Source organism: Podarcis vaucheri (assembly GCF_965113315.1).
Source record: "Podarcis vaucheri genome assembly, chromosome: 18".
NCBI classification, from domain to species: domain Eukaryota; kingdom Metazoa; phylum Chordata; class Lepidosauria; order Squamata; family Lacertidae; genus Podarcis; species Podarcis vaucheri.
In genome coordinates, this window is record NC_138756.1 from 10,525,433 (window position 1) to 10,587,216 (window position 61,784).

Consider the following 61,784-nt stretch of genomic DNA (forward strand, 5'->3'; position numbering starts at 1 on the left):
CAACATCTTCAGGGCTCTTGTCTATGACCTAGATCTCCTGATAGCTCTCAAAGCCCTTTGTCTTTCCAGGCATATTGGAAGCCAAGCGATAACTCTGTGCCAAATGGAGCTTCCAGGCGTCAGGGGCAGTCTACCTTGAAAACGCAGGCAGGTACACTGAGAGGCGGCAGAAGGGAGCGGGTCGTTTCGAGAGCTTCCCACGAGGCCATCTGGCAGACAGGCCAGGCAGCCGGACTAGACTTTTGTGATCCAGGCAGGCTTTCCGTTCATCCTTAGGAGATTTGCCGTCCCCCAAAATCCCCTAAAGTCCTAGCATCAAGAGATTGAAAACCCAGACCAAGAGAGAGAGAGAGAGAGAGGAGCAACCAGGCAGAATTTTGCAGACTATAAAAGGAGAAAAGCAGAGCGTCACATTCCAAGAGGGTTTGCGTAGGTTTTTCCTCTTCCAAAAAAATGACGCAGTTTCGCCGTCGCCGGGCGCGCCGAGTGGCGGCTTTCTCTTGGCTCGGGGATAAACAAAGACCCTCAAGGCGGTACATTGGATTAAGTCTGGGGCTCCCAGGCGATCTGTAAATTTAATTTCCTCCTCTCCATTTCTAATTCTCCCCCTCTGCTTTCCCCTTTCCCCCATCAGTAATAATAATAATAATAATAATAATAATAATAATAATAATAATAATAATATTTATACCCACTCTGGACGGCTTCCAACAGATTAAAATACAATAATTAATCAAATATTTAAAACTTCCCTAAACAGGGCTGCCTTCAGGTCTCTTCTAAAAGTCAGGTAGTTGTTTATTTCCTTGACATCTGAAGGAGGGAGGGCGCCACCACCGAGAAGGCCCTCTGCCTGGTTCCCTGTAACCTCACTTCTCGCAGCAGTTCAAAAGCACCTCAAAGTGCAAGTAGATAAATAGGTACCGCTCCGGCGGGAAGGTAAACGGCATTTCCGTGCGCTGCTCTGGTTCGCCAGAAGCGGCTTAGTCCTGCTGGCCACATGACCCGGAAGCTGTACGCCGGCTCCCTCGGCCAATAAAGCGAGATGAGCGCCACAACCCCAGAGTCGGCCACGACTGGACCTAATAGTCAGGGGTCCCTTTACCTTTTAGTATGTGTGCAGGAGATCAAACATGGGAACAGCTTTTCCCCGGGGCAAGGGGTTGTTCCTCCAGTCCCAACCAATCCTGCAACTCCTTAAGGGGACCATGACATGCCTGGGAGGTCGCCCCAGCCCTCCTGGCCTCGTCCCTAACCACTGATAGTCCCTGTCCCTTTTCCAGACGCATCATTCCTCAGAAACGGGCGAGGGAGGCCGGCCCATCAGGACACAATTAGGAGACGTGTTGTTTTTGGTGCCCTGTCGACTTGTCTCCCTCGCCCTCGCCCGACTCTTTGCTCTCGTTCCCAGTTGTCCTAGGCTGGGCTGGAAAACGACGCCACAAAGTCAAAACAGATGGGAGATGCTTTCGGCCGATGGGAGGAAAGCGTTTTCCGCCAGAGCCGCCGTCCCGTGGGGGGCGGGCAGGTAGGGATTTAGGTTTGACGAGGCCGTCAGCTACTGAAGGTAATGGGGCCCTTTATATGTCCAGCTGTCCTTTGTCAACAACAAATGGTCACTGTTTTTTTGTGTTGAATATATGCTATATGGCGATTTATGGACCCAATAGGTATCTCAAGCCATTTGCCCATGTTGCCGTGCAGTCAGTCCATGCACAATGTAGGCACCCTATATATAGAAAGGAAGCAAACCAGGGATATTTTGGGGAGCAGGCGAGCCCATTACTTACATCCCAGGAGCCTACACAACGCAAAACACTGTTGCTGGATGCAGATCTTGTTATATTTGTTTTTTATCTTAGATTTTGGAAATGTGCATCCAGTTTTTTCCCCTTTAAAATTTTTTGGGGCTCCCAAGAGAGTGGGGTGCTAATCTATAGCTTGTTTAAAGGTAAAGGGACCCCTGACCATTAGGTCCAGTCGTGGCTCCTGAAGCTGAGGCTCCAAGACTTTGGCCACCTCAGGAGAAGAGAAGACTCCCTGGAAAAGACCCTGATGTTGGGAGAGATGGAGGGCACAAGGAGAAGGGGACGACAGAGGACGAGATGGTGGGACAGTGTTCTCGAAGCTATGAACATGAGTTTGACCAAACTGCGGGAGGCAGTGGAAGACAGGAGTGCCTGGCGTGCTCTGGTCCAGGGGGTCACAAAAAGTCGGACACAACTAAATGACTCAACAACAACATGAAATATCTCCAAGGAAGGGGAGCACACCGACTCATGAAGGTGTCAAAAAGGCTCTGTTCAGCAGAAAATTATTCCACAAAACCACACAAAAATAACCATTCTCTCTCTCACACTCACTCACCGTGGAGTCTAATGGGGACGACAGTTCCTGCTTTTATAAAATGGAGAGTTTATTTTTAATTTTTTAAAAAAGCTATTGTTATTCCAACTCCATCACTTCCTTCCTGAGGGGAGGACAGAAAATTCTCCCCAACATGGCCTTTGCCAAAGACACACACACATGCACAACTTGCTCCAGTTCAAAACGTCTGTAGTACGTAACGGATCCAGGCGATGTATTTGGAGATGCGAGTGTAGACGTCCGGGAACCGGCGGTCCCCACAGCGGCGTCCGTTGAAAGAGACGATCCCGTGGACTCTGGAACCGCAAAGCAGGGGTCCGCCTGAGTCGCCCTGGCATGCGAAGGAGACAAAGGTCAGTGCCACCGGTACCCACTCTGAAGGTAAATGTAAAGGACCCCTGGACGGTTAAGTCCAGTCAAAGGCGACTTTGGGGTTGCAGCGCTCATCTCGCTTTCAGGTTGAGGGAGCCGGCGTTTGTCCACAGCTTTCCGGGTCATGTGGCCAGCATGACTAAACCGCTTCTGGCGCAATGAGACACCAGAGCGCACAGAAAACACTGTGCCTTGGTTTTCGAACACTTCAGAAGTCAAACGGACTTCCGGAACGGATTGAGTTTGGCCCTTTTGTTTTTGCTGTTATTTTGCATTTTTGTTTCTGAGGCTTTTTCGGTTAATTTACTTTTGTGACTGTTTTTTTGGAACCCAGTTCAGCGACTGACTGATTGCTTGTGTGACTGCATAAATGGATAAAAGCCCCCCATCCAAACAGCGACCATCATCAGTGCAGGTAAATAATTTGAATTTTTGTCATCATTGATTATTGCTTTCATTTCATAGATCAATGGTCTCATTAGAGCGTAAAATCCATGTTAAATTGCTGTTTTAGGGGTTGTTTTTAAAAGTCTGGAACGGATGAATCCGTTTTGGCTTACTTTCTATGGGAAAGCAGCGTGCCTTGGTTTTGGAACGCTTTGGTTTTGGAACGGACTTCCAGAACGGATTAAGTTTGAGAACCAAGGGACCACTGTATATGGTTTCACTTTTCATATTTTTATTTTGAGCTGTCGTTAGCAGACACTCTCTCTCCGTTTTATATAGAGATTATAAAAAGAAATCTTTTGCAGAAACGAAATAAATAAAAACCTGGCATTCGGAATTCAAGAAGCTGCCAGGTTTTCTGGTTCAGAAAATTCTGATTTGGGCACACCCCCCCGCAAAAAAAATAGCACTCACCGAGCAGAATCCGCGGAGACTGGGGTCGGTGTTTGCGGCGCAGATCATGCAGCGGCGGATTTGGCCAGCCCACGATGCGTTGCATGCTTTCCGGTCGACAATGGTTGTGTTGGCCTCCATCAGTATGGTGGGGATCGTCCCATAATTGGAGGTGTCCCCCCAGCCCGTCACGTGACACATGACTCCGGGGCGGGGGTCAGTGTTGGCTCGCGGGATCCTGACACGTTGAACGGCGTGATTGAAGACAGCAGAGCCGTTCAGCTGCAAGGTGAATCAGGGGACATGTTTAGTGCTGGCGTTAAGCCTCTAGCGGCAGAACGGGGTATTTAAGCAAGGACAACCGTGACTCAAAATCGTTTCGAGGTCCTCTATTCGCGGGTGGCGCTGTGGTCTAAACCACTGAGCCTTGGGCTCGCCGATCGGAACGTCGGACTTTCGAATCCCTGAGACAGAGTGAGCTCCTGTTGCTCGGTCCCAGCTCTAGCCAACCTAGCAGTTCAAAAGCACACCAGTGCAAGTAGATAAATAGGTACCGCTCCAGCGGGAAGGTAAACGGTGTTTCTGTGCGCTGCTCTGGTTCGCCAGAAGCGGCTTAGTCATGCTGGCCACATGATCCAGAAGCTGTACGCCGGTTCCCTCAGCCAATAAAGCGAGATGAGCGCCGCAACCCCAGAGTCGGCCACGACTGGACCTAATGGTCAGGGGTCCCTTTACCTTACAACAATAAATTTAGAAACAATGTACAACAAGAAACTATCCCAGGGAGTTGACTCAGTCACCCATGGAACCCCCAACCCTTTATAGAGCAGAACGTATTTAGCCAGGACTTCCCTCGCCCTACTCACTTTGAGCAGGCGGATGTCGTTTGTCACGGTCCCAGAGTTGTATAGCGGGTGAGCGATGGATTCTTGCACCCCGAAAATCTGCTGCGAGGCCTCGGGGGCCGCGAGGGAGTGGGCGCCGAGCACGATGCGGACGGACGGCGATCGCCTGGAGTTTCAGTTTGTAAAGCGCGGTTACAAAGCAGAAGATATGGACTGATTTGATCAGACCAAAACCAAAAAATATAACTCAGAAACAATGGAAATGTGTAAATGATTATTTATGTAGACAAAGATTCAGTGTAAGGTATTGGTTGTGTTTAGAATAGATGTGGGACGCGGGTGGCGCTGTGGGTTAAAACACAGAGCCTAGGACTTGCTGATCGGAAGGTTGGCGGTTCGAATCCCCATGACGGGGTGAGCTCCCATTGCTCGGTCCCTGCTCCTGCCAACCTAGCAGTTCGAAAGCACAAAGTGCAAGTAGATAAATAGGTCCCCCACCGGTGGGAAGGTAAACGGCGTTTCCGCGCGCTGCTCTGGTTTGCCAGAAGCGGCTTAGTCCTGCTGGCCACATGACCTGGAAGCTGTACGCCGGCTCCCTCGGCCAGTAAAGCGAGATGAGCGCCGCAGCCCCAGAGTTGGCCACGACTGGACCTAATGGTCAGGGGTCCCCTTTACTTTAGCCTTTGGACTATAATGTAACTTAAATAGAAATCTTTAGAAAGATTCCCCCCCCCCAGCATTTTATTTTAATATATATATATAAAATATCTGATTTGTTTCAATTTTTAAAAAACAGGAGCATTGATTTTTTATCCCCCCTGGTTCCAACTTACCTGGGCATCAGGCAGTGAGCCGCCGTCATGACCCACTTTCGGCGCACCAAGAACCCTCCGCAGACGTGTGCCCCATTCACCTGGATGGAGGCCATGAAGGGCTGGGAATGGGGCACAACTTCCCTGCCCCCGATAACCCAGCCCCCCGAAGCGCTTGGGGCGAAGAACCAGAGATCTGTGCGAGAAAAGGCCGTCGGGTGAATTGGGTCCGGACGGCAGCAGGTTGCGACAGAACTATTTAAAAGCGATTGTTCTCCAAAGCTGCGTCAGGAGACATTTACAGTCGGAGCTCGGAAGTCAAACAGAATCTGTTCCGGAAGTCCGTTCGACTTCCGAAACGATCGGAAACCAAAGCGCGGCTTCCGATTGGTTGCAGGAAGATCTCGCAACCAATCAGAAGCCACGGAACCAGACGTTTGGGTCCCAAAGAACGTTCACAGACCGGAACACTCACTTCTGGGCTTGCGGCGTTCGGGAGCCGAAACGTACCAAGGCATTTGGGATCAAAGGTACAATTGTATGCAGTTTCAGCGGAGTATGGACTAGTTTAGGCCCCAAAGGATATAATTTTAATTGCAAAGTAATGGATAGGTATCTTTTCAAAATGACAGCAAGACTGTTCTTCTATGGTTCTCCACGGCGTGTAATGAGCAGGGATTTTCAACTCCGACAGATATGAAAAGAGAAAGACTTCCTTGTCTTGGAGGATGGATAGCGGCTAAATGGATTGAGGTCAAATCCCGACAAGACAGAAGTGCTGTTTCTGGGGGACAGGGGGCGGGAAGATGTGGAGGACTCCCTGGTCATGAATGGGGATCACTGTGCCCCCGAAAGACCAGGTGCGCAGCCTGGGAGTCATTTTCGACTCACAGCTGTCCATGGAGGCGCAGGTCAATTCTGTGTCCAGGGTAGCTCCATCTGGTACGCAGGATGAGACCCTCCCTGTCCACAGAATGTCTGGCCAGAGTGGTGCATGCTCTGGTTATCTCTCGCTTGGACTACTGCCATGCGCTCTACGTGGGGCTACCTTTGAAGGTGACCCAGAAACTGCAATCCAGAATGCGGCAGCTAGACTGGGGACCGAGAGCGGCTGTCAGGACCACATAACACCAGTCCTGAAAGACCTGCATTGGCTCCCAGGATGTTTCCGAGCACAATTCAGTGTTGGAACTGACCTTGAAAGCCCTAAACGGCCTCGGTCCAGTATATCTGAAGGAGCGTCTCCACCCCCATTGTTCTGCCCGGACACTGAGGTCCAGCTCCGAGGGCCTTCTGGCGGTTCGCTCATTGCGAGAAGCAAAGCTACAGGGAACCAGGCAGAGGGCCTTCTCGGTAGTGGCGCCCGCCCTGTGGAATGCCCTCCCGTCAGATGTCAAGGAAATAAACAACTACCTGACATTTAGAGGACATCTGAAGGCAGCCCTGTTTAGGGACGCTTTTAATGTTTGATGCTTTATTGTGTTTTTAATATCCTGTTGGAAGCCACCCAGAGTGGCCGGGGAGGCCCAGCCAGATGGGCGGGGTGTAATAGATGATGATGATGATGATTACTGCATTGCTGGGGATTGGACTAGATGACTCTTCATGTTCCCTTCGAATTCTTACGTAGATTCTATGAAGGCTCCCTATCAATGTTTAGACATCAATACAGAGCCAGTTATCTCTGTGAATTTGTTCGGTCTCCTTCCCCTACTCCTCACACGCAGCAAAAGAAAAACCAAAGTGTTGCTTCAGATTAAACTGAAACAGCCGTATGACGAAAGGTGTCAGATACATGCGAACTGATGTGGTTTCACATGAGGAAGAAAGGTGGGAGATGAGAGACAGATAAGCCTCAGGGGAAATATACTGTGTGATATCTAGAGTTGGAAGAGACCATTGGGACCACCTTAAAACTTGTTTGCGTTTATCTACCGATAAAAGCATTCATGTCCCTGGCCTATTACAGTGTCTCCCAAATTTTTTACACATTGCTTCGGAAGACAGGCGAACGAACGCCAGTGTCCTGGAAGAAGCAAAGATGGCCAGTGTCAAAGCGATGATTCTTTGACATCAACTTTGTTGGACTGGCCATGTTGTGCGGATGCCTGATGATCGTCTTCCAAAGCAACTGCTCTATTCCGAACTTAAAAATGGAAAGCGTAATGCTGGCGGTCAACAAAAGAGGTTCAAAGACTCTCACAAGGGAAATCTTTAAAAATGTAGTATAAACACCGACAACTGGGAAACACTGGCCTGCGAGCGCTCCAGTTGGAGAACCTTTACCAAAGGTGTTGTGGGCTTTGAAGACACTCGAACTCAGGACGCAAGGGAGAAATGTGCTAAGAGGGAGGCACGCTTGGCAAACCCTCACCGGGATCAACTCCCACCTGGAAACCTATGTCCCAACTGTGGAAGGACGTGTGGATCCAGAATTGGCCTCCACAGTCACTCACGGACTCACTGTTAAGACCGTGTTCATGGAAGACAATCTTACTCGGCTACGGGGGATCGTCAAAGATGACAGTGACAGTGTCCTCAGGGTGGCAGAAACCCGAACGCACCCAAAACTTCCCATCTTACCTGCTTGGAGAAGGACAAGGAGGAACCTTGGCGTTCTCGCGAGGAGGAACGCCCGAGAGGCTTTTGCCATCTTCAAGGAACGGGATCTGTATTCGAGGGATCTCTGGGCGAAAGGATTCGACCGGGAGAAGAGATCTTTGGAGGGGGTAAAAGGAGCCTTTAGGGAAGCAGCTCAGAGCTTAAAACCACCGCCTAACCCAACAGTGGAGGTCGGTGGTTTGCTTTCCTCCTCGTCAGCGCAAGGGAAGGATCCGGGAAGGCGTTACTCAAGCCAGCGTGGTTTCCTCATCCTGGGGGGGGGGGGATTAGGAAACATTTTCCACCGGGCCCCCTGAAGAGGAAGAGTGAGTCCAGGCTCAGACGTGGGGGACGAAAAAGGATGGGAGTCATTACTCTGGTATATCTAAATAAAAAAATTCCTTCCAGTAGCACCTTACCTATAACAAACTTCGTTGGTCTCTAAGGTGCTACTAAAAGGGACGCGGGTGGCGCTGTGGGTTAAACCACAGAGCCTAGGACTTACCGATCAGAAGGTTGGCGGTTCGAATCCCCGCAACGGGGTGAGCTCCCGTTGCTCGGTCCCAGCTCCTGCCAACCTAGCAGTTTGAAAGCACGTCAAAGCGCAAGTAGATAAATAGGTACCGCTCCGGTGGGAAGGTACAGCTTCCGGGTCATGTGGCCAGCATGACTAAGCCGCTTCTGGCGAACCAGAGCAGCGCACGGAAACGCCGTTTACCTTCCCGCTGGAGCGGTACCTATTTATCTACTTGCGCTTTGAGGTGCTTTCGAAGTGCTAGGTTGGCAGGAGCTGGGACCGAACAACGGGAGCTCACCCCGTCATTGCGGGGATTCGAACCGCCGACCTTCCGATCGGCAAGCCCTGGGCTCTGTGGTTTAACCCACAGCGCCACCCGCGTCCCAATAATAATAATACCTTTATTGTCATTGTACAACCTGTGTACAATGAAATTAAACAAGGCTCCCTCCCCCCAAAACACTCAATCTCCTATCGAAGAACACACCACCTTGCAAGTCAATTTCGCTATGTTACGTTAATATTTTCTATTATTTATATGCCGCCCAAAGCCGTCTCTTCCATGCAGTTGCCCAACCCCCTTTGGAAGCCAGCCAAGCTGGCCTTCCCTGCTTACTGTGGCAGAGAGTTCCACAGTTTAATGCTGTGCTCCGTGAACGGCTCCATAAGCTCCCTGGCTGGCTTTACAATAGCTCTGTACTGTTTATTTACACGCGAGATCATTTCAACAGATGGCGCTGCTTAATCTTTTAATTATCTCTCAAGTTTCCTTTTTTGGGGGGGGGAGTGTGGAAAGCTCTAGGGAAGCAATTTATAAACGAAACAAGCGGTTATATAAGAACGCTCAGCTCGATTGCAGCCAAACGGAGGAAAGAAAGAAAAGTGAGGAGGCAAAAACACACACATAACCCAAGAAAGGAGTGCTTTTATCATTCTATTTTATTAGATATTTCCAAAAATAAAGGAGGGGAGGGGAAATGGAATGCCAGAAGGCGGCGACGGACGACATTGCATACAAGAATTCCACCTTGTCTCCGTACAGTTCTGCGCCTGGATACAGAAACCTGGTTTGTCGTCGCCTCTTTCGAAAAGAACAGAGGGGCAGGGAGGAAGGAGGAGGAGGAGGAAGCACAATGCGATTGTCCACTTACTATATCAGGCAAGAGAACTTTTTCTTTTTTTAAAAAAAAAGAAACCCCCAAAAATGAAAACACCGAAATTCTCCTTAAATAAAGCCTTTTAATAATAAATTACAACAGTTAAAAACGAACGGCGGGGAGGGACCCACACCCGACGGGAGCTGAAATAATAATAATAATAATAAAAATAATAATAAAATACGCTTCGATGCCCCAAGCCTTTGGGCTGAACGGGAGAAGAGGTACGTCCCTGAAGGGATCGACGGCTGGGTCGCGAGAGACCCTCCCCGCTCTTGAACACACCAAGGAAGAGGTGGGGAGATAGGGGGTGGTGGAATAAATGCCCCCACCCCAAGGAAATAACTTGATATAACAGTGGGAAAGGCTCTCCTGTTTTGTAGGATGAGGTTGCATCCCCCCCCCTTTAAAAAACGCAACAGGATTTTTGCTTCCCATCCCCCAATATAAGAAGTTTTGGATCTTCTACATGGGAGCCAAGAAGCTCATGGTCTATAGAAAGGATGGAGGATGAAATCATCGCACACTTCAAAAAAACAACAACCCCACAGCTTATTTACAAAGGGCGGAGGGGTAGGAGATAAATCTTTCTTTTAAAAATCAAGAGAGGGAGGAATTATGTCTGCCGGGATGCATTTGTAGATATACGCATATATATATATATATCTCGAGAGAGATAGGGAACCGCCTCTGGTTTTACAGCAAAACTTCCATCGTTAACACAGCGATTTACACTTCTGGAAGAGGGGCGGGCGGGGAGAAATCCCAAACAGAAGAGGTGATATGTGACTGTCGACCGAGAGCAAGCCCTGCAGGATTTCTGGCCACCCCTGCCGAAAACCCCGCGCACCCCCTTCTGTACAACGCACGTCAAAACGGGGGTGAGCGCTCCGAAAACACGTTGCAAAACGAAATAAGAACCGGGAGAGATATAAATATATATATATTTATAATGTACATACAGACACGCACACCCCACGGGTCTAACTTCTAAGAAAATAGGTCCGATGTCGCTCCCTGCTGAAATGGGGAGATGGGTTGGGAAGGACAGGTTGGGCTCAGCTGTTTTGGGTGCTGGGTGGGAAATTTAAAAGGGTGGTGGCGGCAAACACAGCACAAGCAGCGTTGAGAAATGGCAGCCGGGACAGACTTGGCCAACCGGGCGCCCCCAGGCGGCTCGGACTGCAGCTCCTATCGCCCGCGACGTGGGGCACGGCTCCAAGTTGGCGAGAGCTTCTGCGGAGAGGTCTTTGAGGGCGGATTGTCAAGATGGAGGAAAGGGCGAGCAGGAAAGGTGGGCGAAGGAATCAAGGAGTAACGTCCCAGGTTCGCAGAGCTTTGCAACCGGCTCTCGGGCGCCCTGAATACGTTCCTGTCGTTGAATTGCAAAACCAAATGACTCTAGAAGGTGGCAGGTTTCTTTGACAAGGAGAGAGAGGGAGAGATCTCTCCCCTTAAGTCAAAGAAAGGATCCCTCTGAATCTGGGTCACTCGTGGAGGCAGATGGCTAGGACGCCGAGCAAGGGCAAGGAGAGCTTTTATGTGTTTCAAAGGCAGGTTTGAGGCTCTGCCGCATGGAGAGGCACGGCCGGGCTTTCTCTTAAAGGCTGTGCTGAGAGAGAAAAGCCCTTTCCCTTCTCAGGGGCTATTTAAGGAAACCGCTTCCCCAAAAGGACATTTGTCTGTGCAAACAAAACAGACGGCGAGCGTACGCGCAGGAAAGCTAACGCAGCCTCGGGTACAGAAATGTCTCGCCTTCGCCGTCTTTTCCGGGACATGCGTGGGGCAGCCTTCGAAAAACCTCCAAGAAGCTTTGAACTGCAACTCCCGCCAGCTGCTGATGGCAGCCGCAGCCCAAAATGTCATGAGGGCTGGATTCGTAACGCCGTCTGCCGTCCCGGCACGCGACAGGCCTCCTCTCGAAGGAACCGCGATCCGTGCTGCCCGGGTCTCGGTTTTGAAGAGCAGCGTACGAGACACTCAAACCGGTCACGTCCCAAAGACCAGGTGGGCGGAGATTGTTAGGAAGGGGAATTTTTCAAGAGAAAAAAAGCTGCTTCGCCTGCAAAGCCTTGCCAGACAGCTCTTCCCTCTGCCTGTTGCGTCCTGCGGTGATAACCAACTCCGGTTAACACTCGGAGGCACGGAAAAGCCTTCTCCTGTGGGCTGCAAGGTCCTCCAAAGTCGATGCGGTGGAAGTGAGCTGCCTTTGGCCACCGGAACAGGGGACTGGTTTCTTGCACTTCTTTCAGGAACGCAGATCAACATGGCAAGAGGAAGGGATAGGGCCGTCTCTCAACCTCTCCGTCAGACACGACGCCGTCTCGCCGAGATCCCTGGGCCGGGCCAGCTGTGCGCAGACGCTCAGCAGAAGCCTTCGCTTAGAAGACTCGTGCGCTGAAGAGCCCCTGCGGATTTGGGGAGGAGAAGGCCCGGCCCCAAACTGACACACAAACACACGCACAAAATGCTCAATGTTGAAATGAATGGCTCACAGGAGCCAAAATGACTGCTTCTGCGCCACGTCTACGGAGACAGCCTTGCCAACCCTGGCACAGCAGTATTTCTGACCACGGCGAGTTCCTTGCGGGCTCCACTTTCTGAGCGAAAAGCCGTTCCCCACCCCACCTCCCGGGGAATCGGGAGGGGGGGCGGCCACCCAGGTGACCAACCGCGCAGGTTCACAACGCCACCCCCCTCTCCTTCGCGCCCCCAAAAGTGCAGTAAACTGTTCCTTAATAATCATTCTTTAAAACAAACAAAAAAGCACGACAGTGCTACAATTCTGTGCAAGGACGGAAAAAATAAATACATGATTTTAAAATAAAACAGAGAGAGAGGAAGTTCACAGTATCACATACAGACAGGTAGCTACAATATAGTGCACTTTGAGGGGGGGATATATATGTATAAATTGGTCACTACCCAGAATTAAGGGGCCCTTTCCCAGCTGGATACACGCCCCCCCCCCAAGGAGGAGGAGCTGTTTACAGGTCGTTGCTAGGATGGATATAAATACGCATCTTGAGAGGGGAGACGACGAGACGCGGTTGACGGAGGTTTTTCTTCCTGTCTTCTCCAGGGCCGGGTCGGGATCCAGGAGGTGCGACGACGCCCCCCCAGTCCCAGCAGAGCAGCAGCAGGACTGGGCGAGAGGGGACCCTGCGACTGGTGGCAAGAAGGACGATCCGTTTCTTGGGGTTGGGGGCTTTGCATAGAAGTTACTGCAGGAGGGGGACAAAAAAAAAGGAAAGAGAAAGGAGTTACGAGAAGAGCAAAACAAAACAGTTTCTGGCTGGTATTACAGTGGTGCCTCGGGTTACATACACTTCAGGTTGCATACGCTTCAGGTTACGGACTCCGCTAACCCAGAAATAGTGCCTCGGGTTAAGAACTTTGCTTCAGGATGAGAACAGAAATCGTGCTCCGGCAGCAGCAGGAGGCCCCATTAGCTAAAGTGGTGCTTCAGGTTAAGAACAGCTTCAGGTTAAGAACGGACCTCTGGAACGAATTAAGTACTTAACCCGAGGTACCACTGTACTATCTTGCAATCTGTGCTCGGGGCAGGTGCGAAAAGGGGGTTCGGAAAAAGGCATCGACGCACGACGCCAGCCCCATGCGGCCGGCCGAGACTCATGCGCCGCCTTCGTACAAATTGAGACACGTATTGTGGCGTAGTAAATCCCACAGTGATTGTGGGGACAGACGGCTGCTGGCGTATGACCCTTGTTGATTTAAAGCAGGGTTTTCCCAAGCTGGGGCTCTCCCACTGTTGTCAGACTACAACTCCCATCATCCCCAACCGCTGGAGGATGGGAGTTGTAGTCCGACAACAGCGGAAGAGCCCTAGCTTAGGAAAACCCTGCTTTAAAAGCTGTGTTGGCCGTCGCTGCGTGAAGGTCAAGGTTCTTTTTCAGAGTCCCACTGCGTTTTTCAACAACCTGCCCGCCCAAGATCGTGGAAGCTCTCACACCTGAGACAGAATGCAAGGTAAAATACCGCATTTGTAAGGTAACTCGCTGGCAGCTAGAACGGCTTAGGAATTATACCCGACTACAAAATTCTCCTTTTCGTTCACTGATATAAACCATGAAGGGGTAAACAGGTAATGGAGAAAGATTTCTGTAGTTCAAGATTCTTGGGTTAATTTAAAGGTAAAGGGACCCCTGACCGTTAGGTCCAGTCGTGGCCGACTCTGGGGTTGCGGCGCTCATCTCGCTTTACTGGCCAAGGGAGCTGGCGTACAGCTTCCGGGTCATGTGGCCAGCAGGACTAAGCCACTTCTGGCGAACCAGAGCAGTGCAGGGAAATGCTGTTTACCTTCCCGCTGGAGCGGTACCTATTGATCTACTTGCACTTTGACGTACTTTTGAACTGCTAGGTTGGCAGGAGCAGGGACCGAGCAACGGGAGCTCACCCCATTGTGGGGATTCGAACCGCCGACCTTCTGATCAGCAAGTCCTAGGCTCTGTGGTTTAACCCACAACGCCACAAGACCCTTAAAGTACCACCTGACCCCTTATATCCCTCCCTGGTTGCTGAGATCTTTGGGACGGTCACTCTCAATGGTTGCTCCTGCCATGGCTCAAAGGCATGGCGTGTTGGCCACACCAGGAGCTTTGGAGTTAATTTTGAGGGTCCGACTCTGTGGCGCTCCCTGCTGGTTGAGATCCGACAGGTGCCCTCCCTGCTAAACGTCACAGCTGGGTTCTCAAGTTCAAAAACGCGCTACGCCCATTTTTTCAAACTTTAGGTTTCGCCACGTGGTTTTTGTATGCTACAGTGGAACCCCTGTTTCCGAACGTAATCCATGCCGGAAGAGCCGCCCGACTTCCGAAACGTTTGAAAACCAAAAGCGGAAGCCTCGATTCAATAGGGAAACTCAAAACAGAAGCCGCGTCAGACGTTTGGGTTCTGATTAAAACCGGAACGTTTACTTCCAGGTTTTCAGCGTTCGGGAGCCGAAACAAACGGAGCCGTTTGAGAAACGAGGTTTGACTGTATATACACGCACGCTGTGGTTTCGACCAGTTTGTGGCGCAAACCGGTTTTGTGTGGCCGTCCACAGCAGTACAGGATCTACAAATGTTGGGAATAATAAGGCAAGCTTTCAGGGACATGCAACGAGTCCGCTTCATCAGGATGCGATCAGAGAAGGAGCTTTCCCCCCCGCGACCCACAGGGTTATCTCATGCACAAACCCCAGCGACTTACTGTATCGCTCTCCTCGTCGGAGACAGAGTGGATCTGAGTGTTATAATGGAGCGGCGAATACACCCAGCTCCGTTCGTCTGTTGGCTGCTGCACAGCAAAGCAAGAGCAAAGGCAGGAAGGAGAGGAAAACGAAGAAAGAGAAAGAGACAGACAGATGAGAATAAGGACAGTTCAGAGCACAACTGTGTAGCAGGAGAGAGAAAGAGAGCGCGCAGAGCACAGGCCAGCCTTCCTCCAAACAAAGGGGTGCCTTTCGGATATTTTAGGGCTGCGGCTTCCCTATCCGCTGGCCTCGAGAGGGGAGATGGGAACGCTCCCCTTCTGCAAAACAACACAAGGAGAGTCTGGTCTGCTCTGCTCCGCCTTAACTAGGAATACAGCACAGCCGGGTTTGAGTCCTGATGGAGGTGCAATGAAGTCCGGAGGGGTTGTGAGTCTCCCCGACTCAATACTGAAATAGATTCTATAAATATGTGTGTGTGCATGTACATATCTCTCATCGGAGTCTCCTTCCTGCGTACCACCAAGAATTTGCTCTCTACTACCTTGCAACAAAAACGAAAGAATTTCTGCCGTGGGGAAAGACCAGCACAGCTGGTCTTGACAGCTGCTTGGGGAGACCCGAACAACGAATTAGGAAGAGTCTGCCATGAGCTCACTATGAATACCATCTCCTGGTCTGCCCCGCAGAGGACCTTAAGGCCCATGAACAACCATAGTTTAGGGGTTCCAGGCCCTAAGGAAGTCAGTCTGCCAGGGCCAGGGCCTTCTCAGTGATGGCTCCGACCTGGTAGAATGCTCTGTCCCATGAGACTAGGGCCCTTCAGGATTTAACTTCCTTCTGTCGGGCCTGTAAGACAGAGCTATTCCGCCTGGCCTTTAATTTGAATTCAGCCTGATCTTTTATTTCCCTTCCCTTCCTTCCCTCTCCCCTTCTTTGAAGATCACCTGCTCTGAGACCCCACAGCTAATTCTCCCCTGGTCTCCTCGCTGGCCCAAGTAGGACCAATCCAGCCAACTAGCCCTGGGGATTAACTAATGCTTATTTCCCCTAAATTGATTTTTGAATTTTATTGTTATTCATGTTTTTATACTGTGTTTCATGCTGCTTTTATAATGAAGTGTTTTAAATTTGTTGTTAGCCGCCCTGAGCCCGGTTTTTGAACTGGGAAGGGCAGGGTATAAATAAAATCATTATTATTATTATTATTATTATTATTATTATTATTATCCACTCCTGTCTCGCCTCGGCCTCAGTTTTCCCCATCTGCAATATGGGGAGAATACCAGCCTATCTTACCGGGCGGTTGTAGAAATGCTGCAACGTAACTACATAAACTAACCGTTCGTGTTAGGGCCGGCTAGCTTAGCACTGCGAGCGACATTCGGCCTCAAGGAAAAAGGGGGTCCCTCCGCCACCCAGGCCCCCGGGGCATTTCGAAGCTGCAGCTGAGCCCCACCAGCGAATTTCACTTACGTCCCCAGAGGAAACTGAGGCGGCTCGGAGCCTGCGCAGGCGTGGGGAGTAAATCCAGTACCTTCCGTCTGTGAACTGGGTGGCGCACGGCAGGGCAGATGATGGAAGATTTTTTTTGGGGGGGGGGGAATAAAGAAAGCAGGGAGAGGGAGATGGGAAAGGATGAATGGGAGGGGGAGAAAGAAAGAAAAAAAAAGATGACGTTGGAAGGGGTGAGAATGAATGATCATGAAACAGAGAGAAAAGCTGATGGAGGCAGTTTTTGTAGGGGGAGAGGAGGAATGTTGCTGGAACTCAAGCTGCATGGAAAAGGTTTTGCTGGAGCTCAGGTGCATGAAGGAGGAGGTTGTTGCGGCAGGAAAACTACCCCCCCATTGCAGGAAGGCATGCAGGGATGCAACTCAGGTCGACACCCAAAATAAAAAATAAAGGTAAAGGGACCCATGACCATTAGGTCCAGTCGTGGCCAACTCTGGGGTTGCGGCGCTCATCTCGTTTTACTGGCGGAGGGAGCCGGCATACAGCTTCCGGGTCATGTGGCCAGCAGGACTAAGGCGCTTCTGGCGACCCAGAGCAGCGCACGGAAACGCCGTTTACCTTCCCGCCGGAGCGGTACCTATTGATCTACTTGCACTTTGACGTGCTTTCGAATTGCTAGGTTAGCAGGAGCAGGGACCGAGCAACGGGAGCTCACCCCGTCATTGCGGGGATTCGAACCGCCGACCTTCTGATCGGCAAGTCCTAGGCTCTGTGGTTTAACCCACAGCGCCACCCGCATCCCGTTAGATAGTCAAATCCACGTCAAATTGCTGTTTTAGGGGTTGTTTTTAAAAGTCTGGAGCGGATTAATCCGTTTTGCATGACTTTCTATGGGAAAGTGCGCCTTGGTTTTGGAACGTTTTGGTTTTGGAACGGACTTCCGGAACGGATTAAGTTTGAGAACCAAGGGACCACTGTACAGAGGCTGACCCCCTTGGGCTCATCGAACTCCGTTTCATGTACGATGACTGGCAAGGTCTCCCCTGGGATTTGGGGCAGATTTTCTTTCCAAATCCTACCTGGAAAGGCTGAACTGAAGAAAAGGAAGCTACACCTCCCATAGTTGCAGAACCAATGAATACAGGAGAATGCTGGGTTTGTTTTTTTTTGGGGGGGGCAGGAGAAGGAATGACACACTCAAAAAAACAACAACCCAAAACAACCCTCCCAGGAAAGTCAGAAACACAGCAATCCACAAATGCCTGATGGCCAATTCCAAACAGCAAATGTTATAATGAATAAAGCAACTGAGGGGTTTCCACTTCTCATGCGTTTCACACCACACGGCGCAGTTTTTGTTTTAAAAAAGAGCGAAACGAAAAGCAAAACAGGAGCCGATTCCCTTGCCACTTCCTCGGGGAAATGAGTCTCTTTTTCTACTTATTTATGGTGGGCATTGCAAAAGCAAGATGCCATGGAGGGGCAGGGCCGAGGAATAACTGGTTTAAGTTCTAGCAGGTTTGGCAAAAAGCGAACAGACGGGATTCGGCGTTGAGAATCTGCGCCCACTCCAAACACACACTTTAGCACCCAGACTCACTTCAGCCTCCCTAGACTTCGTCCTCTGAACCCGATTCCGGCTGGAGAGAAAAGAAGCGAGGCTGCTTCACCGATAGCTCCTGGGAGTCATCGCCTCCTGGGTTGTCTACCCAACTCAGGGGAAATACTGCAAGCTTGTCTTATGACCAGTAGCAGTCCTCCGGGGTTCCAGGCATCACCCCTTCCTGGGGTGCCTGCAGACTCTGAACTTTCTAACACCCTAGTCCTCATGGTTCCGAACGGGAGCACCAGAAAAGGAAACTGCTTTCTGCAGAGGTCAATATTGTACCCAAGCAGCTCTCTGGAGTTTTGAGCCCGGGATGTTCCCAGCCCTACCCGGAGATTTGAACCCAGGACCTTCTGCCCCCCCCAAACCAGATTCTGTGCCCCCGAGCCACAGTCTGGCTGGCGTTTTCATGAACTCAAGGGGGAAAGAAAAAGAGGGAGAGGAGGCACAGCGAGGCCAGTCGCTTTTCTGACCCCCGCCGTTTTCATTCGTTCATTTGTAAAACGGAACTTACAAAATATATATCCGGGACGGGGAGGTCTTCCTCGTCCGAAGCTTGGCTGGCTGGCTCGGAGGCCTGGCTGGCTGTCTCCACCTCCGCCGATGCCTTCGACAGCACTGTGGCGCAAGCCAGTGTGGTCGCCTCCCTGGAAAAAGACCAGAGGGTGTGGAAAGCACAGTCTGAGTCTGGGCTACTTGCTTGCAGGAGCGGCCCTCCCCACTGCGACCCCTCGGAGCCATTGGGTCATAGAATCATAGAGTTGGAAGAGACCACAAGGGCCATCGAGTCCAACCCCCTGCCAAGCAGGAAACACCATCAGAGCACTCCTGACATATGGTTGTCAAGCCTCTGCTTAAAGACCTCCAAAGGAGGAGACTCCACCACACTCCTTGGCAGCAAATTCCACTGTCAAACAGCTCTTACTGTCAGGAAGTTCTTCCTAATGTTTAGGTGGAATCTTCTTTCTTGTAGTTTGGATCCATTGCTCCGTGTCCGCTTCTCTGGAGCAGCAGAAAACAACCTTTCTCCCTCCTCTATATGACATCCTTTTATATATTTGAACATGGCTATCATATCACCCCTTAACCTCCTCTTCTCCAGGCTAAACATGCCCAGCTCCCTTAGCCATTCCTCATAAGGCATCGTTTCTGCTGTTTTCTGCTGCCAAGGTCTCTTGCAACTCTAGGATTCTATGATTCTATGTTGCAACTGGATTTCTTATGGACGGCGCCAATACTGAATACATTGGATTTGTGACCATTATGCTCATTTATTTGCCTTCAGTAGCAGTAAAGTTCTGCTGGGTGAAATATTAATTCCCTCTGGTCTTAATTTTTTGGGGAATCCTGCAACGTCTTTTAAGTTTCTATTCTGCTAGCTATACGTTGGAATCTGCTTGGGATCAACACGGAGTAGAATTCCATGACAGAGGGCCCTCAAACAGAAACTGAACTCTCTCCCCTTGCCACCCTGGACACGATTCGGTTTGGCCGGCGCCCTCCTGAGCCTTTCAACAGGGAAACGCCAAGGAATTGGGACACGAGACGCTTCCTGCTTGCAGGACAGGGTCTTCTGTGCCCCCACCCCCATGTGCCTGGAAAGCTATCGCGTGCGTCCCAGGACAGCAACTTGCCCTGACCCTGCGGCAGCCATGTCTGGGACCACGATCTCGACGTCACACTTGGGCTTGAGTTCCACCGTAATTTGCTGGAGGTCGTCTTCTGCCCGGAGCTGTTCGCGAGACCTGCAGGTTTGGGAGGAAAGGTGATGAAGAAGAAGAAGAAGAAGAAGAAGAAGAAGAGTTTGGATTTGATATCCCGCCTTTCACTCCCCTTCAGGAGTCTCAAAGCGGCTAACATTCTCCTTTCCCTTCCTCCCCCACAACAAACACTCTGTGAGGTGAGTGGGGCTGAGAGACTTCAGAGAAGTGTGACTGGCTCAAGGTCACCCAGCAGCTGCAGGTGGAGGAGCGGAGACGTGAACCCGGTTCCCCAGATTACGAGACTACCGCTCTTAACCACTACACCACACTGGATCTCATGATGATGATGATTATCATTATTCCATTCATTTCTATACAACTTTATACTTTTAAGAAAAACCTCAAAGCAGTTTACAGCATATTAAAACATCCATAAAACAATAGAAAAAAAAAAACGTTTCCGAAGAAAGTCAAATATAAAACGTACAGTCAAAGTAACGTAATTAAACAGGAAACTAAAATACTATCTTGAAAGATTTCAAAATAAAACAGTACAAAGGTCAACTACAGAATGCATCTTTAACACAAAGCTAACCAAAAAAACCCCAACTTAAACCTTTCAAAAGAAATCATTACCAAGTGAAGTCAAATATAAAATGCACATAGAAAACAGCATAATTAACGAGAGGATGAAATATTAAATGTTATCATAAGCGTGACACGGCTGTTTGGCAGCCACAAGAAGATGGGGCAAAAGAATCTAATAATTAGGATTTGTTGCCAGGCCTAGCGATGTCCCTCCAGTCCTACCAGGAGCCTCTTTAATAGAGCTGGTGAGTTTGGGTCCCATCCCCTAGGCCAGGTGGAAAGGGCTTGCAGGGAGAGGCCTTCACAGCCAGGCAATGAAGCTCAAGCGCAGGGGCTTCAGAGTCCTACCATTTCCTCCTCCTCCATCAACTGAAAGCTACCCAAGATGGCGGCCATCGCTGGCCCTCCTGTGGCAGGGAGTTCCATAGTTCCAGCTACCTGGAACAGAACTTCTTTTGGTCTGTCGTGAATCTTATCAAAATGGAAGCGGTCTCCAGGCAGGGGGGTCTCCGGGAGGAAATTTTCCTTCCGCTGAACCTTTCGGATGGAGCCGCCAGGAATGTTATATTGCCTACACTGACTGGCAGCTCTCCAGGGTTTCGGGTAATGGGGCATTCCTGCGTGGTGAGGTTCACGGTTCTCCTCCCCATTTCATCCTCAACAGCCCTGTGAGGTCAGCTGAGATATGAGACGGCGACTGGCTCCAAGGTCACCCAGTGGGCTTCCTGACTGAGTAGGGATTCAAACCGCGGCGCCCCAGGTCACTGCCTGCAATTTATTAGGCACGTATTAGGCCCGGGGCACTGAAATCTACCCGGGGCACTGGTCCCATCACCTCCTGGCAAATAGAAGGGGAAGAAATGGAGGCAGTGAGAGATTTTACTTTCTTGGGCTCCATGATCACTGCAGATGGTGACAGCAGTCATGAAATTAAAAGACGCCTGCTTCTTGGGAGAAAAGCAATGACAAACCTAGACAGCATCTTAAAAAGCAGAGACATCACCTTGCCAACAAAGGTCCGTATAGTAAAAGCTCTGGTTTTCCCAGTAGTGATGTATGGAAGTGAGAGCTGGACCATAAAGAAGGCTGATCGCCGAAGAATGGATGATTTTGAATTATGGTGCTGGAGGAGACTCTGGAGAGTCCCATGGACTGCAAGAAGATCAAACCTCTCGATTCTTAAGGAAATCAGCCCTGAGTGCTCACTGGAAGGACAGATCCTGAAGCTGAGGCTCCAAGACTTTGGCCACCTCATGAAAAGAGAAGACTCCCTGGAAAAGACCCTGATGTTGCGAACGATGGAGGGCACAAGGAGAAGGGGACGGCAGAGGACGAGATGGGTGGACAGTGTTCTTGAAGGTGCCAATGTGAGTTTGACCAAATTGCGGGAGGCAGTGGAAGACAGGAGGGCCTGGCGTGCTCTGGTCCAGGGGCTCACGAAGAGGCGGACACGACTAAACAACAACAACACTGAAATCTACAGGTGGCTGTGATGATCCACTCCTGGGAGAGACAAACTGTTAGAGGAGAAGCACTCGACTCACCTCCCGTCATGTCCCGAGGACTGTGTACGCCGCCTGTGAAGGAACAAGCAGGTAGTGAAATATCTAAAACTTTCAGCGCTGAATATTCTTTTGATCTATATACCTGTTGTACGGAATGACTCTATATACCTGTTGTACAGCAATGGACTCTACGCGCCCTAATGGCGGCCAAGAGACCAATGTTGATGAATTGGAAAGTATGCGCAAGTCCCCCTTTTACATATTGCACCAATGTGCCACGAGCCCCCCCTGTTTTCCCGCAAAGGCAGTTACACTGACGAAACCTGCTAACGTTGCCCTGTTTGCTGTCTTGGAAGTCCCACTCAAAGGACGGTGATCAAAAACCACCCGGAATCTGAAAAAGGCTTATCGAGAGAGGCGCTTGGCTGCTCTTACCTGTACCTGGGCTGTTCTGAGGACTCGGAAGGAGACCTCTCAGGGACGGAGAGAGACGTGGACGAGAGGGTAGTGGCGATGGAGGCGGTGGTGGCTTCTTCGAAGGACGGAGGGGTGCACGGGAGCAAGTCTGGCCGGCCTGTCGCAGTCGCGGCGGAGAAAAAGGAGAGGACGTTTTTAGCTGCTGCAGGTTGTTACAAGTCTGTGGGTCGTAAAATGTTTGACCCACTGAGTCTGCTGCAAGGGCCCTGCAATAAATTTGATTTATTGCCACTCCGACAAACTCCAGTGCCACCCACACGCTTCGACTCTCAGCGTAAAATGGCTTGTCTGTGTCGACGTGGTGTCTTCTGTAACTCAGCTCGACACCAGTGCTTCTAATCTAACACTCTTCATTTAGAAGCATAACAAACAGAAAAGAAAACCTACAGAATCTAGCTGTATGCTTGCAGCTTTCTGCCTCTGACAAAAACAAAACTACCTTGCTCACGTTCTCAGACAGACTGCTTTCCCGAGAGATCTGAGCCCCCATAGAGCACAGATCAAAGGAAAATGCCCGGGTCATGTGGGCAGTGTACCCAGTTAATAAGAACGCTTCTGGAGTGTTAACTCTTGGCTGTCCAGAACCACAACATAGGTTCGTTGGCGTGAGCGCAAATAAGCCCATAGCTGTCAACCGTCCCTTATTTGGTGGGAAAGTCCCTTATCCCAGCGCCGTGTCCCACTGCTGTCCCTTATTGACGATGTCCCTTCAATTTCCCGGGTTTCAAAGGAAGCACCTCCTCTCCCTCCCTCCCTGCCGGCCAGAGAAGAGGGAGGCTCCAACTGGGTTGCTTGGCTGCGTTGCTCACCCAATAAGGAGTCGTAAGAACGACTGGGGGTGGAGCTTGCATGCCTTGTGCCGATCAAATTGGCCACATTGCCTGGGGACTCGCCTTTGCTCAGCGCTTCCCAGCAGAGAGGTGACAGTGGTTTCCCTTGCTGCATCCCCTTTGCCGGGTTGCTGCGCTGTGGGAACCACCGCTTGAGGCTTCGTTTGGCTGCTGGCTGGGCTTTCTGCCTTTGGCTCGGGAGCTGGTTGACTAAAATCCCTTGTTTTGGCTGCTGATCCCTTATTTTTGTGGCTGCTGGCCCCTTATTTTCAAATCTGGAAGTTGACAGCTATGGGCTGGCCACACACACAAACACACACGTCTGCACAGCCACCCGCTAATGACACAAGGGAAACTGAGTCCTACTTAGGGCGAAAGTGACAGCACAGCTGTTCTCTCCCTTTTTCCCAGAGAAGATGTCGGTCTCGCCAGGGAGGGGAAGTTGTTCTGTAGGGAGCTGAGCAGCCCCCTCGCTGCGGTGAGGTTCCTGGGAGAAGCTTGGGTGTGTGCAAGGTATCAAAACCCCTCACAGGGAGAGGCAGCGGAAGCGGCAAGCCTGGTTCTGGTTCAGCCATGAATTCATTCATAAGCATAACTGCCATCTCCGGGCCCCAGAACAGAGAAGAGACAGCTCAAGTCTTTCCAGGACAACTTTCTACTAGCTAATTGGAGAGGGTGTCGGAAAGAGAATTCTTACCTTCCTCCCTACCCTGGGTAACATTAGCACCTGCGACAGCACAGTAAGAAAATTGGAGGAGGAGGGAAAGAAAAAAGAATTGTGGGATGGTATTTTGAGACATGCTTTGCCAGTAATGATACACTGGGCACAAGATACAGGGTATAATATACCACGTGAATCGTGGTAAAAGCTGTGAAAAGAAAATTTAAAATTTACAGCCTGCAGCTCATTAAAAGAAAACTACCGGATTTTCCGCTCTATAAGACGCACCAGACCACAAGACGCACCTAGTTTTTGGAGGAGGAAAACAAGAAAAAAAATATTCTGAATTTCAGAAGCCAGAACAGCAAGAGGGATCGCTACGCAGCGAAAGCAGCGATCCCTCTTGCTGTTCTGGCTTCTGGGACTGCTGCGCAGCCTGCATTCGCTCCATAAGACGCACACACATTTCCCCTTACTTTTTAGGAGGGAAAAAGTGAGTCTTATAGAGGAAAAAATACGGTATATGAAAATGATGGTGTTTGACACCTGTAAAGCTTGTTAAGATGTATAAAATCTCATCAAATTTATGTTGGAAACGTACGTGGTGGACATGTAAAAAGCTAAAGGGCTTCTGGGAAAGGATATATAGTGAAATGAAAAAGATTTTCAAAAATACGTTTGCTTAAAAGCCAGAGGCCTTTTTACTAGGGATATTAGGAGATGAAGTGCCAAAGAAGCAAAAGTCTAGCACCCACAACTGCTAGAATGTTACTTGCCCAGAAGTGGAAAGAAGAGACTTAATACCTACGAAAGAAGAATGGAGGACTAAGATGATAGATTATGCCAAAATGGCAAAACCAACCGTGAAGATCAGGCACTGAGATGAAGGAAAATTTAATTAAGATTGGAAAAACTTTATAATTTTAAAGAACACTGTAAGAACATGGAAACGTAAGCAGGACTGTTGTGGCATTTATGAACTGAAGGTAGAATTACGTGGGGAAATAATTGGAAATTAAATGGAAAAATAATCACAGTGCAATGAAAATTATAAAGGGAAAATTGGAAACCGCGGACGGAGTCAATCAATGTAAATTTGGATTGGATATCTATGTATAAGAAAAATGCTATTTTTAGAAAAATTGAAAATATATATATTTTTTTAAAGAAGAGGCACGCTGTTTGCACTATAGGGTATGGGGGTGCCAGAGAGCAGGTCGACTGCTAAGGAAGAGCTGCAGGCGAGGGGAGGAGGAGGGCCAGCAGGCAACGTGCATTACCTTCGTCGTCTAGAGTGGGATAGCTCCTGGCCCCCCGGAGGTCGTACTGGGCTTCGTCCTTCTCCGAGGGGAGCTGGCTTGCCGAAAAGGCGGCCAGAGGGCCAGAGGGCTTGACGGCTAGCAAGGCACTCCGCCCTTTCTTCGAAGGAGAGACCCTCAGAGCTGCAATTGGGGGAGAGATGGAGAGCAACAGCAACGTCAGGTTGGCTCAGCGTTTGGAGAGGAAAGACGTACAGGGCCGGATCTCCGGGCTTGTGTCAAGAGCGTTTCCCAGCCAAAGGAATGCACACAGCAGATAAAGGTAAAGGGACCCCTGTCCATTAGGTCCAGTCGTGGCCGACTCTGGGGTTGCGGTGCTCATCTCGCTTTACTGGCCGAGGGAGCCGGCGTACAGCTTCTGGGTCATGTGGCCAGCAGGACTAAGCCGCTTCTGGCGAACCAGAGCAGCGCACGGAAACGCCGTTTACCTTCCCGCCAGAGCGGTACCTATTTATCTCCTTGCACTGTGAGGTCCTTTCAAACTGCTAGGTTGGCAGGAGCAGGGACAGAGCAACGGGAGCTCACCCCGTCACAGGGATTCGAATGAGCTCCCGTTGCCCTAGGTTTTGTGGTTTAACCCACAGCGCCACCTGCATCCCTAACACAGCAGATACTTATTCTCAAAAGGTAAGACTTGCAGCTCTGGAGACATACGTGGTTCAATCTAGCGTCTAGGCCAGGCTTCCTCAACCTCAGCCCTCCAGATGTTTTGGGACTGCAATTCCCATCATCCCTGACCACTGGTCCTGCTACTTAGGGATCATGGGAGTTGCAGGCCAAAATAATCTGGAGGGCCGAGGTTGAGGAAGCCTGGTCTAGGCAGATATTCCCAGGTCCTGAGTTTGTCCGCAGTCAGCTTTCCAGGTCATGTGGCAAAGCAGGACTAAACCGCTTCTGGCGCAACGGGATACCGTGACGGAAACCAGAGCGCAAGGAAACGCCGTTTATCTTCCCCGCTGCAGCGGTACCTACTGATCTACTCGCACTGGTGTGCTTTCGAACTGCTAGGTTGGCAGGAGTGGTAGAGCCTTCTCTTGTGGGCTGCAATGTGGGTGGGGTGGGTGGGTGAAATACCTGGGGGCGGTGGGGCCAAGGACCAACACAAATGTAATAAATGCTAAGAAGAGCAATCTCCTAGCACTTGTTACAGATAGGTAGCCGTGTTGGTCTGCCATAGTCAAAATAAAAAATTCCTTCCAGTAGCATCTTAAAGACCAACTAAGTTAGTTCTTGGTATGAGCTTTCATGTGCATGCACACTTCTTCAGATACACTGAGACAGAAGTTGCCAGATCCTTCTATATAGTGAGAATTTGGGGAGGGGTATTCCTCAGAAGGGTGGTGGGAATGGGAGATTGGCAGATAGCTGAGATGAGCCTGTTGACGACTCTTAACGACTGTAATAAGTCTTCCAGGAAAAGGCAAGGGGTGAGAAGGTGAGAAATGGCTTAGTCATGTATAATGAGATAAGAATCCATCTCAGCTACCTGCCAATCTCCCATTCCCACCACCCTTCTGAGTAATACCCCTCCCCACCTTCTCACTATATAGAAGGATCTGGCAACTTCTGTTTCAGTGTATCTGAAGAAGTGTGCATGCACACAAAAGCTCATACGAAGAACTAACTTAGTTGGTCTTTAAGGTGCTACTGGAAGGAACTCCTAGCACTTGTAACCCCAAAGGGAACGTGGAGGAGATGCTAAGCCGGTTTCGGCTCGCACAGTTTTTCTCCCCAGCAAAAGCAGACAGACGACACACAAACACACACACTTACAGGTACTCTTCCTGAACACTGTGTTTGTCATGAATTTGAAGAACCTCTCTGCATAGAAGCTCGGCCTGTGGACCGACACTGTGTCCTAGGGAAACAGGGAGGGAGATGGAGGAGTCATTATCCGCAATTCCCAGGCAGAACAAAACCAGAGTCAAGTCACTGCTGCGATTCACCTTCGCAAAGCTATAAATTAAACGCTTTTTTTTGGAGGGGTGTGGCCTGTGGGGCCGAAACTCACCCCGTCGTGGACCAGAGCCTTCCACGTGTGCTCCAACTTCTTGATGAATCTGGGTTGCGAAAGGAAGAAAGGAGGGTGGGAAATTGGGGGAGGAAGACACATGCAAGTCCTGCTTACTAAAAATAAAATAATAATAATAATAAATAACAACAACAATGCGTCCCCAGGAAAACGTTCGTTAGGCTAGTGTTTGCGCAACAAGCCAATCATTTCTATTATCTCTAATGGGAACATTTCTAATCCGCTATCTCTCCCCGCCACCGCAGCCGGCCATGGTTTCTTCCCCAAAATGGGTGCTGCAGCTGAGGCTCCAAGACTTTGGCCACCTCCTGAGAAGAGAAGACTCCCTGGAAAATACCCTGATGTTGGGAAAGATGGAGGGCACAAGGAGAAGGGGACGACAGAGGACGAGACGGTGGGACAGTGTTCTCGAAGCTACCAGCATGAGTTTGACCAAACTGCGGGAGGCAGAGGAAGACAGGAGGGCCTGGCGTGCTCTGGTCCAGGGGGTCACCAAGAGGCGGACATGACTAAACGGCTAAACAACAAATCATTGGAGGGGGTGTGTGTGCACAGGACGCCACAGTGGAGAGAGAACTCAGGAGGGAGGCTGCATAGAATGATAACATTGAAGAGTTGGAACCATTCTAGTCCAACGCCCTGAACGACAGAACCAACGTGGGGCTCGAAGCCACGACCCCGAGATCGAAAGCCCAACTTATTTTCATCGCCCACAAACGGAGGAGACACGGAGGGAACGCCTACCTGTAGGACTGGAGGATATCGATGATTCCCACGTGGAGGAGAAGGCGCTCGCCTTTGCCATTCACGGCTGGAATGCCACCCATTCTGAGAGGGGAGAAGAGAGAGACCAGACCTGTCAACATCCACTGGCAGCAACCAGAAACACGCTCAATGCTTCGTTCATTTATAATGATGGCCATCAGGAGGTTTGGGCTGGGGGTTCTCTAATAGGTGGATGATACCCAGCTCTACCTCTCCTTTAAATCAGAACCAGCAATGGCAGTGGATGTCCTGTGCGAGTGTCTGGAGGCAGTTGGAAGGTGGATGGCGGTTAACGGATTGAGGTTGAATCCCAACAAGCCAAAGGTACTGTTTGTGGGGACTCCGTGGTTCTGAATGGGGTGACTGTGCCCCCGAAGGACCAGGTGTGCAGCCTGGGAGTCATTTTGGACTCACAGCTGTCCATGGAGGTGTAGGTGAATTCTGTGTCCAGGGCAGCTCCATCTGGGACGCAGGATGAGACCCTATCTGCCTGCAGACTGCCTGGCCAGAGTGGTGCATGCTCTGGTTATCTCCTGCTTGGACTACTGCCATACGCTCTACGTGGGGCTACGTTTGAGGGTGACCCAGAAACTACAACTAATTCAGAATGCTGCAGCTAGACTGGGGACTGGGAGCGGCTGCCGAGACCGCATAACACCGGTCCTGAAAGACCTACATTGGCTCCCAGGACGTTTCCGAGCACAATTCAAAGTGTTGGTGTTCACCTTTCAAGCCCTAAATGACCCTGTATCCCTGAAGGAGCGTCTCCACCCCCATCGTCCAACCCGGACACCTGGGTCCATCTCCCGAGGGCCTTCTGGCGGTTCCCTCACTACGAGAAGCCAAGTTACAGGGAACCAGGCAGAGGCCCTTCTTGGTGGAGGCGCCCACCCTGTGGAACGCCCTCCCATCAGATGTCAAGGAAATAAACAACTATCTGATTTTTAGAAGTTTCCAAGCACAATTCAAAGTGTTGGTGGGCAGCTCTTTCAGCTTCTGACAGCATCTGCAAGGGAAGAGGGGCAAAGGCAAACCCCACCCCCTGCTCCACTTACGTGTCGTCCGTGTCGATGGACTCCCCGCGGGCGGCCCCACCCTGGATGGACTCCATCGCGGTGGAGTACAGGGCCTTCTGCCCCATTGGTCGCTTCTCGTCGGAGGTGCTCTGGGCCCCGTCCGCCTGCCGCTCCCGCTCTTGCTGGTCCATGTTATGCACCCCCAGAAGCAAGCTGTAGTCCATGATCTTGAAGCTTTCGAGTACCTGGGGAGAAGAGAGTGGGATGTCAACCGTCCCTTATTTGGCGGGACAGTCCCTTATCCCAGCGCCGTGTCCCGCTGCTGTCCCTTAAATTTCCCGGGTTTCAAAGGAAGCAGCTCCTCTCCCTCCCTCCCTGCCGGCCAGGGAGGAGGGAGGCTCCAGCTGTGCTGCTTGGCTGCGTTGCTCACCCCATAAGGAGTCTAAGAACGACTGGGGGGTGGAGCTTGCATGCCTTGTGCCGATCAAATCGGCCGCGTTGCCTGGGGACTCGCCTTTGCTCAGCGCTTCCCAGCGGAGAGGTGACGGTGGTTTCCCTTGCTGCATCCCCTTTGCCGGGTTGCTGCGCTGTGGGAACCACCGCTTGAGGCTTCGTTTGGCTGCTGGCTGGGCTTTCTGCCTTTGGCTCGGAGGGGCTCAGAAGTTGAACATACCTGTGCTCTGAAAATCCCTTATTTTGGCTGCTGATCCCTTATTTTTGTGGCTGCTCGAACCGCCGACCCTCTGATCGGCAAGACCAAGAGGCTCAGTGGGTTAGACCACAGCGCCACCCGTGTCCCCCGCGCAACCTACCAAGCAGTCCCTCTGCAGTGTCTTGACCACGGCACTGAAGGTGTCCGTGTCCAGCATGATCCCGTCCGGCATGTCCTGCATGAAGTCCAGGTCCTTGTAGGTGGGGCTGGACTTCTCCTTCTCCTTCTTGGAGGCCCGGCGCTTGTAGGTCGAGCCCTTCAGGTCGTACTTTAGGTGCATCTTCACCACACGGGGCAGGATGTTGTTCATCACCACCACCCGGATGTTCTTGCCCCCGGACTGGACGCAGTAGAGGCCGTAGAATTTGGGCAGCAGCGTCCGGGGGTTCTGGTTCAAGTTCTAGAGGAGGTTTTTAAAATAACAACAACAGAAAATTGAAAATAGTGATGTATGGAAGTGAGAGCTGGACCATCAAGAAGGCTGATCGCCAAAGAATGGATGCTTTTGAATTGTGGTGCTGGAGGAGACTCTTGAGAGTCCCATGGACTGCAAGAAGATCAAACCTCTCCACTCTGAAGGAAATCAGCCCTGAGTGCTCACTGGAAGGACAGATCCTGAAGCTGAGGCTCCAAGACTTTGGCCACCTCAGGAGAAGAGAAGACTCCCTGGAAAGACCCTGATGCTGGGAAAGATGGCGGGTGCAAGGAGAAGGGGACAACGGAGGACGAGATCGTGGGACAGTGTTCTGTCCCAAACATGAGTTTGACCAAACTGCGGGAGGCAGTGGAAGACAGGAGTGCCTGGTGTGCTCTGATCCAGGGGGTCACGAAGAGTCGGACACAACTAAACGACTAAGCAACAACAAATTTAAAAATGAGGAGCAGGATACAGCATGTCAAGCTTTGGGGAATCAGGCTTCCTCTCCCATGGCCGTAAATGAGCAGATCAAACGGAAGGGAATTCTCACCAGTTAGTTTCTTTAAGAAACACAGCAAAGGACAAAAGAAAGCATCTAACCAGAATGGCGGCGCTCCCAAGTAAGGCTCACTCGCTCCCCCTCCGTCCCTATTAATCTACGTCACTCTTACGTCTTGTAACCTGAGCTTGGAGCCTCTGTGCTTTCTGTTCTGACACTTTCTGAGCTCTCCAGGACTTTGTGGGAGGGTGGGTGGATACTCTCCAGAGACTGTGAATCTGTTAACCCTCTCTCTGCTAGTGTTTCTTTCTGCTAGCTGTTTCCCCGTCCCGTACTTCCCAGCTTCTGCCTTCTGGACTGTGCCCCTCTGCAAACCACTCTTCCAAATCTATACTGTTGTCCCGCTTCCTGGGAAGATTCAGGATAAGGAGTAAGGGGTGGCTCCCACCATTCTTCCTCAGCGCAGCCCCTCCTCAGCACGGTCCCTGACACAGCAGTCCAGACACTGTCCTGAGCTTTCTCAAAGGGTAGGGGAAGGGCTTTGAATGCAGAGGGACAAGAGTCCAATCCCTGCTGGGGAGGAGAGAACCTGCACAGAGTTCGAATCCCTGCAATGGAGGGATCTTTTCGCCCAACGTGGGGGTTATTGTTTCTATTTTAAAAACCGTTGATTTTTTTAACCACCCTGGCGAGTCTCTACATCTCTGCGGATTGCTGCTAAGCCCCGAGAGCTTCTTCCGCCGGGACGTACCATGTAGTAGCCAGGGAGCAGCTTCTGGAGGAATTCTGCTTCCTTGTGCATGACGGTCTTGATGATGAACTCGTCGTCGCTGGTGACGTAGAAGAGGGAGCCGCTGGCCCCGGGGTTGGACAGCTCGATCAGGGGCTCGTTGCACAGGGAATACTGGGCGGGAAGGAAAGAGAGAGGAGGCAAAAGGCGTTCAAGGATGCGGCAGGCGTTGATGGCGACTAAGAGGCGGGCAAAATCGAGGGGCCTCTGAGTCCCACCACGAAGACGCCGAAGCCTGGGGGTTTTTTTTTGCCCTTTGGAAGAGGGGAAAGGAGCTGTCCTCACCAAGTAGTCATCCGGGCGGATGCCGAACAGCTCTCGGAAGTAGCGGAAAGCGACGGGCGCGTACGTCTTGAACCTGAAGTCGGGGTAGTGGTGCGCTGGGGTGAGGTTGCTGCCTTCGCTGTGGCACGGGAGGAAGAAGACGACACACAGAACAGCTCAAACTCTCTCTTCTCTAGCCCGAAACCGTTTCCGCCTACAGAGCTCTTGTTATAGGGTTATATCTCTTTTGAGAATCCTGTCACGTTTGTGGCCAAGAGCTGCTGCTCAAATTGGGCTTCACCCTGCCGCCTCCAGCAGCCAACTTACCTGGGGAAGAAAATGCTCTCCACCACGTAGAAATCTTGCATCAAGACATCCCGCTCGGGCTTGGAGCTCAGGTTCCCCACCGTGTAGCCGATTCCCAGCTGAATGGCTCCCTTGAGCGTGGTGGACGTGGTCTGAGGACAGACAGGGTCAAAGCGGGTGGGGTTATGGCATGGTCTCCCCAAGCGGGGGTAGGGACATCGGTTTCTGGCTCACCCCTCCATCTATCTGCCTGGAGAACCCACCGCCGTACCCGACGCTCTGCTAACATGCTGTATGTGGGACTGCACTTGGGAGAGGGCTGAAACTTCAGTTGATCCAAAACGTAGCTGCTAAGTTACTGGCTGGGGTTAGGTCTCGTTTCAAAATAGCTGCACTGGCTGACAATTCATTTCTGGGCCCCATTCAAGGTCCCAAATACCTGAAAGATCGCCTCCTTTTCTACAGGCCCCCTCAGGTGCCGAGATCGAAAACAGAGGGGCGTCCTGGTAATTCCTCCGCCCTCAAGAGGCTCAGGTTGCGAGTATGCGGTGGCCCGAGAGCAGGGCCTTCTCCGTGGCAGCCCCTAAGTTGCGGAACTGCCTTCTCGCAGAGCTGTCTCTGGCACCTTCCTTATACTGCTTCTGGAGATTGCTGAAGACACACCTCTTGAGGTACACATATATTTTAGGACCCACCTTGTTTTCACAATTGTCGTTTTAAACCAGCGTTTCTCAGACTTGGGTCCCCGGCTGGACTACAACTCCCATCACCCCCCGACCACTGGTCCGGCTCGCTAGGAATGATGGGAGTTGTAGTCCAGCAACAAGTTTGAGAAATGCAGCTTTAAATATCGTGTTAGAACACTGTAACCCACCCTGGTGACCTAAGGAGAAGGGCAGCAAACATATAAAGAAACAGATAGGTAGCCATGTTGGTCTGCCATAGTCAAAATAAGAAAATTCCTTCCAGTAGCACCTTAAAGACCAACTAAGTTAGTTCTTGGTATGAGCTTTCGTGTGCATGCACACTTCTTCAGATACACTGAAACAGAAGTTGCCAGATCCTTCTATATAGTGTGAAGGTGGGGAGGGGTATTACTCAGAAGGGTGGTGGGAATGGGAGATTGGCAGATAGCTGAGATGAGCCTGTTGACGACTCTTAACGACTGCAATAGGTCTTACAGGAAAAGGCAAGGGGTGAGAAGGTGAGAAATGGCTTAGTCATGTATAATGAGCTAAGAATCCAATGTCTTTGTTCAGACCAGGTCTCTCCATGGTTTTTATAAAGAAACAGTAAGGATACCTTCTTGTAGGTCGTCTCGCCGGATGCATCAACCCCGCGGTGGCCGATCTTCTTGCCCTGGCCGGCCCCCGGCTGCCCCGTCAACGAAGGTGCCTGAGGCAGGAAGGATTTCGAGCTCAGCCAAAACATCGCCACGGTGGCTGCCCCAGGGAGTGTAGGAAGATCAGGCAGCTCCCGGGATGCCAGCCAAACTCCCCAGCAGCTGAGATAGCTCAGCTGGTAGAGCATGAGGAACTCATTGTGGGCTAGAGCCCCACCTTGGGCAAAAGATTCCTGCACTGCAGGGGGGCTGGACTAGATGAGCCCTGGGGTGCCCTTCCCAACTCCGATGTTTCCTCCAGAAATGGGAGAACTAGACGATCCCCTTCTGGGCTTTCTCTTAACTGTTCTTTCCATGCTTTCACATCATATTTACGGGGCTGCCTCTTCTGGTCTGCCCCGCAGAGGACCTTAAGGCCCATGTTTAGAGGTCCCGGGCCCTAAGGAAGTCAGACTATCCTCCACCAGGGCCAGGGCCTTCTCAGTGGTGGCTCCGACCTGGTGGAATGCTCTGTCCCATGAGACTAGGGATCTGCAGGATTTAACTTCCTTCCGCCGGGCCTGTAAGACAGAGCTATTCCGCCCGGCTTTCAATTTGAACTTCGCTTGATCTTTTATTCCCCTTCCTTCCCTCCCCTTTTTATGAAGACTCCCCGCTCTGGGATCCCACAGCTAATTCTCCCCTGATCTCCTCGCTGGCCCAAATAGGACTAATTTAGCCAGTTAGCCCTGGTGATCATCTAATGTTTATTGGATGGATTTCCCCCCTAAATTGATTTTTGATTTTATTGTTATTCACGTTTATACCGTATTTTATGCTGTTTTTTTTGTAGCATCAATTAAGTGTTTTAAACTTTGTTGTTAGCTGCCCTGAGATCGGTTTTCTGAACCGGGAAGGGCGGGGTATAAATAAAAAAATAATATTATTATCCTTGCCTTCTTTGCCCCCAGGGCCCTAAAGCAGTGAAGGATCATTGACAAGCCATCCTATTATCAGCACCATACGGACCACAAGATCCCGAAGGCTCAGTAAAAGCCAACAGGGGCCGCTGAAGCAATCGAAGGATTCAAATCTCCTTCCAGTGACCTTCAGAACCTTTCCTAAAGAAATCGAGGGTTTGTTGATGTCTGATTCTATCTTGTGTTTTTATCTTGCGAACCGCCCTGAGATATTTTGATGAAGGGTACTATATAAATCTAATAAATAGTAATTTTTTAAAACAACGCCTTCTTCTGCAGATCCGGGAGCGAAGCCTCTGGGACTGTTAGCTAATCAGCTGAGCTCAGGCCGCAAATCACTCTCCCAAAAACTACCGTATTTTCCGCTCCATAGGGCACACCTAGTTTTTAGGGGGGGGAATAAAGAAAAAAAAAATATTCCCCTCCCCCCGAGCCCCAAAGAGCAAAGAAGCCAAGACAGCGAGCGGGATTCATCCCGCTGGCTGTCTTGGCTTCCTCTTTAGCCGCACGCAACCTCTCTAGCTGGGAGAGGTGGGATGGATCCCGCTCGCTGTCTTGGCTTCGTTTTTAGCCGTGGGGCTGGGGCGGGGGAAGCCCGAGCTTCCTCCGACCCCAGAACAGGTCCAGGAGCAGCAGCAAGATTGCGCGCAACCCGGGGAGCTTGCGGATAGCTGCCTGAAGCCCGGGGATCGCAGCGGGAGTTGGCGGTGCGCTCCCGCAAGCCTTCGAGGCGCTCCGAAGGTGTGCGGATAGCTGCCTGGAGAGCGAGAGGGGTCAGTGCGCACCGACCCCTCTCACTCTCCAGGCTTCAGCGAAAGCCTGCATTCATTCCATAGGACGCACACACATTCCCCCATCATTTTTGGAGGAGGGAAATGCATCCTATAGAGCGAAAAATACGGTATATGGAGAAAACAAGAAGCCTGCCCCCAGTACCCTGACTCTTTCTTGGAACCACCTGCCGTGGTTCGGATGACGATGGGACGCCGAGTGGGACCCCTGATGTTTATCCTGAGTCTCAGGAAAAGGTCAGGATAGAAGAAAGCACCTGAGCTCACCTCTGTTAAGACAGCCTTGCTCACCGCCGGCCCTGAGGAGAGAAGGAGAGAGTCAAGGTAAGCAGGAATGTCTCAGAACCCGAAGAGGTATCTGCTGCGGAGCTCAGCGTGGTGGGGAGAGGGACCCACCTAACCCTGGCAGAGAAAACCTGGCCTTCAACCCCATTGCCAAAAAATCCACCCCTCTTCCTCCAAATTAAACCGATGGACGTTTCCCTTCCGTCCTCCTTAGAATCATAGAATCATAGAGTTGGAAGAGACCCCAAGGGCCATCGAGTCCAACCCCCTGCCAAGCAGGAAACACCATCAGAGCACTCCTGACATATGGTTGTCAAGCCTCTGCTTAAAGACCTCCAAAGGAGGAGACTCCACCACACTCCTTGGCAGCAAATTCCGCTGAGGCTCCAAGACTTTGGCCACCTCATGAGAAGAGAAGACTCCCTGGAAAAGACCCTGATGTTGGGAAAGATGGAGGGCGCAAGAAGAAGGGGACAACGGAGGACGAGATGGTGGGACAGTGTTCTCGAAGAGACCAACATGAGTTTGACCAAGCTGCAGGAGGCAGTGGAAGACAGAAATGCCTGGAGTGCTCTGGTCCAGGGGGTCACGAAGAGGCGGACACGACTAAACGACTAAACAACAACAGGGACAGGTACCCTGGGAGCTGGATTTGGCAGATTCTGTGCTGTTTTTTTCTGGCCCCAAACCCCAGCTACACAACCCCCAAAACTACCCATTATGATGCGGGTGAGGATGGAAACCGAAGCCTTTTAACACATACAAACAAACAGACTGCAGAGAGCACTGCTTCTGGGGAAACTGGGCTGGCTAATCCCTTCTCTGCCAACTGTCAAAATTCCAGCGCTGGAGATTAGCTTCAGTTTTGCTATAATGACCGCAATCGGCTTTGCCTTGCCGCATTTAAGTACCTAATAAAAAGTCCCCAGGGATGAACGGAGTCCAGGTGGGGTGGGGGGGGAGAGAAAAAACCCATAGATAAGCACAATAAAAAAATAAATAAAGATGAGAGGCGGGATTGGGAGGAGGAGACCAAATGAAGGAACCTCACACACAAACACGCCGGGCTATTGCGTTTCAAATGCACAACGGCAAAAATCCGATTTGCGACACGGGCCGAAAGGAACGCCTCTCGCTGGCGACTTGCCAGGGGTATTAAGGGGGCACTTATCTCTTAAGCCAGCTGACAGATGGCCGGTTGCAAAAAAAAAAGCCAGTAACCACAACTCATTTAACTCCGGTGGTGTGAGGGTGAAGCTGTGGAGCCAGGGAAGCCAAGGCCATTGTAATCTAGCCTTGCTTATCGAGTGCTGCTCACGTCTCCCAAGTCTGCACCAAGAAGCACCTTGCCTGTCACTATCCGGGCACCATCCAGATGTTGGGGGCCACCGTTCCCTGCACCCCAAGTGCACACACACCTGGTGGGCTAACGGTAGCCAAATGGTGGCTTGCATGAACCTGCTTCCCCCCTTCCATGATGATTATTATGACGTTTAAATGCTACATTTCCTCCAAGCCAAGTGGGATGAAGGGTACTCAGTCCACCTTCTCTAACCTGAAACCATCATTATCTATAGTGCTTCTACTGCTGAGCGGTGGAGCTACTGATAAAGGTGAAGGGAAAGGGACCCCTGACCATTAGGTCCAGTCGTGGCCGACTCTGGGGTTGTGGCGCTCTTCTCGCTTTACTGGCCGAGGGAACCGGCGTACAGCTTCCAGATCATGTGGCCAGCAGGACTAAGCCGCTTCTGGCGAACCAGAGCAGTGCACGGAAACGCCGTTTCCCTTCCCGCCGGAGTGGTACCTATTTATCTACTTGCACTTTGACGTGCTTTCGAACTGCTAGGTTGGCAGGAGCAGGGACCGAGCAACGGGAGCTCACCCCGTCATTGCGGGGATTCGAACCGCCGACCTTCTGATCAGCTAGTCCTAGACTCTGTGGTTTAACCCACAGCGCCACCCGCGTCCCTGGAGGCTACAGGTATTCATCATTAAATAGCTACTTACTGTGTTTACATCCTGCCGGCCTTCCAAGGTGGCACAAGTCATCCACCCCACCACCAATCCCCTTCTCATTTTCACAACAACCCTGCAAAACAAGCTAGGCAGAGAGACTGTGGCTGCCTCCCTCTCCAAGGTCACCCAGCTGGGCGTTGGGGATTTGAAATCCAGCTCTCCCCCAGGTCCTAAACCAACACTAGGGTCTGGTTCACAAGAACCTGCTTGAGGTCGCTTACTCACCCACCTCCTACTATGCGAAACCATTCACGAGTACCAGGTATAGGGTATTGAGTAAAGGTAAAAAAGGTAAAGGTAAAGGACCCCTGGACGGTTAAGTCCAGTCAAAGGTGACTATGGAGTTGTGGCACTCATCTCGCTTTCAGGCTTGTCCGCAGACAGCTTTCTGGGTCACGTGGCCAGCAGGACTAAACTGCTTCCGGCGCAATGGGACACCGTGACGGAAAACAGAGCGCACGGAAACGCCGTTTACCTTCCCGCCACAGCTGTACCTATTTATCTACTTGCGCTGGTGTGCTTTCGAACTGCTAGGTTGGCAGGAGCTGGGACAGAGCAACGGAGACTAACTTAGTTGAGTATTAACTGGGAAAGGAAGAAGAGAAAAGGCCACGCATCTTCTCCCTGATGTTAATCTCCTTTCTTGTAACTTGAAGCCATTGGCTCCGAGTCCAGCTTGCTCCATCTTCCACGCGACAGCCCTTTAGACGGGGCAAAACTCTGGTCGGAGGCAAGAACTCACACCACGAGAACTCTGGTAAGAAGTCACGCTGCGAAGGCATTTATGTGTCATCCGGAAAGGAAAGGAAACAGGAGCAAGGAAACGCAGGCGGCTGCAGTCCACACACACACACACACACCCCCCACAAGCGGAAGGCTGCATGTCTGATCTAATCAGCCCAACATCCAACCCAAAAATGCAGAAAGGAGACATTAATAAGGACCCACAAGCGATCTGGCAGCTCAAGTCTAGACAACGTAAAAGCATGAAGAGCCTAGCGAGCCATGCCGTCGAAACGTGTCCTTAAATGGCCGCCTAGGCATCCTGTGAAGAACCAGAGAGAGAAAGAGAGAAAGGCGGCCTTTTGTTTTAAAGGAGGGTGCCTCAACCCTACACCCCCACTGGCTTTGTAGAGAGCCCTGCTATGGGGCAGCTCCATAAATTCAGCCGGTGAATAAATATGGGGAAAGCAAAATGGCTCTGAAATGTTTTCCTTGAAGCCGGATTGTTTCAATGGGTGTTCCAATGTGCTCTGAGGTTTTTCTTCAAAATATGAAGCGATATAGAAATGGAACAAATGACAACAGCAACAACAAATTCCGTCAAGAACAAAATGGCGCCTAGACATTCCATTGTGGAGACTGTAAAGGTAAAGGGTAAAGAGACCCCTGACCATTAGGTCCAGTTGTGGCCGACTCTGGGGTTGCGGCGCTCATCTCGCTTTACTGGCCGAGGGAGCCGGTGTACAGCTTCCGGGTCATGTGGCCAGCAGGACTAAGTCGCTTCTGGCGAACCAGAGCAGCCCACGGAAACGCTGTTTGCCTTCCCGCCGGAGTGGTACCTATTGATCTACTTGCACTTTGACGTGCTTTCGAACTGCTAGGTTGGCAGGAGCAGGGACTGAGCAACAGGAGCTCACCCCGAACTGCCAACCTTCAGATCAGCAAGTCCTAGGCTCTGTGGTTTAACCCACAGCGCCACCGTAACCTAGGTTAAAAGCGCCATTTGGTGATTAGCTTATATATCTGAGTTTGCAAACACTGGCTAGATGGACACCCCCCCCCCACCATATAAATATATCTCTGCATAAGCTCCAAAACCAGATCCTCAAAGTAGCTGCTCTCCACTGCCGCAGGGTTAGGCCAGCCTTGAATCACGCTCTCATTACTCATCCTGGCTGGCAGAGCTTGGCGTTCCAGCCCTCTGTACCACCGCGGCAAAGGATCAGAGTTCCACCCTCCCGTCCCAAACTCCACCCCAGGGAGCCAGAATCGGTGTGGGCTGAAGATGCTTCCCTGCCTGGAGCAGAATTTACTCACACTGCGCTCGCTCTGCTAGGGCCAAATGCTTTAAACGATCTCGCCGCGCCGCCAAGGCATCAAACCCTGCCCATTAATCCTAGCTACTGAGGCAGCCTTGTGCCGTGTTTCCGCAGAGTGGGGAAAACTCTGGATTTTTCTCTTTCTAAATGCAGCATCTTACTGGGCTCTCCAGCCAAAAAAAGGCTCCCAGAGCAGCTTACACACACCATCTATTAAAATAAGGCAGTCTACTTCCTTCCCATGGGACACGGGTGGCGCTGTGGGTTAAACCACAGAGCCTAGGACTTGTGGATCAGAAAGTTGGCGGTTCGAATCCCCGTGACAGGGTGAGCTCCCGTTGCTCGGTCCCTGCTCCTGCCAACCTAGCAGTTCGAAAGCACAAAGTGCAAGTAGATAAATAGGTACCACTCCGGCGGGAAGGTAAACAGTGTTTCCGTACACTGCTCTGGTTCACCAGAAGCAGCTTAGTCCTGCTGGCCACATGACCCGGAAGCTGTCTGTGGACAAACGCCGGCTCCCTCGGCCAATAAAGCGAGATGAGCGCCGCAAGCCCAGAGTCGGTCACGACTGGACCTAATGGTCAGGGGTCCCTTTACCTTTACTTAACACTGTATTCCAGCATGGCAATGGGCTCTCGGACCTCAGGCTGAGCAATAAATAACATTAATGCCACAGGTTTGACAGCGGAAGAACTACGGGGGAAGAGGAATGAAAGGACATCTGTGTACCAGGGGGAGGCCTTGAGATGTGCACATCAAACCAGGGCATGTTTTTAAAGCCTGTAGCAAGCACCAATCCTGTTATTACCGTGAACATGATTTGAATCCCAGCATCACCCACACGCAAAGAGGGTGAAGGTGGAGGGGGGGAAGAGAATAAACAATCTTGATTTATACAGCTTCATTGTCACATGCTGGTTAAAGGGTGTTTACAAATGACTCACGGAGGGAGGGGTCCAGCTTTTTAACCATGCTATTTTTAATTGGGGGGGGGAGTTCTTTTATCGTCTGAGGCTATATTTTGCATCCGATGTGCTGCCGTTAACAGAGAAAGTAAGCAAGACGCTATTAAAGACGGGTTTTCTTTCCGCTGGTGAGGGTTGCATCTAAAAAAATAAAAGAATATTTTATTTACACCTTCCCTCCACTCTATACTGAGGTATTGATGGCCTCCAAGTTTGTTTAAATCCAACCAGATTAAATGGTTTAAGAGGCAACTGAGATCTTTCTGAAACCGCTGATGGGCCTGGTTTTGAAACGCCTGCCTGCTCCCTCAAATCGCAGTTCTCTCAACTCCAGGCATTTCGGAACATCTCCTCAGGGAGGGTGGGAAGAGGACAAGCTCAGTTTTTTCCTGACTTTAAAAATAAATTCCAAGCTGACCTGGCCGGGGGGAGCATCCACTGAAGACTCAGTCACAGCAGGAGTAGAAACAGGGGTGGGGACAGTGTCAAAAACTCAAATATATAATCTGTTTGCCAAATGGCACCTTCAACCGGGCTTACAGTCGCCGCCATGAATTGCCTAGGTGCTTTTTATGCAATTTATACTTATTGTTATTATTACTGTCCGTACCGCTTCGTATTTTGAAGAACAAATCCCAAAGGGGTTTACACCACATGGAAACAAACAACCCAGAATAAAACAAATTCAAGCTCCAGGGGGAAACTTTCAGATCCTTCTCTAAGTGACATTTTGCTTTCTCCAGTCGCCAACGAGGCATCCAGGGATCCCCCACGCAGTTGCGACTGGACACGCGCCAGTCGCAAAACGTGGCTGGCACCCTATTTCTCAGTGTTGTTGCGGGGATTAAATGAGACGGGGAGAGCCGTATATGACACCCGGAGCTCCGTAGAGAAAAGGGTGGGACTGGAACAAACCCTCTTTACTTGGGTCCCAGTCCTGTTGGGACTCGATGGGGTTTTAAATCTGAGTAGTCACATGAAGAATCTCCTCTACTGGCCTGCGTCATGACTTGGCAACGCTTGATGGCTAATGGCTGTCATCCAAGCGTGATGCAGCCCGTCACCCGTCAGTAATACCTGGGTCACAGCCACTATGAGTCACGCCGGCCGAGCAGGCCAAGTGAAATAAATGATAATTAAAACCCATAACACCCAGATTTCAAGGGGTCTACCCTTGAGTATGGAAGCGAGAGCTGGACCATAAAGAAGGCTGATCGCCGAAGAATGGATGCTTTTGAATTCTGGTGCTGGAGGAGACTCTTGAGAGTCCCATGGACTGCCAGAAGATCCAACCTCTCCATTCTGAAGGAAATCAGCCCTGAGTGCTCACTGGAAGGACAGATCCTGAATCTGAGGCTCCAAGACTTTGGCCACCTCAGGAGAAGAGAAGACTCCCTGGAAAAGACCCTGATGTTGGCTAAGATGGAGGGCACAAGGAGAAGGGGACGACAGAGGACGAGATGGTGGGACACTGTTCTCGAAGCTACCAGCATGAGTTTGACCAAACTGCGGGAGGCAGTGGAAGACAGGAGTGCCTGGCGTGCTCTGGTCCAGGGGGTCACAAAGAGGTGGACACGACTAAACGACTAAGCAAAATAACAACAAATCCTTGAGTAGAACTCAACACTGCCCATGATGGCTAATGCACTAGGTAATGGTTTGATTCCCACCCTAAGATGCTGAGGGGAAGAAGAAGAAGAAGAAGAAGAAGAAGAAGAAGAGGAAGAAGAATACCCCGCCCATCTGTCTTGGCTTCCCCATCCACTCTGGGCAGCTTTAGGTTAGAGGGTAACCTCTAACCTATCCCACCCAGTGTTCGAAATTTGCCAGGGACCGGACACATTTTGCATGCAACTTTCGACCTGAGAAGACGCCAGTGTGCCAGGATGGCATCTGACATGTCCTTCGTCTGGGGATCATTGGGTCTCGGCTGTTTCCACACACTAATACACCACCCTGCAGAATCAGCTGTATTTTATCTGCGCAATTGCAATGAATTTTAGAAACCGAAACGCTTTTTTCCATGCAGCCACGTAGGAGTTCAGGAAAAGAGGTTGGAATATAGGCAAATATACGTCTGTCCCCAGATCAAGGGACTTTTCATCGTTTAAGTTCTCAAAGCTCTTCACCAGGGGTCAGCAAACTTTTTCAGCAGGGGGCCGGTCCACAGTCCCTCAGACCTTGTGGAGGGCCAGACTATTTTTTTTTGGGGGGGAGGGAAATGAACGAATTTCTGTGCCCCACAAATAACCCAGAGATGCATTTTAAATAAAAGGACACATTCTACTCGTGTAAAAACACCAGGCAGGCCCCACAAATAACCCAGAGATACATTTTTTTAAAAAGGACACATTCTACTCATGTAAAAACACGCTGATTCCCGGACCATTTGCGGGCCACACTGAGAAGGAGATTGGGCCGGATCCGGCCCCCGGGCCTTATTTGCCTCCCCATGCTCTTGACGTAGCTCAAAGTTGTCATCTGAACTAGCCAGATTAAATTTAATTGAGAAGCGATCGCGGTCAGCCCATCATTTGAAAAATGAGACTTTATAGAGCTGTCGTGCCCAAAGATGGCAACTAGGTATTCCGTTTTGGTGACTGCAACCTTTGTTTAAGGAGCCGTTTGGTGCCCCCATAATATTATTAATAAACAAGAATAGAAGTGTTAGGCTGGCAGTAATGATTCCTCCCTCCTCTTCCCCAAAGCACACCATATGACTATTACTTATGACTTTCCACGGTTAGCAGTAAACTAGAATTATGGCAATAGGATGATGATTGTCCCCTCAGCCACCCAGAGTGCACCATATTATTATTAATATTCTCAGTAATGTTATTAAATTAGAAGTACGGTATTGGGGTGGTGCTGATCGCTGCCCCTCTCTCACCACCCCAAAATACGTCTCTTCGTCATCAGTTACTGATATTACTAATGTTAAGAATAAATTAGAATTATAGTATTAGCATGACAGTATTTCGCCCACACATACATTTTAATTAATGGCATGGATAAAAATATTAATGCTACTACTACTACTACTACTAGGAAAAGTATTACAGTGGTGCCTCGCAAGACGAAATTAATTCGTTCCACGAGTTTTGTCGCCTTGCAATTTTTTCCATCTTGCGAAGCACGGTGTCGGGAAAGTTTTGGAAAAGCTTCAAAAATCACCAAAGTCTTTAAAAACCTCAAAAAAGGCTACCACACCGCGTTCTATGAGTTGCTCCTCGAAGTCAAGTCGCAACTGTATTAACGGTGTTAAGAAAAAGGAAACAAACCTGCAAGACGTTTCCGTCTTGCGAAGCAAGCCCATAGGGAAAACTGTCTTGCGAAGCAGCTCAAAAAACCAAAAACCCTTTCGTCTAGCGAGTTTTTCGTCTTGCGAGGCATTCGTCTTGCGGGGCACCACTGTATGAATGTATATATGTATATGTATATATACGCGCGCGCGCGCACACACACACACACACACACACGGTGAGTCCTTTAAAAGGGGCCCCGTGGATCCAGAGGACACATGTTCTGCAGGGCCTCTTTTAAAAGACTCACCCTGTATATATAGCTACATTATATATATAATTTAAACGTGTGTGTGTGTGTGTGTGTATATATATATATATATATATATATATATATATATATATATATATGTCAATATTTAACATGATTATCACCCTGAGGGTGGGAGCCTAGTTCCCCCTCCCCTCCCATTATTAAACTCTCCATATATATTTGTGTGTGTGTGTGTGTGTGTATATATCTATATCTATCTGCTTACCAATACTGAATATGATTATTCCTCCCCCCCCCGGGGGGGGGGGAGTCCGGTTCCCCCTCCTATTAAATTATATATACCACATATATAAACACATATTTTTTGTGTGTGCATGTATGTGTGAAAATCTGTATCTATATCTGATTACCAATATTGAATATTATTATTCCCACCAACAGGGCAGGGGAGTCCGGTTCCCCCTCCTACTATTAAAATATATATAGATATAGACACACAAACACACGTGTGTGTATGTGTGTGTGTGTGTGTGTGTATATATATATATATATATATATATGTGTGCCATATATATATATATATATATATACACACACACACATAGCCATATTTTTTTATATATATAGCCATATTTATATACACATATAACTAAAGCCATATATATATATATAGCCATATTTATGTATATATATATAAAAAAATAAAGCCATATTCATGTGTATATATATATAAAAGTGAAGCCATATTTCCTATATATATATATATATATATAGCCATATTTATGTGTATATATATAAAAATAAAGCCATATTTATATATATATATAAAGCCATATTTATGCATATATAAAAAAATAAAGCCATATATATATATATAAATAAAGCCATATTTTTGTGTGTGTGTGTGTGTGTATATATATATATATATAGCCATATTCATGTGTATATATATATATATAGATATATAAATAAATAAAGCCATATATATATATATATATATATATATATATATATAGCCATATTTATGTATATATATATATATATATATAAATAAAGCCATATTTATATATGCATATATAAATAAAGCCATATTTATGTATATATATATATATATAAAAAAGCCATTTTTTTTGTGTGTGTGTTCATGTATGTGTGAAAATATCTCTCTCTGATTACCAATACTGACTATGATTCACCCCCTCCCCCCCCCCGCCCCGCTCACCTGCTCCGGCCGCCTGAGGCTCCCGCAGCACCGGCGCCCCCCAGCTGCCGCCGCCCCCTCCTCCTCCTCCTGCCTCCTCCTCGGCCTCGAGGGCTCCTGCCCCTGCGGCCTCTGCCCCTGCGGCCTCGTCGGGCGCCTCCAGCTCCATGGCCGGCGAGGCAGGCCGGGCCTCGGCTCTCCTCAGCTCCTGAGGAGACGCCGAGAGAGAGAAAGAGCCAGGCGGCAACGCGCAGGCGCGGGCTCGGAGACGCTCTGGCCGCCGCCCGCCCGCCCGCTCGCTAGGATGGGGCTTCGGTTTCTCCTGCGCAGGCGCAAGATCGGAGGTTCCTGGAATATGTTCGGAAGGGCGGCCGCTCGCTAGGATGGGGCTTCGGGTTCTCCTGCGCAGGCGCAAGAGCGGAGGTTCCTGGAATATGTTCGGAGAGTGCGGCCGCTCCTGGTGCGCAGGCGCCCGCTCGCCGCAGGACGTGAGGGGCGGGCTGGAGGAGGGCTTTCCGGAAGGAGCCGCTCTGGCCGCCGCCGCTCGCTGGCTCTGAAGCACGAAAGGGAACGTTCGGAAGGGCTTGGGAAGGGCTCCTTGTGCGCATGCGCGCCTAGGTTGATTGCATGCTGGTGTTATTATTATTATTATTATTATTATTATTATTACTGTTGTTATTATTATTATTATCACCATCATCATCATCACCCATGCTATGTGCAATGTGCACCGGCTGGCAAACAGACCAGGACTGGTGTCAATAATAATAATAATAATAATAATAATAATAATAATAATAGTTTATTATTTATTATTTATACCCCGCCCATCTGGCTGGGCTTCCCCAGCCACTCTGGGCAGCTTCCAAAAAAATATCAAAATACCGTAATACATCAAACATTAACAGCTTCCCTAAAAAGGCTGCCTTTAGATGTCTTCTAAAAGTCTGGTAGTTGTTCTCTTTGACATCTGCTGGGAGGGCGTTGATGATGATGATGATGATAATATGACACTGATCCTGCCCCAACTACACTGGCTGCCGATTAGTTTCCAGGACCAGAGACTCTTGAGAGTCCCATGGACTGCAAGAAGATCAGACCTATCCATTCTGAAGGAAATCAGCCCTGAGTGCTCCCTGGAAGGACAGATCCTGAAGCTGAGGCTCCAAGACTTTGGCCATCTCATGAGAAGAGAAGACTCCCTGGAAAAGACCCTGATGTTGGGAAAGATGGAGGGCGCAAGGAGAAGGGGACGACGGAGGACGAGGTGGTGGGACAGTGTTCTCGAAGCTGCTAGCATGAGTTTGACCAAACTGCGGGAGGCAGTGGAAGACAGGAGTGCCTGGTGTGCTCTGGTCCAGGGGGTCACGAAGAGTCGGAAACGACTAAAAAACAACAATGCTCTGCTCTCCACAGTCGGAGGCAGAGGTGCTTCTGAATACCAGCTTCTGAAAATGTCAGGAGGGGAGGGAGCAGCTGTAGGGCTCAAATCCTGCTTGTGGGTTTCCTATAAGGGACATCTGCATAAAAGTTTTAAAAAGGTAAAGGACCCCCGGACGGTTAAGTCCAGTCAAGGGCGACTATGGCCTTGTGGCGCTCATCTTGCTTTCAAGCCAAGGGAGGCGGCGTTTGTCCGCAGACAGCTTTCCGGGTCACGTGGCCAGCAGGACTAAACCGCTTCTGACGAAACCAGAGCAGCACACAGAAACACCGTTTACTTCCCGCCGCAGCGGTACCTATTTATCTACTTGCTTTCAAACTGCTAGGTTGGCAGGAGCTGAGACAGAGCAACAGGAGCTCACCCCGTCGTGGATTTGAACCGCCGACCTTCCGATCGGCAAGCCCAAGAGGCTCCGTGGTTTAGGCCACAGGGTAGCCACTGTGAAAACAGAGACTGCCTAGGTACATACACGCAGAGAGCCGAACGTTGTCCGAAAACTGCATTTTAATAACAGCTCCTTAAGTTAAACCAGAGGTGAGAACCAGCAGCCTCGGGACCTAGCTTTTCCCCTTTCGATACTGAAACACCCATCCCGACAAATGAACGAATGGCGCCCCCCTCCCTTTATTCTCTGTCCCCCCACCCCCACCCCCGGACCCCCAGACACGGACAACTTCTGTTTCACTTTCCTGACAAATCAGCTCTAGGCACAAATCTAGTGGGAATTCCGCTCACAGTCACCAAACCCACGTCACGATGGAGCCTACGTCAAAACACCAAAATGAATCCGGAAGCCGTCGAGCCGCCGCACCCCCCCCAACCTTGCTCCCTCCCCGAGTCCGTCAGAGGCCGGCCCCCTTCTTTGCGCCGCTCACGCCGGAGGGGCGCGGGGTCTGCCCGCGGGGCCCTGCTTTTCGCAGGCTGGAGAGCAGCCTCTGTTTGAAGAATCTCTCGCCGTACTCGAGTCCGTTCAGGTGCCTCAGCGCCGGGGGCATTTCCTCCCGCGAGACGCCCACGTAGACGGGGATGACCTTCGCCCCCTCCCAGTGCACCGCGTGGTCGAGGTTCCATTCAGCCACCCGCCGGCACCAGGGGTCGGCCACCGAGCGGGGTGTCAGGAGGAGGATGGCCACGCGGCTCGCCTGGATGACCTCGGCCACCGCCGAGAGCTCCGGCTGCCCCGCCACGTGGTCCTGGTGCTCGACGTACCCTCGGAAGCCGTGCTCTGCCAGGAGCTGGCAGATGGCAGTGGCGACGTCGTCGTCATCCAGGCAGTACCAGAGGGAGAAGTCGTAACGGGGCGAGGGGGATGTCATGGCCGAAATGACGCAAAAATGTGGGGGAACGACGGCAAAAAAAATGCGGGCTAACCCTCCCTGTTCGCCCAGCCCCCTACCCTCAAAAGTCCACCTGTCCCAGCTTAGGAAGGAGGGCGCCCGGCGGTAACAGCTTGCCTTAAGTCTGTGCGGACGAAATGAAACAAGGTCCCGGAACGGAGAGCGAATGTCATGAAATCTGGGGAGGCGGGCCGCGCCGCCGTCGGGCATTTCGCGGCAAGGCGGCGTGGAACGGGGCAACTGCTTTGGCACACATTCACAAGACCGAGCACACAGACAGTGTTTGAGTGGCGTAGCTTATGCATGCTGGAGCCGCCGTGGGCAGCGGGGGCGCGATACAGGCCGGCCGCTCAGGGCGCTTCGTCGCTAGCCCGCCTCCCGGAGCGGGCGTCATCTCACAAGGCCCTTTGCTTCATCTCCAAGATCCCCTGCTCTAGAGTCGCTCCGGCCAGCTTGAGCTCCTCGCACTTCTCCTTGAGCAGGCTGCAGGCCATCTGGAGGCGGTGGTTCATCTCCACGTACGACTGGGTCAGCCGGTAGAGGCGCTCGCGTTTGGCCTCAGGGTCTTCGTTCTTGGTTGGGGAGGGCAAGTCTGAGCACAGGTGGAGAGAGAGAGAGAGAAAACAATGGAGGCGTGCTTTTCAAGGGCGGATAAAAATCAATGATTTTTAAAACGAAAAGGCGGATTTCTTGCATGGGACTCGAACCCACAACCCTGGGATTAAGAGTCGCACGCTCTACTGACTGAGCCATCAACAATGACACCATCGGCATGGCTGTGACTACAATATTGCTATAAAAGGTAACGGTAAAGGGACCCCTGACCATTAGGTCCAGTCGTGGCCGACTCTGGGGTTGCGGTGCTCATCTTGCTTTATTGGCCGAGGGAGCCGGCGTACAGCTTCCGGGTCATGTGGCCAGCAGGACCAAGCCGCTTCTGGCAAACCAGAGCAGCGCACGGAAACGCCGTTTACCTTCCCGCCGGAGCGGTACCTATTTATCTACTTGCACTTTGACGTGCTTTTGAACTGCTAGGTGGGCAGGAGCAGGGACCGAGCAACGGGAGCTCACCCCGGGCGGGGATTCGAACGGACGACCTTCTGATCGGCAAGCCCTAGGCTCTGTGGTTTAACCCACAGCGCCACCATCCCCACAATACCAGCTGCTAAAGCTAGAGCTGCCCATCTCCTCACAGCTGTCTAAGTCTCCTCCTCTCCAGTGTTTCCTCCAAAGCAATCTGAGACTGAGCCTTTGCTCCTCACTCTTCATGCCTCTCTTGGTTCTGAGAGGCAAGGCGCGTGAACAAGCCCGGTGGGGAAAAGGGGGGGAAAGGGGGCTCCGGTTACCTTCGCTGGGCTCGGCCAGGAGGACGAAGACGGGGTCGTTGGGCTGGGCGCGCTGCACATCTTCGAGAATCTGCTCCGTGCTGGGGGGGTCGGGGCGGGTGGGCAGTACCACTCGCTTCTTGGCCTTGGAGGTCATTGCTCAGAAACAGCTGCCAGGGGGGCACTGGAGGGAGAGAAAGGAGGGGTGAGGATCAGAGGGGGCGCTTGGAGAGAGACGAGGGTCTCATCACAAAGGGGATCACAGGGTGTCGTTCGGAGCAGGGCTGTAGCTCACCGGTAGAAATTTCACAACTCCCACCAGCTTTCTTTATAGTCTCGACTGCTAGAAACCTGGGGGCGTTTTGAGTATTTTTGTCCCCAAGCCCCAAAAAAGGAAAGCCGACGACTGCTGGATTTGAACGTCTGATTGTGCAGTCAGTGGCGACACAAGGTTACTCCAATTTTTTAAGAGCACACACACAAAAATAAATTCCAATTCTGTGCAACCTTGAGAGCCACCCCAATTTACAGTAATAATGAGCGCTGCAACCATCTACTGAATAAACAGATCACTTGAACAGGGCTAAATATATCTTGATTTTGCGCCTGAATAGCATAAAGCTGAAACTGTTCTTAACCTGAAGCACCACTTTAGCTAATGGGGCCTCCTGCTGCCCCCGCGCCGCCGGAGCACGATTTCTGTTCTCATCCTGAAGCAAAGTTCTTAAACCGAGGCACTATTTCTGGGTTAGCGGAGTCTGTAACCTGAAGCGTCTGTAACCTGAAGCATCTGTAACCCAGGGTACCTACCGCTGTATCACCACCACCAGCCAATCAGCCAATGGGAGTCATAGCCCTGCAATATGTACAGCGCCACAGATTCCTGATCTAAAGATATTTTGCCGCCCGGCATTGTTCGATCAAATGCAAATTTAATCTAAGGCAACTGGGGGCTGCAATTCCTGGTACGGTATTTCCAGATGGAGCTACAGGTGGAACAGAAGGCCTCTTCTCTGCTTCCCGTAGTCCTGTTTTATTGAGAACCACGAGGACCATAGAACAGGGCTCATTTGAACAAGAGCTGCCAAGTCACAGAATCATAGAGTTCGGAGGGACCCCCTGGGTCATCTAGACCAACCCCCTGCAACGCAGTAATCTTCTGCCCAACTTGAACCCACCACCCTGAAATTCAGAGTCCGGTGCTCTGCCGGCTGAGCTATCCCAGCTCCTTTAAAATTTTATTTCTTTTTTAGAAGGGCGACAGCTCAGGGGGCAGAGCTTCTGCAAAGTCCCAGATTCAATCCAAGCCCGGGATCTCCAGGTAAGGCTATGGAGCTGCTGCCAGCCAGTGTAAGACAAGCCAGAAGGATCAGCCATCTGATTCGGCTTCTCATTTAAACCATCGCCTGATTCGGAGCCCCATGAGGACTGGAATCTTACTTTAAAAAAAAAATCAAATAAATGAAAGTGTGTCGCTTGGAGGCACAACATCGGTTTTACATGCAGAAAGGCACAGATTTAATCCCCCCCCCATGCCATGGGATCTCTAGGTCGGAGGGGGAAAGAACCCCTTCCCGAAACCGTGCAGACTCTCGCTGCCATTCAGTGCTGACGGTCTGACTTGGATAACCCCCTCACTTAATTAAAACAACAAAATTTGCACTGGTCAACCGGAGTTTCTAGAAAAATCAAACCAAAAGCCCTAGAAGTATTTCCTGCGGTGGTCCTATTTCAACGCGCTGGAAGGAATCTTAACTTTCCCCCTTATCAGAGTGGTGGGTAAAGAGCTGGACCAAATTGCCAAATCTCCCCCTCCCCATCCTCACTCTAGCAAACCTTCTCCCCATAACCTTCTCTCCCCCCCCCCACCGCAAATCCTTTCCTCTCGGTCCCAGTCTTCTCTCTGACCAGCCTCTCAGCATGCAAATCCACCACGCGCTGCCCTAATAATCCTTCCGCAGAACCGCAGTTGAATTAAATTTGCGGATTCATGATGGGTGTGTGTGTGTGTGTCTGCTGCTATATTTTGAGTGGAAAGGGATTTTCGCGAGGGGGAGGAAGAGGAAGGAGAGGACAGTTATACGGAGAAATCCTATCCTCTTTTCTTTTTTTAAAAAAATACTCCTGTTCCCCCACACCCTCCCCCCCCCAGGATGGTTAGAAAGGACAGCCCATTCATCCGAAAGGGGTTCGAGAACATTCAGTCAAAGCTCTGCAGTCGTCTGTGCGAAGAAGGGGCTCGATGCGAGACGCATGCAGGGTGGGGGGAGAGATCAGGGGAATATATATATATATATATATTTATATATATATGGAAGAAAAAGAAGAGAGAATATATCCGTTCTGCAGATACCACACCCACCACCCTTTCTGCAATTTCCAGCTCTGGTTAAAACTGCAGCCTCTATTTTCTGCCCTTCGCAAACCAAGACTCCTTTCTGGTCCATCCGCCCCCCCATCACGAAGACAACCCCCCCCAACCAATATTGCTTTTCTTCACACACACCCCAGGGGGCTATTTTTCCTGTTCTTTACAGTAACGGTCCCCCCACCACAAAAAAACCCCTCAATTTTCACCACCCAGACCTGATCTCACCTCTCCATCATCTCCATCAAGACCCTTCCTGCTTCGACGCCAACCCCCCCACCTCCCGGTTTTCTCTTTACCTAATTTCCCCCCTCCCACTCCAAGTTTCTCTTCCCCCTCTCCCCAGATTCCTCCCACTTCCCCCCCCCATACACACAAGTCACCCCACCTAGGCGCTGTCAAACACACATACGCCGCCTCCCGTCTCTAAGCCTCTCAAGGAACATCTATCGCAGCTTATTCAGCGCCCCCCCAAAAAAGCCCCCACACCTGGCCCTATTAGTTTCCCACCCTCCTTCCTTCAAACAGATCTCTTCCTCCATTGTCCCACCTGCAGCCTCCTTTTACACCCCCCCCCCACCGATTCCCTTCATCTTCTGGGCTCTTTCTGCATCTCCACCCCCCATAATAATAATAATAATAATAATAATAATAATAATAGCACCCCACCATCAAGAAGGACCTCAATTATTTCTATCCTTGTTCATTTCGTCCTGCTCTTCCCCCCCCCACAAAAAACCCCCAATATTCCACCCCATAGCAGCCTTCCCCTGGGTTTCCCTTCTTTTATCGACACCCCCCCTGTGTTATCTAACCATTCGCAGCAACCACAAAAGTCCCCCCCCACAAAGGGAAAAAAAGATGCTTACTGCCTATCCTCTCCCCCCCCCCACACCAATAAACACCTATTTTCTCCCCTGGAACCCTTTGGGGGGCACTAGACACGTCGCCCCCACCCATGACGAGTCCCGCCCCCCCCACAAATAACCATAATAGTCCCCAAGCACTTTTCCTGCGCCCCCCCAAAAAAACCACTCCCACATTTGTGCCTCCCCCCCAAAAAACACCCACTTACCTCTCCCCCCCCCAAGTAGGACCCCTTTTCCTCATCCCTTCTCTGCCCCCCCAGTCAAAAGGCCCCACCCCTCATAATTTAAGCCCCCCACATATTTGCGACCCCCAAAAAACCACTCCCACATTTGTGCCTCCCCCCAAAAAAAACACCCACTTACCTCTCCCCCCCCAAGTGGGACCCGTTTTCCTCATGCCTTCTCTGCCCCCCAGTCAAAAGCCCCCACCCCTCATATTTTAAGGCCCCCCCACATATATGCGACCCCCCTCAAAAAACCACTCCCACATTTGTGCCTCCCCCCCCCAAAAAAAAACACCCACTTACCTCTTCCCCCCCAAGTGGGACCCGTTTTCCTCATCCCTTCTCTGCCCCCCCAGTCCAAAGCCCCCACCCCTCATAATTTAAGGCCCCCCCACATATTTGCGACCCCCCCAAAAAAACCCATATTATACCCCCCCAAAATAGGACCCATTTCCTTCCTCTTTCTCCCCCCCCAAGTCCACAAAGGTTTAAACCCCCCCCCCAGGTTAAGCCCCCCCAAAAAAACCTTCCCCTCCCCCCAGGTAGCCCCCCCTTCCTTCCTCACCTGCTCTTCCTCCTCCTCCTCACCTGAATCCCTCCCTCCCTCCCGGCCCCGCCCCTCCTTTGGGCCCCGCCCACTTCCTCCTGGGGAGGGCAGCCACTTCCGCTTTCCGGCCGCCGCCGCCGCCTCACTTCCGGTGGTTGGGTTGTTGTCGTTGGTTTTTTCCCCCCCTATTGGAGCGAAGCGCCGGCGAAGAGCGACGCTCTATTCCTCCGGCGTCCGTCTCTGTGGTCCCCCGCAAAAGCCTTCCTCTCTTGCCAAGGCGGGCGAGCTGCGGACGGGAGCGTAGAGCTAGGAAAGGGTAGAGGGGTAGGTCCCGCGGCGGGACGGCGGGACCGAAGGAGAACTTTGCTATTCTGCAGTTGCCATCAAAAATGTTCCATTGCAAAAAAAATTGAATGCTGATGACACTAAATTGAATTGAAGGGGTTCTAGCAACAAGGCAAAAAGTATGAGGGGATTAATAATAGATAAACTAAGAGGATATGAATTTGCTGAACCAAATTTAAAAAGGGACACAAAAATGGGAGACGCGAGGAAGTCGGGAAAATAAGTTAACTAAAGTGGAGAGGTTAAGAAAGAGGGAAATTTTGTTTTTCTTTTATATGTGTTTTTTCTTTTTTGTATTTTGTATTTTTGTATTTTGTATGTTTTGCTTTTGTTTTTTTCTAAACTTTTCTATCAATAAAACCTAATAAAATATTATTTTTTTAAAAATGTTCCATTGCAAATCGGGTTTATTATCAAAATACGAGTGGTTTTCCCCAAAATTCAGCTGAAAATGCAACTTTGCTCCTTGCAGACAGCTGAAAGTCTGCGCATTTTGACAATAAACCTGATTTGCAAAGAGGGGATAAGTTTGGATCATTTTTGAGGCAACTGTATGTGAAATATATTGTACGTATATCTGTGTATACATATATACACAATATATATATGCAGATGACACAACCTAGATGGCAGAAAGTGAGGAGGAATTAAAGAACCTTTTAATGAGGGTGAAAGAGGAGAGTGCAAAATATGGTCTGAAGCTCAACATCAAAAAAACGAAGATCGTGGCCACTGGTCCCATCACCTCCTGGCAAATGGAAGGGGAAGAAATGGAGGCAGTGAGAGATTTTACTTTCTTGGGCTCCATGATCAGTGCAGATGGTGACAGCAGTCACGAAATTAAAAGACACCTGCTTCTTGGGAGAAAAGCAATGACAAACCTAGACAGCATCTTAAAAAGCAGAGACATCACCTTGCCGACAAAGGTCCGTATAGTTCAAGCTCTGGTTTTCCCAGTAGTGATGTATGGAAGTGAGAGCTGGACCATAAAGAAGGCTGATGGCCGAAGAATGGATGCTTTTGAATTCTGGTGCTGGAGGAGACTCTTGAGAGTCCCATGGACTGCAAGAAGATCAAACCTCTCCATTCTGAAGGAAATCAGCCCTGAGCGCTCACTGGAAGGACAGATCCTGAAGATGAGGCTCCAAGACTTTGGCCACCTCATGAGAAGACTCCCTGGAAAAGACCCTGATGTTGGGAAAGATGGAGGGCACAAGGAGAAGGGGACGACAGAGGACGAGATGGTGGGACAGTGTTCTCGAAGCTACCAGCATGAGTTTGACCAAACTGCGGGAGGCAGTGGAAGACAGGAGTGCCTGGCGTGCTCTGGTCCAGGGGGTCATGAAGAGGCGGAAATGACTAAATGACTCAACAACAACAACATATCTGTGTATTATGTATATTTGATTGACATGTTTGAAATATCTGGGGAAGCCCATGTCAAAAGCGAAGGTTCTTTGGGAGAATTTCCTCAAAAAGCCCAGGGACTTTAGGCATTCTGACGGTTAGCATTCCAAATGAAAATAAAAGAGTATTTCTTTACGCGACAGCAGCAGCCAGAATGCTAACAGCAAAATACTGGAAGAGTGACTGAATACCTACAAAATATGAGTGGCAACTAAAGTTAAGAGAGTACCTTGAACTGGCTAAAATGACAGAATTAATAAGAGATCACTCAGGTGGTAAGGTAAAAAATGGAATGGGATTGCTTTAAAAATATCTGAAAAGATTCGGTTCCGTAAGTAGTACTTGATTGTGCTTACGATTAATTTCACAGACGAAGGGGGGGGGCTGATTTAAATAAATGAACACAGAATACTTGTTATGTAAGAGAAGTGTTGAAGCCGCAAAGAGATAGAGGGAAGTCAATTAATATAGCAGGGATTCAAACTAGTTTTCCGTAGCAGAAAGAAAAAGACCGTAAAGAAAGAAAGAAAAAGAAGGGATGAAAACGCATCTCTTTCTGAGAACCTAGTGTATAGAATATTTAAATTAATGTTTATATCCTTTGATTAACTTGTATTTGACAAATTCTTTTTTCTTTATTTTTCTCTTTTTCTATGTATTTTTTTCTTTTATTTATGGATATCTGGACGTAATGTTTAATTTATGTTTCTTTTTTGCGATTTAAAAAAAAATGCAATAAAATAATCTAGAGTCAGAAGAAGAGGAGGAGGGAAATCTCAGGGACTACCCCTGCAGGGTCGAGGTTTTTATTGGCCAACTTTTACACCAAAGGGAGACATCAAAATAGAAAACAAGGTCCTTTCCCAGCAGCCAACCGCCGCTTTCACAGCTCTCCGCATCAAAACGGCCGGACCTTCTTGAGTTTGTTTTCCTGCCAAATGTTCAGCTTCCGCAGCTTCCGCCAATATTCGTGCGACTCCGGGTCCAGCTCCTCCAGTTTCTTGGGGGGGCCGAGGTGCATCCGGAAAAGCCTGGAAGGGAAAGGCGGCGGGGTGAGCCGAGAAAGTGGGAGGGGGAATTGCGTGACGGTCGAGAGCGCATCATTGCGCCTGGAGGCTAATCTTCCATCGGTAGAATGCTCTGGGCGCAGGACACTTACTGCATTTTTCGCTCTATAAGACGCACCAGACCACGAGACGCACCTAGTTTTTGGAGGAGGAAAACAAGGAAAAAAATATTCTGAATCCCAGAAGCCAGAACAGCAAGAGGGATCGCTGCGCAGTGAAAGCAGCAATCCCTCTTGCTGTTCTGGCTTCTGGGATAGCTGCGCAGCCTGCATTCGCCCCATAAGACGCACACACATTGCCCCTTACTTTTTAGGAGGGGAAAAGTGAGTCTTATAGAGCAAAAAATACGGTAACTCTAAACTCAAATCCCCCCCAGTCTAATATCCCTAGCGCTGCAAGATCCCAAAAGTGCCTGAACTAAAATGGTCTAGCAAAAACTTCCCTCTTGTGGTTTATCCCCGCAACAGCTGCTCACTTTGGGTTTTAGTAAAGCAAACAGTCTAATTTGTCAGCGCCTAAATGATCTTCGCTGTGGGTTAAACCACAGAGCCTAGGACTCGCCAATCAGAAGGTCGGCGGTTCGAATCCCCGCAATGATGGGGTGAGCTCCCGTTGCTCGGTCCCTGCTCCTGCCAACATAGCAGTTAGAAAGCATGTCAAAGTGCAAGTAGATAAATAGGTACCACTTCGGCGGGAAGGTAAACGGCGTTTCCGTGCGCTGCTCTGGTTCGCCAGAAGCGGCTCAGTCCTGCTGGCCACATGACCCGGAAGCTGTACGCCGGCTCCCTCGGCCAGTAAAGCGAGATGAGCGCCGCAACCCCAGAGTCGGTCACGATTGGACCTAAAGGTCAGTGGTCCCTTTACCTTTCAATGATCTCGAGTGTCAGAACCACTTGGCCACAATACGGACATTTTGCCCATGGCATGACTGTTTTCCACCTTCACATTTTGTCTCTCTGCCACCCTGTCTGCATCACCTAGCAATTCTAAATAATAGACGCGCTTTGACTCTCGCAAGATTGAATGTCTTGCCCTCGGCTGGACTTGAGGGACGATTCCAACAGATCCCACACGGAAAATGTCCCTGTGGAGACGGCAGTCCCGAATCGGTGGCGCACGCCCTTCTGGCTTGCCCTCTTTATAAAGACTTGAGGAATGAGATTATCACCCCTCTTTTATCGTCCATTCCGGGTCGCCCAGCCACTGCCCCCGTGTCCTTTCCCTTGGCAGATCAAGATGAGCAGGTGACAGCAAATTCTGCAAGGTTTTTCGCTGGGGCAATCGGAATAAGACTCACTATTTGGCCATTGATTCAAAACCCTTACTTCTATGCTATGGATTCAGGTCAAAAGTATTTTTGGCTACTGGATATATTTTGGGCATGGGGGTGGGGGGTGGGGGCAAAAGACCTTTCCGAAAAAGCTGCTCCTCTGATTCAAAACGGGAACCGGGAACCTGAGGTTCCTCAACGCACTGCCCCCTGAATCTCTATCTCTTTGCACACATCCTGTGGACTAGAAACTTGATTTGTTAATTTATAAAAATGATGTCTGCATTTCTACAGAAAGTCGGTTCTTCGTCTGCCGCAAACTCACCATTCTGGATATTCTGAGTCCGGCTTCAATGTTATCTCTGGGCCTTCCTTGTAGATGTTGACCCCCACGGCGTGGGTGGTGAGGATCGCGGCGTCTTTGCAGACCTCGGGACCCTTCATGTCTTCTTTGGCGGGGCCTTTCCCTCTGAACTTTACACCTGGATGAAAACACCAAGAGAAGGGAAATGATCCATAATGAATTGGGGGGGGGGACTTTGCCTCCGTTGTCCTTGAGGTTGCTGGTGGCACTGGGAAGGGAGCAAAAAGGAACAGGTCTTAAAATTGGCTGGGAAACAAAAGAACTCCATGAGACACTGGGAAATAGATCTAGGACATAATATAGATTTTAATATCTGGGGGAAACTTTGGAAGAGCGATGTGAAGTCTACAGCATGCTATTCCTTGAAGGAGAAGTACTTGAAAATGATTTACAGATGGTATTTTACTCCGAGTAGGCTTGCTAAGATGTATAAGACGCGGGTGGCGCTGTGGGTTAAACCACAGAGTCTAGGGCTTGCTGATCAGAAGGTCGGCGGTTCGAATCCCCGCAATGACGGGGTGAGCTCCCGTTGCTCGGTCCCTGCTCCTGCCAACCTAGCAGTTTGAAAGCACGTGAGAGTGCAAGTAGATCAATAGGTACCACTCCGGTGGGAAGGTAAACGGCGTTTTTGTGCGCTGCTCTGGTTCGCCAGAAGCGGCTTAGTCTTGCTGGCCACGTGACCCGGAAGCTGTACCCCGGCTCCCTCGGCCAGTAAAGCGAGATGAGCGCCGCAACCCCAGAGTCGGCCACGACTGGACCTAATGGTCAGGGGTCCCTTAACCTCCAAAAGGCGGTGCAGTCTACCTGCAAATTGGCCAATACAATGCAATACATTGTCTACCTGCAACATTATCTACAGTCTACCTGCAAATAGGCCAATACAATACAACACAGTGGCCCTCTGACCATGTACAGAGTGCCCCCAACCAGCCTCCCCTTTAGGGGGAAAGGAAGGAAGCGGAACCTCCAGAGTGCAGTGCAGTCTGCCTGCAAATTGGCCAGTACAATGCAACACATTGGCCCTCTGAGCATGTGCAGAGAGCCCCCAACCAGCCTCCCCTTTAGGGGGAAAGGAAGGAACCAGAACCTCCGCAGTGCAGTGCAGTCTACCTGCAAATTGGCCAATACAATGCAATACATTGTCTACCTGCAACATTGTCCACAGTCTGCCTGCAAATCGGCCAGTGCAATACAACACATTGGTCCTCTGAGCATGTGCAGAGAGCCCCCAACCAGCCTCCCCTTTAGGGGGAAAGGAAGGAAGCAGAACCTCCAGAGTGCAGTGCAGTCTACCTGCAAATTGGCCAACACAATGCAATACATTGGTCCTCTGAGCATGTGCAAAGTTCCCCCAACCAGCCTCCCCTTTAGGTGGAAAGGAAGGAAGCAGAACCTCCAAAACGCGGTGCAGTCTATCTGCAAATTGTCCAATACAATGCAATGCATTGTCTACCTGCAACATTGTCCACAGTCTGCCTGCAAATCGGCCAATGCAATACAACACATTGGTCCTCTGACCATGTGCAGAGTTCCCCCAAGCAGCCTCCCTTTGCAAAGCGCCCCCCCCCCCAGGATCCTGGCTTACCGCCGGCCTTCTTGGCGTAGTTGCGGAGCCCCGAGCCGGGCCAGAGGACGCTGCGGGCCGGGGAGAGGCGGAGCACGGCCCGCAGCTGCAACCCGGAGAGAGCCATGAGCGAGGAGAGGCTGCCCGGGCTCCGCGGAGGCGCACGGAGTCTGCGCGGGGGCCGGAGAGCATCCTGGGAAATGTAGTCCGCTTCTTTGAATTTTTTTATTTTATTTTTTTTGCAACGCCGAATGCAATTGCGTTGGGCCGCCTGTGGGGCTGGTTTGACTGATAACATTTGAGTAATTTGCAAAAACAAAAAAGCCAGAATAAAAACAACAGTAAAAAAATCATAGACAAATTTTTATTATGTTATTTTATTTTTTGAAGTTGTGATGAACTCTCTTTATATATATGTGTATGTATATGTATATATATTGCACATATGTATATGTATATATATTGCACATATGTATATGTATATGTATATGTATATGTATATGTATATGTATATGTATATGTATATGTATATGTATTGCACATTGCAATTAGCGGAGACTTATTTCTATTGACTGCACAGGGTGATATAATCCAATATTAGAAATACTCAGAGTAGACCTATTGATAAATTCCAGGATTAGAAATACTCAAGAGTTAGACCTATTAATGGGGACTCTGGCCCTTAAATTATATTGGCTGCATAAATTCCAGTATTAGGAATACTCAAGAGTTAGACCTATTGGAATTAGTGGAGACTCTAGCCATTAAATTATATCGCCTGCATTTTTTTTTGGTTGTTGTTGAGTCGTTTAGTGGTGTCCGCCTCTTGGTGACCCCCTGGACCAGAGCACGCCAGGCCCTCCTGTCTTCCACTGCCTCCCGCAGTTTGGTCAAACTCATGTTTGTAGCTTCGAGAACACTGTCCCACCATCTCGTCCTCCGTTGTCCCCTTCTCCTTGCGCCCTCCATCTTTCCCAGCTTCAGGGTCTTTTCCAGGGAGTCTTCTCTTCTCAAGAGGTGGCCAAAGTCTTGGAGCCTCAGCTTCAGGATCTGTCCTTCCAGTGAGCACTCAGGGCTGATTTCCTTCCGAATGGAGAGGTTGGATCTTCTTGCAGTCCATGGGACTCTCAAGAGTCTCCTCCAGCACCAGAATTCAAAAGCATCCATTCTTCAGGGATAGCCTTCTTGATGGTCCAGCTCTCACTTCCATACATCACTACTGGGAAAACCAGAGCTTGAACTAGACGGACCTTTGTTGGCAAGGTGAGTCTCTCTCCACTGGGGTGTAAAGGTAAAGGGACCCCTGGCCATTAGGTCCAGTTGTGGCCGACTCTGGGGTTGTGGCGCTCATCTCGCTTTATTGGCCGAGGGAGCCAGCGTCCAGCTTCCGGGTCATGTGGCCAGCAGGACTAAGCCGCTTCTGGCGAACCAGAGCAGCGCACGGAAATGCCGTTTACCTTCCTGCCAGAGCAGCACCTATTTATCTACTTGCACTTTGACGTGCTTTCGAACTGCTAGGTTGGCAGGAGCAGGGACCGAGCAACGGGAGCTCACCCATCACAGGGATTCGAACCGCCGACCTTCTGATCAGCAAGTCCTAGGCTCTGTGGTTTAACCCACAGCGCCACCCGCGTCCATGCCTTTTGCTTGCCCAGCAGTTGCTCCCCTCATACTGGGGCCCTGCATGAAATGTATTGCCTGTGAATTTTGTTGTACGGTGGTACCTTGGTTTACAACCATAATCCGTTCCGGAGGTCCGTTTGTACGTAAAGCAAAACTGGTTGTAACCCAAGGCGCGCTTTCGCTAATGGGGCCTCCAAAAACATTTGTTCATAATAATAATAAAAAAGGGTTATAATCCAAAAAAGAGTTTGCAAACCGGGACACGCATTTCCAGGTTTGATGTGTTCGTAATCTGAAACGTTTGCAACTGTAGCAGGAACCCCCCACCCCAATCATTCAGCTTGTACAAACTTCACACACTCACACTCACACACTACATATGCCACACTTCTGTTATAAATTCATAGAAAAATCAATCACACATCGGATTTGCACTGTTCCATTTTTGTTTTACTCCATATGGCAAGGACTATCAGAGGGGGTGGCTTGGTTCTGGTCAGCCATAATCCCTTCACCATCCCAACACATCCACAGGAGCCCTGCCCAGTTGCTATGTCAGCCCTGATAATCCCAGACAGAAGACAATCAGGATCACAAAGAACTTGCATATGGGAGTGGATTCAGCATGGACTGGAACAAAGGACAATGATCAGATCTTCCCTCTGGGGGCAGGAAACTGCCAACTCCCCTCTGTCACCTGGAAAGTAATCATGGGGAGGGGGAAAGGAGGAACCAGCCAGGTGACAGGACACTCAGGTTACCACCAGAACTCCTCCCTCAACCCCTCCTTTCTGTGATGTATGCATGATGTTTCTGGGGGTGGTCTTGATCTACAGGGTGGCAATTTCAAAAGTCTTTATAAGACCTTGCACACCATCTTTCTGGGTCTTTCCTCTCTCCTGCAAGTGAGGGGAACACCCTGTTGCAACAGTTCAATAAAGACCAAGCCTACAGGCTGCTGTTTTGCTCCCAGTTATCCTGGTTGGTGTCTTTGTTTTTGTCCAAGGGAGCCCTCGGATTTTTCCGGTAACAGTACGTAAAGCAAAACTGGTTGTAACCCAAAGCACGCTTTTGCTAATGGGGCCTGCAAAAACATTTGTTCATAATAAAAAAAGAAGAAAAGGGTTATAATCCCAAAAAGAGTTTGCAAACCGGGACACGCATTTCCAGGTTTGATGTGTTCGCAATCTTAAACGTATGCAAACCAGACTGTTTGCAAATCAAGGTACCACCGTACTTCCAAA

At 50.3% G+C, this 61,784-nt stretch overlaps 4 protein-coding genes and 1 long non-coding RNA gene across 14 annotated transcripts; 1 reads left to right on the forward strand and 4 right to left on the reverse strand.

The window, feature by feature from the left end:
• Positions 1 to 2,019: 2,019 nt before the first annotated feature.
• LOC309522945 (serine protease 57-like) lies at positions 2,020 to 8,733 on the reverse strand. The gene is made up of 5 exons (XM_082206703.1): positions 7,820 to 8,733; positions 5,258 to 5,432; positions 4,446 to 4,590; positions 3,601 to 3,861; positions 2,020 to 2,698 (listed from the first exon to the last, which is right to left on the reverse strand). Exons 1-5 carry the CDS (start codon positions 7,887 to 7,889, stop codon positions 2,546 to 2,548), a joined length of 804 nt encoding a protein of 267 aa, XP_082062829.1. The 5' UTR covers positions 7,890 to 8,733; the 3' UTR covers positions 2,020 to 2,545.
• A 2,207-nt stretch (positions 8,734 to 10,940) lies between these two features.
• Positions 10,941 to 44,971, reverse strand: PIP5K1C (phosphatidylinositol-4-phosphate 5-kinase type 1 gamma). Of its 10 annotated transcripts, none has more exons than XM_082206377.1 (19): positions 44,811 to 44,971; positions 35,032 to 35,063; positions 32,975 to 33,067; positions 31,694 to 31,824; positions 31,388 to 31,505; positions 31,064 to 31,216; positions 29,496 to 29,795; positions 28,723 to 28,928; positions 27,647 to 27,730; positions 26,882 to 26,930; positions 26,644 to 26,728; positions 24,832 to 24,993; positions 22,019 to 22,157; positions 21,623 to 21,655; positions 19,428 to 19,532; positions 18,302 to 18,434; positions 16,203 to 16,277; positions 14,726 to 14,809; positions 10,941 to 12,735 (listed from the first exon to the last, which is right to left on the reverse strand). In XM_082206377.1, the coding sequence occupies exons 1-19, from the start codon at positions 44,956 to 44,958 to the stop codon at positions 12,733 to 12,735; spliced, it is 2,133 nt and encodes a 710-aa protein (XP_082062503.1). In that variant the 5' UTR covers positions 44,959 to 44,971; the 3' UTR covers positions 10,941 to 12,732. The 10 variants fall into 10 exon arrangements, with proteins under 10 accessions (XP_082062503.1, XP_082062502.1, XP_082062501.1 ...); XM_082206376.1 differs by having other exon boundaries at positions 14,726 to 14,812; XM_082206375.1 differs by having other exon boundaries at positions 18,302 to 18,430; positions 19,418 to 19,532.
• On the forward strand, positions 15,157 to 34,348 carry LOC309523096. The gene is made up of 3 exons (XR_014215244.1): positions 15,157 to 15,322; positions 15,363 to 15,451; positions 33,444 to 34,348. It is a non-coding gene; the product is annotated as an uncharacterized lncRNA (long non-coding RNA).
• Positions 44,972 to 46,716: 1,745 nt separating the features above from the next.
• On the reverse strand, positions 46,717 to 49,474 carry LOC309523034 (UPF0449 protein C19orf25). The gene is made up of 2 exons (XM_082206818.1): positions 48,914 to 49,474; positions 46,717 to 48,159 (listed from the first exon to the last, which is right to left on the reverse strand). The coding sequence occupies exons 1-2, from the start codon at positions 49,047 to 49,049 to the stop codon at positions 47,963 to 47,965; spliced, it is 333 nt and encodes a 110-aa protein (XP_082062944.1). The 5' UTR covers positions 49,050 to 49,474; the 3' UTR covers positions 46,717 to 47,962.
• Positions 49,475 to 55,444: 5,970 nt separating this feature from the next.
• MRPL54 (mitochondrial ribosomal protein L54) lies at positions 55,445 to 59,095 on the reverse strand. Its single transcript, XM_082206808.1, has 3 exons — positions 58,939 to 59,095; positions 57,315 to 57,471; positions 55,445 to 55,683 (listed from the first exon to the last, which is right to left on the reverse strand). Exons 1-3 carry the CDS (start codon positions 59,042 to 59,044, stop codon positions 55,551 to 55,553), a joined length of 396 nt encoding a protein of 131 aa, XP_082062934.1. The 5' UTR covers positions 59,045 to 59,095; the 3' UTR covers positions 55,445 to 55,550.
• Between the last annotated feature and the right edge of the window lie 2,689 nt (positions 59,096 to 61,784).

Excerpts from the sequence above, each read along its gene's own strand:
- MRPL54 (XM_082206808.1), bottom strand. The coding sequence starts at position 59,044 with ATGGCTCTCTCCGGGTTGCAGCTGCGGGCCGTGCTCCGCCTCTCCCCG. Across the intron at positions 57,472-58,938 it reads CTACGCCAAGAAGGCCGGCG|GTGTAAAGTTCAGAGGGAAA; the intron begins GTAAGCCAGGAT and ends GTTTTCATCCAG. Across the intron at positions 55,684-57,314 it reads GACTCAGAATATCCAGAATG|GCTTTTCCGGATGCACCTCG; the intron begins GTGAGTTTGCGG and ends TTTCCCTTCCAG.
- LOC309522945 (XM_082206703.1), bottom strand. The coding sequence starts at position 7,889 with ATGGCAAAAGCCTCTCGGGCGTTCCTCCTCGCGAGAACGCCAAGGTTC. Across the intron at positions 3,862-4,445 it reads ACGACATCCGCCTGCTCAAA|CTGAACGGCTCTGCTGTCTT; the intron begins GTGAGTAGGGCG and ends TTCACCTTGCAG. Across the intron at positions 2,699-3,600 it reads GTCTCCGCGGATTCTGCTCG|GGCGACTCAGGCGGACCCCT; the intron begins GTGAGTGCTATT and ends TTCGCATGCCAG.
- PIP5K1C (XM_082206373.1), bottom strand. The coding sequence starts at position 44,958 with ATGGAGCTGGAGGCGCCCGACGAGGCCGCAGGGGCAGAGGCCGCAGGG. Across the intron at positions 26,729-26,881 it reads AGGCTCTGGTCCACGACGGG|GACACAGTGTCGGTCCACAG; the intron begins GTGAGTTTCGGC and ends CTGTTTCCCTAG. Across the intron at positions 22,158-24,831 it reads TCCCACTCTAGACGACGAAG|GCCGGCCAGACTTGCTCCCG; the intron begins GTAATGCACGTT and ends CGACTGCGACAG.
- LOC309523034 (XM_082206818.1), bottom strand. The coding sequence starts at position 49,049 with ATGACCTCCAAGGCCAAGAAGCGAGTGGTACTGCCCACCCGCCCCGAC. Across the intron at positions 48,160-48,913 it reads CCTGGCCGAGCCCAGCGAAG|ACTTGCCCTCCCCAACCAAG; the intron begins GTAACCGGAGCC and ends ACCTGTGCTCAG.